Source organism: Camellia sinensis, chromosome 7 (assembly GCF_055761805.1).
Source record: "Camellia sinensis isolate YWXY chromosome 7, ASM5576180v1, whole genome shotgun sequence".
Lineage (NCBI taxonomy): Eukaryota > Viridiplantae > Streptophyta > Magnoliopsida > Ericales > Theaceae > Camellia > Camellia sinensis.
In genome coordinates, this window is record NC_138967.1 from 78840317 (window position 1) to 78912405 (window position 72089).

Here is a 72089-nt window from a genome sequence, read left to right on the forward strand (position 1 = left end):
TGCAGTCTGAGGACGCTGAAAATGAAATGGGGGTAGCGCTGGCATGTCTACTTTCAGATCCTCCGATCGAACAGAAGTGCTTGGGGGATAACTTCTCGGTATGCATGATCGGGAATGAAACGGCTGCGGGCCTACCATCAACTATTTTGGATGCATCTATCGCACCCTCTCTCGTATGGCAATACGAAGAGGGATTTTTATCAAGCAGCACCGGGTCAGGTAGTGAGCCGGAATCTGATTCCACTGAGTCTTGTGAGTCGGAATCAGGTTCCAGCTCGACTGAGTCTGAGTCCGGTATTCTTGGGGGTGATAACCCGGATGCCACAGTCCTGTCCAGGTCGTCTTTTTCTTTCTCCTTTGAGTCTGTTGTAACAGAAGAATCGGACGGTTTGAAAGTATTTAATGAGAATAATGTGGATGTGGTTTCCGAGTACTTTTCTGTGCCTTTGATATATTGCTTAAATCAGGACTTTCAAAATTTTGACAAAAACGACGAGGAAGAAATTCCTCCGGTTTTGCAACGATTAATTGATCAAGAGCAGGAAAGATTTGTTAAACCTTTAGTTGATGAAATCACTACTGTGAATATTGGTACTGAGAAGGACCCGCGGCTGGTCCAGATCGGGTCCACGTTGTCTTTGGAGGAACGCGAGTGCTTAGTCGCTTTATTAAAAGATTTCAAAGATGTTTTCGCGTGGTCCTACGAAGACATGCCTGGAATCGATCCTGAGATTGTATAGCACCGGATCCCTCTTGACCCCGAGGCCCGACCTGTCAAACAGAAACTCAGGAGGATCCGCCCGGACTGGGCTCTCAAGATTAAGGAAGAGGTCACCAAGCAAATCGACGCAGGCTTCCTGTTAGTATCCGAATACCCGACTTGGTTGGCCAACATTGTTCCAGTGTCGAAGAAGGATTGCAAGATTCGTGTATGCGTGGATTTTAGGGATTTGAACAGAGCGAGTCCGAAGGACGACTTTCCCTTGCCACATATTGATGAGTTGGTGGATTTTACAACGGGGCATGCTTTGCTCTCGTTTATGGATGGTTTCTCAGGCTACAATCAGATAGTGATGGCACCCGAAGATCGGGAGAAGACTGCTTTCACCACCCCGTGGGGGACTTACTGCTACAGAGTGATGCCGTTTGGGTTGAAGAATGCTGGAGCTACGTATCAACGGGCTGCGACCACAATATTGCATGATATGATCCATAAAGAGGTTGAGGTGTACGTGGATGATATGATTGTCAAGTCCAAAGAAAGAGAGGGCCACTACACTGCCTTGTAAAAGTTCTTTCAAAGCATCAGAGAATTTCGGTTGTGGCTAAATCCTCAGAAATGTACATTTGGTGTTACAGCGGGAAAAATGCTGGGGTTTCTAATTACACAAAGGGGCATCGAAGTCGACCCTTCCAAAATCAAGGCCATCTTAGAAATGCCACCACCGAGGACTGAAAAGGAGGTGCGAGGCTTTCTGGGTAAAGTGCAATTCATAAGACGGTTTATCTCAAAATTAACCTTGACTTGTGAACCACTTTTTGGTCTCCTGAAGAAAGGAAGGAAATTCCAATGGGATGACCGATGCCAAGCTGCTTTTGAACAGATCAAAGAATATTTACAGAACCCGCCCGTGTTGTCGCCGCCAGAGCAGGGAAGACCGTTGATATTGTATCTTTCAGTGATTAAGACCACGATGGGTTGCATGCTTGCGCAAGAATCAGAGGACAAAGTGGAGAGAGCTATCTACTATCTGAGCAAGAAAATGCTAGAGTATGAGACTCGCTACACACTGTTGGAGAAGGCTTGCTTAGCCTTAGTATGGGCTATCAAGAAGCTGCGGCACTACCTGTTAGCTCACTCCGTAATGTTGGTTTCACGACTGGATCCCATCAAATACCTTTTCGAGAAACCAGCACTTACGGGTAGGCTAGCTCGTTGGTTGCTGTTGCTCTCCGAGTTCGATCTGAAGTATGTGATGCGTAAGTCAGTAAAAGGAAGAGCAGTAGCAGAGTTCTTAGCCGATCATCCAATAGAAGGAGATAAAGCAGTTGAATACTTATTTCCAGATGAAGCCATTTTGCACATCGATGATGAGTATTGGATGATGTACTTTGACGGAGCGTCAAACCAATATGGGTACGGAATAGGAGTGTTGCTAATAGCACCCGATAATTCTTGTATCCCTCTAGCCTTCAAACTCCGGTTCAAAGTCTCGAACAACGAAGCAGAATATGAGGCATGTATTGCCGGTTTAGAAGCAGCCCTGGAACTAGGGGCAAGACGGTTAGACGTCATCGGGGATTCGAACCTTGTTGTGTCTCAGGCAAAAGGAGACTGGAAAGTCAAAGGAGAAAAAATGATAATTTACCACCAGACCTTGGACTTGTTAATTCCTCGGTTTGAGAAGCTAACTTTCACTCATCTAGTAAGAGAGAACAACAGGTTCGCAGATTCGCTAGCAACTCTATCTTCCATGATAGACATCCCGTCTAGAGTCCGGATGCGTCCGGTTATCATTGATCAGAAGTTTGTGCCAACGTATGAATCAATCGCCGCCATAGACGAAGTTCAGGACGAAAACCCCTGGTATTATGACATTTGGAACTTCTTGGAGAAAGAGACGTATCCACCAGGGACAAATGCCAAGGATAAGAGGGCGATCAGAAGAATGGCCGTTCAGTTCATCATCTGTGGGGGTAAGCTGTATAAGAGAGGTCATTTGGAAATGCACAAGCTGTGTGTCGAAGCCGAAGAATCGAAACGCCTGATGGAGGCCATCCATGGAGGAGAGTGCGGTGCACACATGAACGGAGTAATGCTAGCACGGAAGATCCTCAGACAGGGTTACTACTGGTTCACCATGGAGGAGGATTGTATCAGTTTTGTTCGGCGATGCCACAAATGTCAGATCCATGCAAACCGCATGAACATCCCACCGTCAAAGCTGTACAACATGACTTCACCATGGCCATTTTCAGTTTGGGAAATTGATGTGATCGGGGCTGTCACTCCAAAGGGATCAAATGGACATGAGTTCATCCTGGTCGCGATAGATTATTTCACAAAGTGGGTCAAGGCCCAATCATACGCGGTGTTGAAGGCGTCGCACGTCACAAAGTTCATCAGAAACAACATCATCTGTCGTTATGGGGTCCCGAACGAGATAATTTCAGACAACGGTTCCCATTTCAAGAAGGAAGTGATTGGCCTGTTGGAAAAATACAACGTGGCTTTTCATAAGTCATCCACATACCGGCCGCAAACCAACGGAGCGGTCAAGGCTGCCAAAAAGAATATCAAACACATATTGCAGAAGATGGTGGAAACCTACCGGGACTGGCCAGATAAGCTGCCGTTTGCTTTGTGGGGCTACCGGACCTCAATTAGAACTTCTACCGGAGCGACTCCGTATTCTTTAGTTTATGGGATGGAGGCTGTTCTACCTATCGAGATTGAGGTTTCGTTATTGCGGGTATTGGCTGAGGGCCAAACAGCCGAAGCAGATTGGCAGCAGAGCAGATTTGAAGAACTCATGTTCTTTGATGAGAGAAGACTGAAAGCATTGTACCATGTTCAAGGTTATCAGCGCAGAATTGCTCGGGCTTTCAATAAGAAGGTTAAGTCCAGGAATCTGAAGGAAGGAGATTTGGTGCTCAAGGACAACCGAGCTCCCATCCACGACCCAAGGGGTAAGTTCAGACCTAATTGGACTGGTCCTTACATCATCAAAGCTATCTGGTCAGGTGGAGTTGTGGTTCTGATGGACCTAGATGGCCTGGAATTTTCCCAACCAATCAACATGGACAAGTTGAAGAAATATTACCCCTGAGAGGCTCGCTAGGCCGAAAACCCGAAAGGGCGACTTAGGCAAAAGTTAGAGCACAAAAAATTAGAAAATATAAAAACTGAGCTCGCAAGGTTGAAAACCCGCAAAGGGCGACCTTGGCAAAAGTTAGAGCGTAAAAGGAGAGTGAAAATACCCGAGTGAACCTAAGCCTGAACTACGTAAGGCTTAATTCCCATCTTTGGGATACGTAGGCAACTTTATCCTGAAGTTCAGCCATAAACTTTTTCCCGATCAACTCTGTCCTTTTGATCATCTCGGTCATCTTTGTCTATCAGCATTCAAGAACTTTGATTAAGGTCCCCAGTATAGTGCTTTGCAGACTAGAGGCAACTTTCCGTTGCTATGCAGTGCTGCGGCACTATTCAGACTAGGGGCGACTTTCCAGTTGCAGAGATCCGGGGTTGTACATCTCAGAGACAGATCTCAGGTGTGTCCAGTTCTGATCCATATCGAAAATGATTCTGAAAAGTTTTAATAAAAGTTGACTTTGTTCAAATTAATCTTTTTACAACTAAGACCATTTTTGGACCAAAGCGGAAAATTTTCAGTGCCACAACCTTCAATTTCATTGATTTCAAAACAAAGTTCTCCTGCTCTTGCATACAATCGAAGTTGCTTTTTATTACATTCATAAAGAAAACTTGAAAGTACTAATAAAGCAATAAATCCGGGGCATAGTCAAGTCAGGTGTTCCTGCGCCCCCTCCCAGAGCTGGTCGAAGCCTCTGATGCCAAGCTGGGCCCTTCCTGTGCCTCTTCATTGAGCCAATCCAAGCACTCATCAGACAAAGTGCAACTGAAAGTAGGAGCGGGGGCCAGGAGTTCTCTCGTCCTCCACGCGGTGGCCTGCCGAGCAAGCTGTGTGCCTCGGCCTGGGAATGCAGCAGGATACTCTATCTCCTCTGGCGGGCAGGTCTGATTATGGCCAAATTGGCGTCAAATCCAGAATGGGAAGTAGAATACACAGTGAGTGAGACCAATCAATTGAATCCCAATCTGCCAGGACATGTTGTAACTCATTGCCGGAAGGCTAAGCCAAGGGCACCGCCAAGCAATACGGTTTGCGGAAAAGCGGCACATCCAAGCGAACCACCATCCCTCATCAAGGGCATTGACTAGACGGTGCCGGAAGAAGTAGCCGCGAGCTGAATATGCTGGGCAAGAGTCCACAACCTGCAGTTTGTCCATAAACCATACCTGGGAAGGGATGAAAAATGAGAGAATAAAGAATAGAGAGATGTACGATGAGAGAAAAGTGAGAATAGGGTTTTTGTGAGAAAAACCGAGCTTGAGGGCCGAGTGATGTGAGCGATACATATGTGAGATTAGGTGGGAAACATTACCTGTAGTAGTAGTGGACTCCCTGCTAATCTGGTCGTCTCACGACGATAAAAGGCGTCTAAGCCCATCAACGTCTCAGCCAGAGTCATGGCAATACAGCTCTTGCCCTCCTTCAAGCCTTGGGCAACCTCGGTCAGCCGGACACTAGACCCTTCGGAGCCTGAGACAAATAGAAAATGAGATAGCATGCACAAACAGAGGGCGTGTCGCCGGAAGCCTTACCAATGATGGTTGTTGCGATCATCGGCATCAGAAAACCGATCGATCAAACTCGGAATATCCAACATCCCGTCACAAATCAGAGACCGAGCGTCACGCATAATGAGTCCACACATTTGCCCTAAGGATTGGGCATGGCCAAAATTAAGTTGGGGCAGGAGCTCCTCGTCGCGCTCGGACTCCATTAAGGCTCAGAAATCTTCGAAGGTAGGACATATCTCTTGCTCAGCGAAGCTAAAGACATGCGTCACCAGATTCCAAAACCTCGCCGCGGCATGGAGAAACGGAAGGTGCAATGGGGTACGACCTAGAGTGAATAGTGCATTTATGTCGAAACCCCGGAAATTCAACTTTTCCGAGCCATCCAAGCTAGCAATCCAAGCTGTGAGATTTTGAGCAAGAAACTCTTCCATTAGAGCAAATCAGTGTGGAATTGAGAAAAACTATGAAGCTGAGGTCTTTTGTAGGAGATAAGGTTGGGTGGAGGACAGGTGTCAACATTATGGTGATTCCTTCATTCATGGCCGGCCGGCCAAATATTGTGCCGACCGGCCATCACTTTTTGCCGACTGAACAAATTTCTGGCCGATGGCTATTTCTTGTGGCCGATGGCCTCTACCCCTGGCCGATGGTCTTCCTCCTTGTTCCTTGAGCTGTTTATGCTAGGGATTGGGGAACTCCACCACCTCCAATCCCCCCCCCCCGGTGATCGATTCTTGCGGAGTCACACTTGTCTGCTTATCGAGTTATTGTACATTTGCTTATCGAGTTGTATTTCACTCTCTTTAAGTCTTTGATTTGTTTATCGAGTTGTACTCACACTTGATTGGTTATATCATGCCTTTGTTTTGCTTATCGAGTTGTAAGTCGTTTCACTACCTGATTATTACGATGCAAGTACTCAATGTTCAAAACAGGTTCAATTTCGTTCACATTGTGGCGTGATACCTTGCGATGCGATGCATAGAAAATTTACAAATGCAACATCTTTTGAACAAAATGGTCGTTTCATTCCCATCACGTGTTTTGCAAAATATGTAATTTTGAGAAAGAATAAAACCTGCCCGAGGCAGTGCAATGTGCTTAAACTACCAGTAAAAAGGAAAGTAAAGCATAGAATGGTAGGGTAGCAAAGTGTCGGAATTGATACCAGTAAAACTCCCCTTGCGGTCAACGCACCTTCCGCACCTTTGTTCGGGTTAACTACATGGTTTGGCACCTTCATCACTCGAGACAATGCGGGAAAGCACACTTTTGAAACGTGAACCTTCGAGTTGACCTCAGGCCACAACTTCTACGAGCGATGCTCGGTACGTACGAAGAACGTCCCTTCCCGTATCCTTTTCATGTCTTGTGGATTCCACAAATCGTTTCAATTTTGCTGTGTTACAGTACTTTACATTCCAGCATCGTGAAGAACATGTTTTTACTTACATGTGTACATTCAACTCTTCTCATACACACTACTTGCGTAGACCGCATGTTTGTAATCAATTTCATTACTTGCGTAGACCGCATGTTTTGCTTGCGTAGACCGCATGTTTGTAATCAATTTCATTACTTGCGTAGACCGCATGTTTTGCTTGCGTAGACCGCATGTTTATAATTAATTACGTTACTTGCGTAGACCGCATGTTTGTAATCAATTTCATTACTTGCGTAGACCGCATGTTTTGCTTGCGCAGACCGCATGTTTGTAATCAATTTCATTACTTGCGTAGACCGCATGTTTTGCTTGCGTAGACCGCATGTTTATAATTAATTACGTTACTTGCGTAGACCGCATGTTTGTAATCAATTTCATTACTTGTGTAGACCGCATGTTTTGCTTGCATAGACCGCATGTTTATAATTAATTACGCTACTTGCGTAGACCGCATGTTTGTAATCAATTTCATTACTTGCGTAGACCGCATGTTTTGCTTGCGTAGACCGCATGCTTGTAATCAATTTCATTACTTGCGTAGACCGCATGTTTTGCTTGCGTAGACCGCATGTTTATAATTAATTACGCTACTTGCGTAGACCGCATGTTTGTAATCAATTTCATTACTTGCGTAGATCGCATGTTTTGCTTGCGTAGACCACATGTTTGTAATCAATTTCATTACTTGCGTAGACCGCATGTTTTGCTTGCGTAGACCGCATGTTCTGCTTGCGTGGACCGCATTCTTATGTTCAAATTCATTACTTGCGTAGACCGCATGTTCTACTTGCGTAGACCGTACGTTTGAAACCAATTTCATTGCTTGCGTAGACCGCATGCTTATGACCAATTTCGTTGCCTGCGTAGACCGCGTGCTCCACTTACATGTCTGTGCCTTCACAGCATTGTTATGCTTCCCACTTGCTTTGCGTTGTCACGCATTTTCAAGTACATTAATATGCATGTTGTTAATCACATTGTACCTGTTAAGTTTGTTTTCTTTGCAGGCACGATATTGTATGTACGGTTCATTTAAGGCTGGTGCAACCCGACGAACCGGACAGGTATGGTATACTCCAAGTGCGACATATCGAGAATCGTATAATTCTCTTACATCCTTTCTGCAGTATAGTGTAGTTCGGTGTATGCTAGCTTAAAACTGTTGCATGTGGGCTTCGTTACAGCTTTCTTTGCATGATCATAAGTTATGTTCGGCTTTGTGCATTGTCTTGCATTTTGCCCCTGCCTTCGGGCACATATCCTGCTTGTCTTGCATGTTTGTCTAAGTCTTCGGCCTTGTCAAAAATGGGCCGTCTCTGGGCTTTGACATTCACTCCCGTCATTGTTATGACTTTCGAGTTCTGTCAAAGATGGGCAACTGTAGACACCCCATTTTTGACCGTCCTTAAGACTTGGACATCACCGTTGGAACACTCGATGATCATCCGTGCTTGTGTTCATCTCGAGTTCCCGGAGGTCTCGGCTGCGCGCCTCGCCTCAGGATCTCTCAACTCGACTTTTCGGTGTCTGGTTTTGCACCAAACACTTGTGTTTTTGCCTTGAAAGGCAGGGAATGGCTTGTTGGCCATTCCCACACCCCACCGGCTATCCCCTCACATCACCGACCGTTTATTGGTGCCACCGGCAGTGGTTTCTTAAAACCAATGGCCGGTCGGCACTATATTTTGCTGACCGGCACTTTGTTTTGGCCGATGATCTTTTTTTGCTGGCCGGTGTGACCCTTTTGCACCCTTTAGACTTGGTGCATGCCAGCTGTGCCAGCTGGAATGCACCAACACTCCTCCCCGTGCATGAAGTGGCTGTTTTGAGCCTTTGCACCCCTTTTTCTTCTAGAAGGTTGAACCCTTTGGCCAAGCTTCTTGAGGAAGCTTGGCCAGCTGTCCTAGCTTCCTCAAGAAGCCTTAACTCCTTTGCCCCCTTTGCCCCTTTCACTTAGCTTCTTTGAGAAGCTTAAACCATTTCCCTTTGCCTATATAAGGACCCCTCTTCTCCCATTGTCAAGGGTTGGTGGTTTTGAAAGAAAAACCAGAGCTTATACATATATATATATATCTGATATATACACCCTCTCTCTCTATATTTTACTCTCTCTCCTCCCTTGTGTGTGTTTTGTGGCCTAAAAGTGCATTTTTACCTTAGTTTTGCACTAAGACACACACTACCACACCTTGCTTCGAGTTTGAGAGACATTGAGGGTTGATTCTTAAGGTTTTGGACTGATTTTGGTCAGAAAAGAGTGGCTGGACCAACTGTTCTTGAAGTGTTCTTCAAGGGTGAGTTTCTTGCTTTATTTTCCCCAATCTTGCATTGACTTTTGACCTATATTGCATATTGATTTGAGCTTTGTGTATAACTAAAAAAAGTCTTATATTTTTTTGCTTAAGAACTTTCATTAAGGGTGTTTTGGCATTGGGGGTCGAAATCCCCCTCTTAGGTCTCTTTTGGCCCCTTTTGGTGTCTTTTCCTTTAAGCCTTATTTGCTTTGTTGTATTAGCCTTCTCACCACTGAAATCCAATGGATTTTCAGTGGTGAAGAAGATGGTTTGAAGTCTTGTATAGGAGAGGGACACCCCTCTCCATTTGTGTCTCATTTGTGCATGTTTTGGGCTCATAAGGGTAGCATATATGCTTGGTTGTTTTTGGCTCCATATTAGATGTTTTTGGTGCTATTTAGGTCACATGTTATCTCTATTTTTGGTCGGATTGGTGGCCCTTTGCATGCTTAAGATACTTGCTTTGTATTCCCTTGTTTGTGCCTAGAAATGCATCATGACTTTTGACTACCATGCTCTCATATTTTGGCTTCACTTTGTGAAGTTCTTGACCATATTTTGTCATGCATGAGGTCTGTCGGCCACTGATTTGGTCTTGTTTAGCATGCTTGATATAGTTGCTTTGCATTTTGGATCATGAGCCTTGAGTGTATGGATCATTAACATGCCTAGCTTGGCCTATTATCATCATTTGGCATTAGTTGAGATCATATTCCAGTCCATATAATGTGGTCTTACATTGTCCTTTGTGTCTCTTTCAATGCCTTGAAGTATTGTGTTTTCATGCCTTGACATGTGCATTGTGTATGCCTATGTGTTTGGGTCATTTTTAGGGCTACCATACCAGCGGGTTTTGGAGCTATTTTGCATGCTAAAATTCTGTTTTTGGGTTGTATAGTTCATGCCATGCTTGTTTGGGTTAGTGGTCGTGGAGTGCCCTGTTGTTATGCCTTAGCCTTGGGCCCCTTTTGACTTACATGCTTGTAGTGCATTTTGTCCATCACTTGAGACACTTTTGGCCTCTATTTTGAGGGGTGTTTGAGGCCTCCCATTTCAGTCTAAGTCCCTTCTCGGACATGGTTGTATGCGTGACCTGTTGCCTCTAATCGCATGCTTGCATTGTACCATATTAGCATTACATGATGAGTTGCATTGTAGCATTGCATGTTAGGAACATTGCATGCTTGCCATGATATGTTGCATTACATTTGGCATGCTTTGCATTTTAGTGATATGTTGCATTTTTGAGCCATGTTTGCATAACATGCATTGCATTGCTTGGTTTGGGGTGTCAAACCAAGTGTGAGGGGGGAGAAGTGTTCATACTACAAGTGATGTAACGCGTCTCAACTCTCGGTCACCGAGGCCCTTGACTTTGGCATGATAGGGTTTTGGTATTCATTTATATGTTGCATGCATTTTCATTGAATTGCAACCTTGGCTCCTTAGGCCATCACGCATCAAAATGCATGATTGATGGCCCGAGGGTCGAGGGTCATGCTCCATTGAGGCCCTTGCATGATAGGGAGTGTGCCCACGCATACATTTGCTTGAAATTCCATGCCATACACTGTCTATCCTTGTTGCTGTGAAAAACCAGTTTCTGCAGGGAGTTTTTGCCGACCGACACTGTAGATTGCCGACCGGCCATGGATTGATGGCCGATAATATGAAACCCCAGCCGATGGATAAGTTCCATGGTCGGTGGGTATTCCCTTCAGCCGATGGTGTCCTACAGGGTTCAGGGTACCTGTCCCAGGATTTTTGCAGTTTTCAGAGAAGCAGGGCAGTGTAAACAGAGGCAGCAGTGGTATGGTACGGGCTTTCGGGGCAAGATAAATCCGAACATGCATCATTCACACATCCCGAGGCGGGGGCTGCGGCCATCTTCTCTTTGCATTTAATTTGTTAATTAGAGTAGAAATTTTGTAATAATTAATTTAGTATTATTTATTCGGACTGTAATATTTATTCGGACCCTCCGAGCGAGGGCAATTGTGTAATAAGTGTGCGTGAGTGTGTGTATGTCTTCCAACCCCATGTCTTTCTTCCCTTTTATTTACCTGCTTATGATGGTAGACTAGGACATATTTAAATTAGCATACCTTATGCTATGCATGCGTGCATCCACACATTTGTCTTACATGCATCGGGCTCGGCGCATCACTCTAACTGCATTTGTATTTTAATTTCAAATTGAATACGTGTTAGTTGTAGCATTTCACATGTCATTGTAGATTAGCCGAGCCTATCTTAGTTGCATTTTGCATGTATTGCATTAGCCATCTTAACATGAACTAGGATCATGCATATGATTACTAACTAGTTTATGTTTTGGCTTGGAGTACTCTGCAAGTTCTTTTGCTTTAGCATCCTTACATGCGTGTGAGTGTTGCCATGATAGCATGATTACCATGAGGCTAGCTGCTTATGTGATATAACTGCTTGAATGCCTGTGGATGGAGGTGGAATCACCTTAATTGGAATAATGCATTAAAACTGTGAGTTTTAAGCCCACTAGATAGTGGCAAAATCATTTTTTTCTAAAGCCCACTTGAGGGTGGCAAAATCTGCATTTTAGCCTACTTGTGAGTAGCAAACCATTTCCGAAACAAACATGAAATGTTTTGTTCCAATTTAGGCGATTTGGTCTATACTTGTATGCTATGCGCATAACATAGTAAATTTAGGTTAATAACCAGAATAAGAACGCATAACGTTTTCAAAATTGGATATCATGGTTAGTAGAGGCCGATCTTCGGATCGGGCGAGAGGGGGTGCTCATAGCTGACCTTCCCAATCGTACCCAAGTTCCCGAGCCGAGGCAACTTTGGTGATGATGGATACGTGGCCTTTGGCACCGAGTCAGGGTTTCCTAAATTCCCCCAAAATAAAATATTTAGGTGGCGATTCTGTATCTGGCAAAGCAGTCCATGTTTGGCACTTCTTTCAAAAATCTATTTTCTCAAAACGATTTGCCAGATTTGGACTCTTTGGTTCAGATTAAGAACCGTGACACGAATCGAGTCCGAACTGTAGCGGGGTCCCTCACGGACGTGTTGTAGCTGCTTAACACCACAAAAACTTCTTGATTATTTCTCTCTCTCTCTCTCTCTCTCTCTCTCTCTCTATTTTTCAGATTGTTGAATGTTGAAGCAGAAGCAGATTATTGAATGTTGGACCAACAATGCAAATTTGAATTGAAACAAATCGAGGCCATTAATGAATAACATATTATTATGTTGATTTAGTGATCTGAACCCAAAACAATCCAAGTTTTCTATGTTTTCTGGGTTTGGTAATAATCTGAAGCAGTGTTGGCCTCGTTTTGTTTAGTGTGATTTTGAAATTGGATTTAAGCCAAACTCATTTCGTCACTATCAATTTCAAGCACACCTCTGGTGTTTTGAGAAGTTTATCTCATTCACAGATATTAGTCCACGTACTTGTGGTGGTAGCGGCTTTGAGCTCCAATGGCCAACTAGGAGAGAGAAACGTGACCTTGTTAATAGAGACTACTCTAAAGAAGATGTGAGATGGATCTTCGGCGATCAAGGAGGACCCCAAATCCATCGTTACCGATCAAGGCCGTCTCGGAATAGCCTTTTAGCCATGCAACTGCTCTTTCTCGTATTCCTCCTTACGCCGTCGTCCACTCTCGCACCATCGCCAACACCTCAAACCCACCCTTGCACCACCGCTAGCGCGAGCCCTCTTCCTCCGCTTCTTCTCGGTGATCTGGAAACCCCTATTTAGGAGAAGAGATTTGAGACAAATATGAAAGACATCTGCGATAGAGAAGGAGATCTACAACAAAGAGAGAACAATAAGGACAAAAGGGAGAATAAGCTGCCAGAAATGAAAGTTACCCCGGTGATGCTCTCTATTTCGTCCTTCTCAAGGTTTGAACTTCTTCTTTTTTCATTTTACTTTTTTTTTGGGGGTTAGTTTTGCCCCAAAACGATGTCGTTTGGGGCACTACAGGAACCACTGCAGGAAAACCCTGCAGAGGATCTAGACTCTGGATATACTTTTCCGATCACCGTCAAATTGTTTCTGAGAGTCTAATTTGTGAACAAATTGGGCCAAGCTAGGAAAAGTCTTCTTCGGAAGTTAGGCCACACGACGGGCCGATATAAGAGCTGATGTAGCTTGGTCTTGGGCTAAGAAGAAACTAGGTTAGTCAGAGATGGATCGCTAGGGCCTAGGCCTAGCTATCTGAAGGTAGTCCTTTATCTGACCGAGATTTTGTCAATGGAGAGGGCCGAGTTATGTGTAGCTTAGTAGGGTGCAATTCGGTAAATCGGCTTCCGGTCACAAGGCCCGAATCGTAGGGGGCCGAGATGAGGCAGCTCGGTCAGGAATGTATATCTGAGCATAAGGGTGTGGCTATCTCACTTGGCTTGTAGTGATGAGAGTGTTTTAAGGATAAACATTATCCTTGGGCATGAGACTCCTAGGAGGACTCTGCTAAAGAGAGTAGAGTCCTACTAGGATTATGCAAATCATCTCACTTGGTTGGTAGTGAGTAGGGTGTTATCAGGACAAGCATTATTCTTGGGAGTGTGATTCCTATGAGGACTGTTATAAGGAGAGTTAGAATCCTACTAGGATTGTGCAAGGTGAAATCTACAAAAGCTCATGACAGGACCTATGTAGAGGTATTACAATTTTTACTCTCAAATACATAGAGCTTGTTGTCTATTGTCTATTTGCTGACTTAGGCATCGGAGAGGTTTCCAACATACACCCGCCAGCTAGCTTACGTTTGTGTTTTCAGGTGGCAAAGCGACGACGTTTGGAGGAGTGCAAACTTGATCAACAGGATTATACGAGAAGATTATTTCTGTGCTCGTACAATTGGCGTCGTCTGTGGGAAAGATCACAAAGAACAAACCTTTTGATTGAGTTTTTCTTCAACTGATTTCAATGGCGCACAACGAAGACTTGCTTCAATCTGTTATCGATGAACAAACTCTAGAAGGGGAAAAAAGGCGCGAGGATTTGCCTTTTGTCCTGCCTATGACAGACTTGGACCCTCAGCGACGGAACCCACGGAGGGGTGCATGAGAGAAATGAGGCTCAAGTCCTCGTCGCTCTCATAGCCCAGATGGACAAAGACAGAGGGTGGATTCTCAGGTTCTGGAGGATCATGTGAAAGAGTAAGACGAGTTGATAAAAAGAATGGTGGCTAACATGGAGACATGAAGCGCCAGATGAAAGGCAAAGGCGTGGTAGGGGAAGAGATCCACGAAGGCAAAATGCGTTCTCGCCACTCAAAAGATTGCGACAGGCGAGTCACACCATCGCAATCCGAAAGTAGAATCCTCAGAACAGACGACATACGATCAAGAACCTTTAGGGCTCGTTACTCCAGGTCTGAGAGAACGAGGACTGAAAGGTCTTACATAGAGGGAAGCAATTATCGACCCTCACATGCACATCAAACCACTTCTCAGCACACCGAGATGCCTAGATCGATGGATCTGCAAACTGTTCTAGGAGAAAGGGCATGAAGAAGGAAAGATGCCCAGGCCTATGACCCTTAAAGGATCTCGGCTCTACAATGGCTGGCACCTAGAATACACGGGAGTGTCGATGTTAGAATGTCAGTACTGCGTCTTGCCTTCGAACCAGCCGATGAGGCATTGGCAAGGTTGCAAAGCTCACCGTTCGTTCTCACAATAGAAAACACACCATTGCCCTTGGGCTTTAACCAACCTAAGTTCACAATCTATGATGGGAACTCAGACCCCTACATACACGCGAGCTACTTTCGCCAAGTTATGGCCATACATCAGCGGAACGAAGCTCTAATGTGCATCTTGTTTCCGTCAAGCTTGAGCGACCTGGGCTTAACTTGGTTTGAAAAGTGGCCAGAACGTAGTATCGCTTCATGGGTACAACTTGCGGAGACGTTTGTCACTAGGTTTAAGACGCATCAAGACGTCAGTCAAGGTAGATCAGTTACTTGCCATTGACGTGGGCGATAAAGAAATGTTGAAATCTTACAGCAACAGGTATTGGGAGACCTTCAACCAGATAGAAGATTGCCCTACCAACCTAGCTATTGCACAGTACAAGCAGAGTCTGGCAGTGGGTCATAGGTTGAGAGATTCAATGACAATGACGCCGCCTCTTACTATGGAAGCCCTGATAGAGAGAGTGCACAAACACATCTTGGTAGAGAAAGATGTGGTGCGCACCAAAGCGTAGTCCGACACAATAGCGATGTTGGACAAAACACCTTTGGCAAAAGTTAGCAAGGTCGTCAAGAAGGACCAACCATGCAAAAATCTTTGCCCAACTGAGGACAAAGTGGGTTGGTGGGTTTGACCAACTCTTTTTGACAAATGTTTGTCCAGCAGGGGGCAAAGTGGGTTGGCAGGTTTGACTAACTCTTTCTAACAAATTTTTGATCCCTTTAGCTGAGATGAGAAGGTTAAAGGTGGTTGGCAGGTTTGACCAACAAAATTTTTGCACCCTTAGTCGAGATGAGGATCTAGGTTAAAAAAGGTTGGCAGGTTTGACCAACAAAATTTTTGCACCCTTTAGCCAAGATGAGGATCTAGGCTAAAGAAGATTGACAGGTTTGACCAACAAAACTTTTGCATTCTTTGGCCGGGATGACAGTTACCTCGGCCAAAGAAGGTTGGCAGGTTTGACCAACAAAATTTTTCGCATTCTTTGGCCAGAATAACAGTTACCTCGGCCAAAAGTAGGTTGGCAAGTTTGACCAACAAATATTTTTTGAACTCTTGGACCGTGATGTTTATCTCGGCCAATAAAGGCTGGCAGGTTTGAGCATCAAGATTTTTACACTCTTTAGCCGAGATGAGGATCTAGGCTAAAGAAGGTTAGCAGGTTTGACCATCAAGATTTTTTCACTCTTTGACCAAGATGCGTACCTCGGCCAAAGAGGTTTCGTAGGTTTGACCAACAAGTTTTTCAACCGAGATAAGGTTGGCAGGATCAGGTAAGGCCAAGCTAATTAGTTCGGCTAGACATGCAGTCAGAATGATGCAAAACATCGACAAAGAAACACAGTAACCGAGCAAAGAGATTGAAATTTTTCATTAATTGGAAGATGATTACAAAAGGTGGGACATATAGCCCTTTTACACAGAAAGAACACCTTCTCATGTGATTACGAACTCAAAGGATATAAATGTTGAAGGCAAAAAGGTGGGGCTGTTCAAATTTTTGGAGGTACATGACGGTTGTAAAAGGAGAATGAGGATAATGGGAGCACGCCACGTATCCTGGGAATGACATCGTGTTAAACATGCCAGATTAGTGGAAGGATATGTTGTGCAACTGACAAGACTTATTGGGGCTGAACGAGTTGTGAAATCGAACAACTTTTCTAGCTTGGCAGAAGTTGGGCATTCTGAGCCCGGTTGGAGGAAAATAATCCCAAACATGCTACACAGATAGAATTAAGGGGCAATTGAGAGGGTAATTTGTCAACAAATTGGGTCGAGCTAGGAAAAATCTTTTTTGGAAGTTAGGCCGCACAATGGGCCGAGGTAAGAGTTGATGAAGCTTGGTCTTGGGCTAAGAAAACACTAGGTCGGCAAGAGATGGGTTGCTAGGACCTGGAGCTAGCTATCTGAAGGTAGTCCTTTATCGGACCGAGATGTTGTCCATGGAGAGGGCCGAGTTATGTGTAGCTTGGCAGGGCGCAATTCGGTAAATCAGCTTCCAGTCACACGGCCCGAACTGTAGGGGGTCGAGATGAGGTAGCTCAATCAGGAATGTATATCTGAGCATAAGGGTGTGGCTATTTCACTTGGTTTGCAGTGATGAGAGTGTTTTAAGGATAAGTATTATCCTTGGGTATGAGACTCCTAGGAGGACTCTGCTAAGGAGAGTAGAGTCCTACTAGGATTATGCAAACTATCTCACTTGGTTGGTAGTGAGTAGGGTGTTATCAGGATAGGCATTATCCTCGGGAGTGTGATTCCTAGGAGGACTCTTATAAGGAGAGTTAGAATCCTACTAGGATTGTGCCAGGTGAAATCTATAAAAGCTCATGCTAGGACCTATGTAGAGGTATCACAATTTTTGCTCTCAAATATATAGAGCTTATTATCTATTGTCTATTTGTTGACTTAGGTATCAGAGAGGTTTTTGGTACATACCCATCGGCTAGCTCACGTTTGTGTTTTCATGTGGCAAAACGATGACATTTGGAGGAGTGCAAACTTAATTAATAAGATTATACGAGAAGATTATTTCTGTGCTCGTACAATTTCGATCCTCCTTTCAAGGATTCAACACCTTCGCACACAAATCACAAGCATTATATCAAATGAGAAATAAAATCGAACATGTCATTCACGATACGGACAAATTCACCCGAAGATATTTAAAAATAAAAATAAAAAATACTAGTTGTGAACTAAGCAAGTTGCAGAGAAGCTATTGAATCTGACAAAAATACACTCACAAATAAGTATAGAATGCGTATATGTAGCAAAAGAATTGGAAACAAAAGCACAAACAGAGTAAATGTGTGAAGCATTAGAAGGTGGAGTAGAACTAGAACTGCAAGAGAGACACAGGACCAAAATCCGAGAAAAATTGCTAGAAAACAATGAGAAAATCAAAGGAACAATGCGGAAAAAGAGCATGGCCTCGTTTGGGAATATGTTTTTTTTAGTAATTTTTTAATTTTTTGACTAAAAGGTAATGTAAAAAAAATTAGTATATTTAGGATGGCTTTTTAATTTTTTAAGAAAAAATGTATAAAAAGTAGAGAGAAAAAGAAATTTTTGACTTTTTGGTATGTGTTGTTGGCTTTTTTGTTTTTTTAGTAACTTTTTGACTTTTTGGCTAAAAAGGACACTTGCCAAACAAGGATGAATTTTCATACCAGAGAAATTCTTTGATTTTTTTTTTTTTTTTTTTTTTTTTTTTTTTGTGAACAATTGAAATTTTTCTATAAAATTTCTCTTTAAGGAATTAAAATTTATCTGTGAAAATATTGAGAGATTCCAACTATTATGAAAATATTGCGCGCCCTTACTCTTATAAAATTTTATTATCATAGAATTTAAACTAAAACCCTTATAAAAGTTGGGGAAATATCAATTTAGAGTAGATGTATAAAAATATTCTTAAATTAATGAAAAACTCTATATAAATTTTAAAATATAAAATCATAAGTTTTTTCATTGACTAGTAATTAATTTTTGAAAAGACCACTGCACTGTGATTATCCCTACAAAAATTTGCATTATTATATAAAAACTTAGGGATTTGGCTCTTATAACAAAATAAATTATGTATTTTTTATTTTATTAATGTAAACTCTAATATTTTGATTTATTTTCAACTAAATCATCTGATTATTTTTATTAAGTAAAATTAATAGAAAAAAAATGATATTTTAGTCATTCAACTCAATGAAAAAATATATTTTAGACATTTCATGTACACTTACATTGAGTTTAATGGTTAAAATATATTTTTCTATCAATTTTAGTTAAGAAAAATAGACAAATGATTTTAGACATTTTATGTACACTTAAATTGAGTTTACTTGTTAAAATATATATTTTTCTGTCGATTTTACTTAATAAAAATAGACAAATGATTTAAATTGAAAATAAAAAAAATAGAATTTAAATTGATAAATTAAAAATTTAAGATTTATTTTATAATAAGGGCCAAATTCTTGAATTTGTTTTTTTATAATTATCTCTACAAATTTTATATGAAATTTATAACAAGAACAATATGGCAGTCATACTTTAAAAAATAAGTCTGAGTGCAAAAACAACCAAACACAAAATAGGTTACGAAGGGTCCAATCCCTCTCTACTTAGGAAATGAATTGGATAGTATTGTTGGGCTATCGTAGGTCCAACTTCGAACCCATCTCTATAATTCAAACCGTCAATGTATAGAACTCGTTGAGTACATCATTCCTGCAAAAAATTAGATTAATTGGCATTCGATAGCCATTTGATTAGCTTGCGTTTGTGTTTGTGATTTATTTTAAAAACCGTGATTGCTGTTGAAAGAAATGCAAACTGTTTAAATAACTATCGATATCTAATCAAAGTGATTTTTTGCAGGGATGATTTATTCGACGAGTTCTACACATTGAATATAGGCCCAAAAGTGGGCCTACCGTGGCTCAACAGTACCATCTAGTTTGATTTCCGACTAGAGAGAAGCTATTGTCGATTACAAATATTTGACAAGGAATGGAGCCCACATAATGTGGGTCTTACATATGAGACCCACCTTTTGTGAGACATTTGTGTCCTAATTTATATTTGATGTATGTATTTCTAGCATTGTTGCTTTTTAAAAAATATTAGTTATCATGTTAGGTCATTTATTTTAAAATAATTAAACAAAAACTTATCGTATTATTCTGTATTAATTTTTTTTTTTAAAATTTTTTTAAAGGGAAAATCACTTGCCAGTGATTCTACCACAAAACTATTACTAATTCATCGAAGATGATATAACATTAATTATTAACGTATATAAACTTTATTATTTATTTGTATTTTTTTTAAAGTACCTATTTGTAGACGTCCCCGAACACCCTGGGAGGAACGAGCTCCCGTTCTGTTCACTTTGGAGTCACTACAGCTCAGGACTCTCAAATTTGTCACGGTTCTAAGTCTGAACCAAAGAGTCCAAATCCGGCAAATCGTTTTGAGAAAAACAGATTTTTGAAAAGAAGTGCCAAACATGGACTGCTTTGCCAGATACAGAGTCGCCACCTAAATGTTTTTTTTAATGGGAAATTTAGGAAACCCTGACTCGGTGCCAAAGGCCACGTGTCCGTCATCACCAAAGTTGCCTCGGCTCGGGAACTTGGGTACGATTGGGGAAGGTCACTTCGTGAGCACCCCCGCTCGCCCGATCAAAGATCGGCCTCTACTAACCATGATATCTATTTTTGAAAACATTGTGTGTTCTTATTCCGGTTATTAGCCTAGATTACTATGTGATGCTCACAGCATACAAGTATAGACCGGGTCGCCTGAATTGGAACAAAACATTTCATGTTTGTTTGTTTGAAAATGGTTCGATGGTGCTACTCGCAAGTAGGCTTAAAATGCAGATTTTGCCACCCGCAGGTGGGCTTAGAAGAGATGGTTCTGCCACTATCTAGTGGGCTTAAAACTCACAGTCAATGATTTGTTCCAATTTAAACAACCCAACCTTCACCCACAGGCATTCAGGCAGTTATATCACATTAGCAATTAGCCTCATGGTAAGCATGCTATTCATGGCAGTCACTCACACGCATGCAAGGATGCTAAAGCATAAAACTCACCGAGTACTCCAAGCTAAAAAAAAGAAGTTTATTAGAAATCATGCATGATCCTAAATATACAGAAATGCCTAATGCAACACATGCAAAAATGCAACTATAGCAGGCTATGGCATATGGAATGCTACAGCTAACATGTATTTAATCTTGGAATTGAAAATACGATGCAGTTAGTATGGTGCGCCGAGCCCAGTGCACGCAAAACAGATGAATGAATGCAAACATGCTATCATACTGTATGCTAATTGAAATATGCCCTAATCTAACCATCATAAGCAGATAAATAAAAGGGAAGAAAGACGTGGGGTTGGAAGACATACATCACACTCACCCACACTTATTACAGTTGTGCCCTCGTACAGAGGGTCCGAATAAATAATACAGTCCCGAATAAAAGAATCTTATAGTCCAAATATTATAGATTCCTAATTAATTAATCAAATTAACTAAGAAAGCTGTAAAACTGGCGTGCAAGCCAGGGACTGCCTTGCTTATGATGAATGATGCATGTCTGGGTTGCCTTGCGCGGAAATCCACTGGGATGCCCCAATTAGCCTCTGTTTACACCTTTTCTCGAAATGCGCGCCAAACTCCAAAAAGTTGCTGATTCTTCATTTTGCTGCAACAGAGAGCAGGAAAGGGGCATGGCAATGTATTTTCACAGATATATGCATGCCTCGATCCTCGTGCCACCAATCACGCATACCGAGGCATGATGGCCGAGGAGTCGAATTGCACAATTTAATGTAGGATGAATGCACATGAAAACACAACAAAACCTAACTCCATCATGGATGATCCGGAGTGTCGGTGACTGGGAAATTGAGACACATTCCGTCACTCGGAGTACGAAATGCACCTCGTTTCCCGTGCCCGGACTAACTCCTATCCCGAACACGATGCAATATGCATGACATGCAACTAAGATGCAATCCTAACATACACCATGCTATGAAAGTGAGATGCCTCGAAGTGCGTGCACACGGGCACGCAAACCGAGAAAATGACAGAATGCAATCTAAGATACAACCTAGTATGCACTATGCTGTGAAAATGAGATGCCTCGAAATGCGTGCACACAGGCACGCAAACTGAGAAAATGACAGAATGCAATCTAAGATACAACCTAGTATGCACTATGCCGTGAAAATGAGATGCCTTGAAATGCGTGCACACAGGCACGCAAACCGAGACGATGGTATACGCAATGTAAATGAAATGGAAATATGAGATGGGCTTACACCAACATGAGAGAGCCTCAGCCACACTCACACAGGATGCCGATGAATGAAAATGAAGTGCCTTGAAATGCGTGCACACGGGCACGCAAACCGAGGCAATGGTATATGCAATGCAATGGCATGGAAAATGGCATATAGAATGCAACATGGACTTATACTAACATGAGAGAGCCTCAGCCACACTCACATAAGAGGCCGATGGATGAAAATGAAGTGCCTCGAAATGCGTGCACACGGGCACGCAAACCGAGGCGATGGCATACGCAATGCAATATGGCAAAAATGGCATATAGAATGCAACATGGACTTATACTAACATGAGAGAGCCTCAGCCACACTCACATAAGAGGCCGGTGGATGAAAATGAGGTGCCTCGAAATACGTGCACACGGGTACGCAAACCGAGGCGATGGCATACGCAATGCAATATGGCAAAAATGGCATATAGAGTGCAACATGGACTTATACTAACATGAGAGAGCCTCAGCCACACTCACATAAGATGCCGATGAATGAAAATGAGGTGCCTCGAAATGCGTGCACACGGGCACGCAAACTGAGGCAATGGTATATATAATGCAATATGGAAAAAATGGCATATAGAATGCAACATGGACTTACACTAACATGAGAGAGCCTCAGCCACACTCACATAAGATGCCGATGGATGAAAATGAAGTGCCTCGAAATGCGTACACACGGGCACGCAAACCGAGGCGATGGCATACGCAATGCAATATGGCAAAAATGGCATATAGAATGCGACATGGACTTATACTAACATGAGAGAGCCTCAGCCACACTCACATAAGAGGCCGATGGATGAAAATGAGGTGCCTCGAAATGCGTGCACACGGGCACGCAAACCGAGGCGATGGCATACGCAATGCAATATGGCAAAAATGGCATATAGAATGCAACATGGACTTATACTAACATGAGAGAGCCTCAGCCACACTCACATAAGATGTCGATGAATGAAAATGAGGTGCCTCGAAATGCGTGCACACGGGCACGCAAACCGAGGCAATGGTATATGTAATGCAATAACATGAAAACATGATATGGGCTTATACCAACATGGGTGAGCCTCAGCCACACTCACATAGGATGCCGGCGGATAAAAATGAAGTGCCTCGAAATGCGTGCACACGGGCACGCAAACCGAGGCATTGGCATAATGCGATAAAATGACATGAAAACATGATATGGGCTTATACCAACATGAGTGAGCCTCAGCCACACTCACATAGGATGCCGGCGGATAAAAATGAAGTGCCTCGAAATGCGTGCACACGGGCACGCAAACCGAGGCATTGGCAGAATGCGATGAAATGACATGAAAACATGATATGGGCTTATACCAACATGAGTGAGCCTCAGCCACACTCACATAGGATGCCGGCGGATAAAAATGAAGTGCCTCGAAATGCGTGGACACGGGCACGCAAACCGAGGCGATGGCAAAATGCGATGTAATGACATAGGAATGGAAAGCAATCATTCTAATGGAATTTCAGCAGTAAAATATGGGGAAAACAGTCCCGAAATGAGGCGAAATGACACGAAATGCATGAAATAGTCCCGAAATGCGAATTTAGGCACCCGAAATGGCCTATAGCTATGCCAAACATGCACAATATGGACATGAAATGCAAAGACAGAAGCTAGGCAGTCCCAAAAAAGGCACTTTCACAGTTATAAACATGGCCAAACAGCAAGCATAAGTAGGGCAAAAATGGCATGTAAGAATAGGGGCCAAGAGAGGGGTAATGAAGCAAGTGATATAAGCAAAATCCAAACTGAAAAATTCCCTTGTACAACATTGAAGAGGGACCAAAAATATGAATGTTCACAGTATATGGCAAGCCTCGAATCAATATACAAACATGCTAAAAAAAAAAGCACAAGATTGAGGCTCAAAAGGTGCTATAACATGAAGTATACAAAATAATCACCAAACAGCCAAAGACCCTTAATAAAACATGTATAATGGGCCAAAATAGGACTATTTCCAGAACTGTAAAATGGCCAAAAACAAAAGTATGATAGGCTAACTAAACATGCAAGAATGGGGAATAAAAGAGAGATATAACATGAAGTGGCATATGGAAGTCCCAAACCATGAAAGGACCTAAATGAAACATGAAGAATGGACCAAAATAAGAACTTTTTCAGAACTATAAAATGGCCAAAAACAAAAGCATGGTAGGCTGCCATTGCATGCAAGAATGGGGAATAAAAGAGGAGTATAAAGGTAAGTACAACATGGAAGTCCCAAATGGTGTTGAGCCCTTCTTCAATGTTGAAGAGGGGCTCAAAATAAGCCTAATATCAGTTTACAACATGCTCAAAAACAGATTACTCATGGGCCAAAAATAGCATGCAAGATTATGACATATAAGAGGATCAATGAAGCAAGTGCATCATGGAGGGCTCAAACAGGGTTGAGCCCTTAATGAAAAGTGAAGATGAGCTCAAAAGAGGGCCCCTTTCAGTTAGGGCCGGAGCTTGAAACAAAAATCATATGGGGCTTACAAATGGATCAAGAAAAAGGGTCAAAAAAGGAGAAGTGTTAGTCACCCTTGAAGATCAAAGCTTTTGTTGCTTCTTGGATCAATTTGCAGCTCCTTTAGCCTTTGAGAAGCCTTCCTTGTTTCTGGAAATGAAGTGGTGATGATAGAGCTTGGTGGTGTAGAAGAAATGGTGCTTAGGGACTTAGGAATTTTCAAGGAAATGAGAGGTATAGAAAGGGATTTGTGTATGGAAGCTTGAAGAACAATTTTCCCAACCCCTACAAGTGAAGCCACCAGCTGGTTATAAGGGCCAAAAAGGGGGTGTAAAGGTGGGGGAAAAGGAGAGCAACTTTCCCCCACAAAATATCCCCCGGATAAAGATATTTTCTGGGGGATAAAGCTCCATAGCTGTAAAGTGCACAGTGCAAGGAACTCGGCCGGCCAGTTACTTTTGCTCCAGGTGGCCAGCCGGCCACACCCCCTAGCCGGCCGGCTAGGGGTCAAAAGGGTCAAGTAGATTTAGTGGCCAGCCACCAACTGATGGTGTCCTCCTATCTGTGTACAACACAACCCTGTGGTTAAAAGTCCAAGAAAGTGGGTCCAAGGGGTTCAACATTAGCCCGGAAAGAGGGGTTCAAAAGGGTCAGGTGGAATTACTGGCCGGCCACCAACTTTTAGGGTCCTCTCATGTGTGTACATCACAAATATGTGGTTCAAAGTTCAAGAATGTGAGCCCAAGGTGTTCAACATTAGCCCGGAAGGAGGGGGTCAAAAGGGTCAAGTAACATTAATGGCCGGCCACCATTTTTTAGGGTCCTCCCATGTGTGTACATCACAAATATGTGGTTGAAAGTTCAAGAAGATGGCCCCAAGGTGTTCAACATTAGCCCGGAAGTGCGAAAAACGGGCGCCGGAGGGCGTCGGAGGATGTATAACTGGTTGCTGCAAAAATTACTGGCCTCCCACCCTTCAGTGACCTTCTCGGTGATGAAACAGAGCCACCTGCCAAAAATGAACGAAAACTGATGCAAAACGAACCCTCGGGGGCCAAAACACGCAGTTCGGGGTCCCGAAAATGAGCTGCTAAGCACCGAAAGTGGCGTTTGACCACGAAGTGGGTTTCTTCGACCCCAGTGTCCCTCAAAAGGGAGCAAAAAAGAAGTATGCCAAAAATCAGAGCAAACGGGGTCGGTTAGGCGGTCCCGAACCGAGGCACACGGCCTGACGGCTCCGAAAACCGGAAACCGGACTCCGAAATGGGAAAAATGGCCTACGGCCACAAAATGTAGCCCACAGCCACTGAGAGATTGTCTACGGGACCTCTCCCTCCCCTTAGGAAAAGAAACAGAGAAAACCGAGTCTGGTTCGCAAACCGAGGCAAGGCACAGAAGAGGGTTCGGAAGTCCGAAGGCAGGGCTCGCAGCCAAGACTCTGAAACTTCTGAACGAGCACATTATGAAATATCACCAAGTGCTCAACTGGTGACGTCTGAGTCTCAAGGTCGGTCAAAAATGGGGTGTCTACACTATTGAATGGAATTTTCCTTGTTTTTCTATTTATATAACATTACTCATAATAATATTATGGGCATATTAAACTGGTTGGCTATATATTTTACCATTTGTGTCATTTTGATCTCTTCACTTTCAATTGACCCAATTTTGATTCTTAATTTTAGATTTTATATCAATTTAGTCCAATTGATAGTATTGTTAATATTTTTGAAGAAAAAATTATTACTAAATTGATTGAGATTAACAAACTATGTTGAGTAAGGTTATACTTTTGCCCTTACAAATATGATACATGACATTTATATGTATATTTTTTATAAAAAATGTTAAGAATTGTAATCAATTGAATTAAATTGAGATAAAACTATAAATTCAGGGACAAACTTAGACCAATTAAAATTATAGGACCTAAAATAATATAAGAATCAAAGTGTAATGGCCACCATCATAATTTGTCCCAATTAAACAAATTTCCCCTTATAAGAAAGCATTATTATACTGTATTCATTATCAAACCTACGTCACAGCCTACATCTTCATTATTAATTTAGTTATTATTCGATCTAACATGTAACGCCCTAAAAAATAAACCCATCATAGCATATATTCACGATAAATAAAAGAGTTTTCATATTATAATCATCAGAGTATTCTTATAAAAGGTATTACATGTTGACAATAAAAGTAAACGCCCTATAGGCTTACAACTTTCCAAGTCAACACTTGGTTACAAAAGAGAGTACTAACTCTACACAAATAAGCCTTTGGCTTGATATACATGTAATACAACAAAAACAACAAAAAAAAGAGTCTACAGCCTCAAGCCTCCCAAGCTACGTCCTTGGAGGTGGCATAACACCTGTACCTGAAAATGATGTCCCATATAGGGTGAGCCAACGCCTAGTAGAGATATGCTAAACATAATATGAGCAATAACTAAAACATTAGCACTTGAGAAATGTTTAACTTAACAAAACTCAACTTATAAACATGGCTTAGAACCTTGCCAAATAACTGAAGTGAGACTACATCTCATGTCAACAATACTACAAACTGCCATTTTACGGAAATTGCGTCCGCGGGATTCGGTACCCATGTATTTTCATTCACTTATGGCCATTTTACGGATATTTCATCCGCGGGACTCGGCACCCATGTATAGATATATTCGGATTGCCATTTTACGAAAATTGCGTCCGCGGGATTCAGCACCGATGTATAATTATATTCAAATGGCCATTTTACGAAAATTTTATCCGTGGGATTCGGCACCCATGTATTCAAATACACGACTTGATTAGTTTCAATTCACCTAATCATCATGCAATGTCTACAACAATCAAGACTATCCTCCACTGATAGCCCAAAGCAGTTATTTCTAAACAGATAATAAATGCCTCAATAGATATATAATTAACATTTTCAAAAATGAGCGATTTATAAATCCAACTCCACCATTCTATCTCTTAATGAGCAAATTTCATTATCCCCAACTCAATTTCATAACAAATGTCATTAATTACACTAATGACCCAAATATACCCAAATATGGCATTTTTTTCTTTAAGCTCAATATTGACCCAAAGGTCCAAATATTATCAACAACAACAATATTCTCATCTTTAGGCTCAAATATACATGTATAGGCTCAAAATACAAAACCCCTATTTTATACATTTTGAAACCCTAACACCCAAAATCACCCAACTCAACATTATATCAAAAAGACCAATAGTTTATGTCAAAGACCATAGGAATGAGTAGTTCTCCCTACCTCAAATTGAAGAGCTCAAATGGAGGAGATGACCAAAATCCAAAGTGCTCCAAATCCAAGATTTTTCAGATTAAAAGGAAGCTCTCAACACTCTCTATCTTTCTTACAAAGAGCCTAGGTTAGAAACTCACTAGAAGTAGATCAATCCCTAGAGAGAAGTTGTTTAGAGGGAGAGAGAGCTCAGATCTAGGGTTTTTGAAAAAGAGAGAGATGAAAAAGTGAAGTGTAATTCTGCTGCTGTCTATTGATATACGTATGACCCGCTCGAGTGGAGAATAGGACGCTCGAGCGTCAGACACAAAAACTGGACACGCTCGAGCGCAAAGATGCCCGCTCGAGCGCCAAGACACAACTGCAAAACACACCCGCTCGAGCGCAAAGGGAAAGCCGCTCGAGCGTAGATTTCCCCCTTCCAGTACTTTTACAAACAATGAACTACCCGCTCGAGCGCCAAGATACCCGCTCGAGCGTTACCCGCTCGAGCATAAGGAAAATCGCTCGAGCGTGAAAAACACACCTGCAAAAGTTATGCAGAGGCACAAAATGCTGAGAGTGTGTAAACCCCGCTCGACCGGACAACGAAAAATCAAACTTCGCTCGAGCGCAAAGGGACCCGCTCGAGCGTACCACCAAAAATCTGGGCAACAAGAAATGGGACTAAAGTTCAACCAACCTGTTCGAAACACGCCCAATGCATCCTAAAACTCAAGCACACGGAATTAAAGGATAACAACAAGATATACAACCACCAACTCCACGGAACCTAAGTTCGGAATACAATAATCAAAGGAAGAGAAACCGGGATCGCTATAACCTTCCCCCCTTGAAGAATTTCGACCTCGAAATTAAGTACAAGTTTTTCAAAAACATGTTTTCTCAATTACCAACATTTATTACAATGTAAAATTCAACAACTTGACCCATTACTGGTCATTTCATCTCTATTCAAGAGGCAAACTTCCAACATAATCTCCAACATGCATTATCAACATGCATCACAAAACAAATTCAATGCCAAAATTATATTTGCATTTCTAAAACAGAGTTAACATATGCAATGTTAAAATAAACTTTCATTACAAGGCCAGTTCCACAATATTCCCAGAAACCAAAACATTCACAATGTTTTACAACTTAAGACATATTTAATGCTCCTAAAGTTCATCAATATTACAAAATCCCAATACATGGTTAAACATTTACAAATAAGTCCGGATATTTCTCACGGACATCCACCTCACGTTTCCAAGTGGCTTCCTCCACTCCGTGATGTTTCCACAAAACCTTTACCAAGGGAATGGTCTTGCCTCGCAAGATTTGATCCCGCCTATCCAAGACCCGTACCGGTCTCTCCTCATATGAGGCATCTTCATCTACCTCTAAGTAGGTCCAATCCAACACGTGCGATGGATCCGACTCGTATTTCCGAAGCATACTAACATGAAACACGTCATGCACTCCGGACAACTGCGGCGGCAAAGCTAAACGGTAAGCAACCTCCCCAACCCTCTCAAGGATCTCAAAGGGACTGATAAATCGAGGGGACAATTTCCCACTCTTCCCAAACCTCATCAAACCCCGCCTAGGTGATATTTTCAAGAAAATGTGATCACCCGTCTCAAATGCTAAAGGCCTCCTCCTACGGTCGGCATAACTCTTTTGGCGACTCTGGGCTGTAACAAGCCTCTTACGGATAAGCTCAACTTTCTCCGTCGTTTCCCTTACCAACTTCGGGCCCAACAAAGGTGCATCACCCACCTCGGCCTAACAAATTGGAGACCTACACGGTCGGCCATACAAGGCCTCAAATTGCGCCATATCGATACTAGACTGAAAGCTGTTGTTGTAGGCAAACTCCACAAAGGCCAAGTGCCTCTCCCACGTTCCACTAAAGTCAAGGACACAACTTCGAAGCATATCCTCAAGGATCTGAATAGTACACTCGGACTGTCCGTCAGTCTGAGGATGGTAAGCTGTGCTAAAGGTCAGTTTAGTGCCTAAGGCACTCTGCAAACTCTGCCACAACCTAGCAGTAAAACGAGGATCTCTATCAGAGACGATCGACACTGGGACCTCGTGCAACCTCACTATGTCTCGAATATACAAGTCGGCAAGATGATCTACCGAATCTCTCACATGCATAGGAATAAAGTGCGCTGACTTAGTCAACCGGTCTACAACCACCCAAATAGCATCACTACCCCGTTGAGTCCTTGGAAGACCTACAACGAAGTCCATAGTGACATGCTCCCACTTCTACTCGGCAATAGGCAAGGGTTGCAACAAACCCGCTGGCCTCTGATGCTCAGCCTTCACTTGCTGACAAGTAGGACACTTAGACACGAGAACTGCCACATCCTTCTTTATACCCCGCCACCAAAACTGACAACCCAGATCACGATTCATCTTGGTGCCTCCTGGATGTACCGCAAGGCGTGAATGGTGAAACTCTCGGAGTACTTCTTCTCGGCAAGACTCCGGTACAAACAGACGGTCTTGGTATCTCACACTCAGGTCGGGATACATAGTCAAACGCTTCTCAGCCTTCCCATTGGAGATATTCTCTCAGAGGGATTCTACCTCAAGGTCACCTCTCTGTGCCTCTAACACCCGAGTCATAAGTGTAGGCTGTGCAACAACAAAAAACAAGGCCTTAGCCTCAATGAATTCGCCCAGAAGCAAATCGAACTCCCCAAGTGCACCTAACATCTCCAACTCCCGGATGGCTATACAAGCAACATCACTAATGGATTTCATACTAAGGGCATCGGCCACAACATTGGCCTTTCTCGGGTGATAGTGCAACTCGAAGTCATAGTCCTCAATGAACTCCATCCACCTCCTCTGCCTCAAATTCAAGTCCCTCTGTGTAAACAGGTACTTCAAACTTTTATGATCCGAGAACACCTCGAATTTCTCACCATACAGGTAGTGCCTCCAAATCTTCAAGGCAAAAATTACTGCTGCTAGTTCTGGGTCGTGAGTAGGGTAATTCCTTTCGTGAATCTTCAACTGACGTGAGCCATAGGCTACCACTTTCCCTTCTTGCATCAAGACACAACCCAAACCCGCTCGTGAGGCATCACAATAAATCGCATAACCCAAACCTCTCTCCGGAATAATCAACACCGGAGCGGTGGTCAATCTAACTTTCAACTCTGGGAACGAATTTTCACAAGTCTCACTTCATACAAATTTGACTCCTTTCCGCGTCAATCTAGTCAACGGTGAAGCTAGTCTAGAGAAATCTTTCACAAACCGGCGATAATACCCAGCTAATCCCAGAAAACTGCGGATCTAAAAAACACTCTTAGGCTGTGCCCAATCTTGCACTGCCTCAATCTTGGATGTATCAACAGACACCCCTTCCCCGGAAACCACATGGCCTAAGAACTTGACCTCTCCTAGCCAGAACTCACACTTTCCAAATTTGGCATACAACCTATGGGCTCTAAGCAACTCGAGCACCACTCTCAAGTGTTGCTCGTGCTCCTCCTCCGAAGGCGAATAAATCAGAATTTCGTCCACGAAAACGACTACAAAACGATCTAAGAATTCCCAGAATATCCGGTTTATCAAATCCATAAACACTGTCGGTGCATTGGTGAGCCCAAAAGGCATCACCAGAAACTCATAGTGGCCATACCGTGTACGGAATGCCGTTTTTAGAATATCCGTCTCCCTAACCCTCAACTAAAGGTAACCCGATCTCAAGTCTATCTTGGAGAAACAACGGGACCCTTTTAACTGGTCAAACAAGTCATCTATACGGGACATAGGGTACTTATTCTTAACTATAGCCCGATTCAACTTCCGGTAGTCGATACAAAGTCTCAAGGCACCATCTTTCTTTTTAGCAAAGAGGGTCGGTGCTCCCCACGGTGAAACACTAGGGCGAACAAAACTCTTATCTAGCAACTCCTGGAATTGAACCTTCAACTCACTCAACTCGGCTGGGGCAAAACGGTAAGGTGCCATAGAAATCGGTGCTGTGCCCGACACTAAATCAATAGAGAACTCTATCTCTCGATGTGGTGGCAAACTAACAAGATCCTCGGGAAAAACATCCGAATACTTGCAAACCACTCTCGGTAACTCAACCCCGGTCTCATCACACTCACTATTCATAAGGCTAGCGAGAAGACTACTAAGCTCACTCCGCCCTCACGGATCATACACTGGTGGCAACACACTACCAACCCGATCCCCCAAGAAATGGAAACACTCCCCACTCACGGTACAAACTGTGACCCTCTGGCGGTAACAATCAATAACTGCCTGGTATAACGATAACCAGTCCAAACGCAAAATAACATCAAAACCCGACATGGGTATAACTACAAAAGGAAATGGAAGTCGGTGGTCGGCGACCTTTATGTCACAACCTCTACATCCATGTTTCAAAATCAATTCGCCCCCAACAGGCGATATAACACAAATAAGAGACGCTAATTGTGCCAACTCCAATCCCAAAATAGATGTGAATGCAGCAGATATAAAGGAATGAGATGCACCCGTAACAATCAATACATTGGCAACCGAGTTGCAAAACAAAAAGGTACCTCTCACAACAGATGGAGCCGGTACAAGATCCTGCGCGGTAATAGCATACATGCACCCTGTAGGCCCCTGATCTAGCTGCTCACCTCTCGAAGCAAAGGACTGATGCACAGACTGAGACGCTGAAGCCCCCTGATTCGAAGCAAAGGACTGATGCAAAGGACTGTGCTGGCTGCAAACTCTGCGTCTGTCTCAAACCAGATGCATCGAGTGTACCGCCCAACTGTGGGCAGAACCTCTTCAGGTGTCCTGCCTGACCACACTGATAACAAGAAGACGATTGGCCTTGTGGACACCCCATTTTTGACCGTCCTCAAGACTTGGACGTTACCGTTTGAACACTCGGTGATCGCTCATGTTTGTGTTCGTTTGGAGTCCCCGGAGATCTCGGCTACGCGCCCTGCCTCAGGACCTCCGAACTTGACCGTTTTGTGTCTGGTTTTGCACCAAACACTTGTGTTTCGCCTTGGAGGGGCAGGGAATGCCTTGTGAGGCATCCCCACACACCACCGGCAGTGGCTAGAGGTCACCGGCTGGTTTTTGCTGCCATCGGCACTTTTTGTTGCCGGTTGGCACTATTTGTTGCTGGTCGGCACTAAATTTTGTCAAAATGACATTTTTGGCCGGCCGACTACTGTGCATCTGCTTTTGCAGATATTTTATCACAGCTGTCTTGCTTTTTGCTCCCCTCCATACACATGTATGGAGGGATCTCCCTCTTTGGAAGCTTGTCTTGTAAGCTTTACAAGACAAGAAGCTCTATAAGAGAGAGCCTTGTCTCTTGGCTTTAGGGTTAGACACTTGAGACACTTTAGATATTTTTAGACAGCCATTTTTAGGGTTTTGAGTTCTAGGGTTAGAAACCATACACTTTCTATCTCTATATCTCCCTCTTGTGTGTGTTAAAGTGCATTTGTGTCTTACTATTGCACACAAACACATAGTGTTTCACCTTCACTTAGCTACTGAGGTTCTAAGAGGTTGGTTTTGAAGTTTTGGAGCTATTTTCAACCTAGAAGGAGCTGTTGGAGCACCATTGTTAAAGGGGTCTTCAAGGGTAACAATTTTGCCTCTTTATTTCCCAATCCTGCATTGTATTTCTACCTGTCTTAAAATCATTTTTGAGCTTGGTGTATAATACAAAAAAGTTCTGTTTTTTAGCCCTCTTGATTGTTCATTAAGAGTGTTTTGTGGTTTGGAGGTGTTTGACCCCTCTTAGGCCTTGAAAGGCCCCATTTTGTGCTATTTTGAGTGAGATTCGAGACTTTGGTGTTTGGGCCTCTTCACCACTGATATCTTGAGGGCTTTCAGTGGCAGAGATGGTGCCTTGAAGTCTCCAAAAGGGGAGGGCCACCCCCTCTCCTTGTTGTCCTTGAAAGGGACCCTTTTTGGCCTCTTGAGAGAGCATCATGTTAGAATGTGTATTGATCATATCTTGGCTGTTTTCCATGTTTATTATGCCATGATATAACCTTGTTGTGTGATGGTTTTGGTACACCATGCATGCTTAGCATACCTACCATGTAATGCCATGTTATTGCCTTAATATGCCTTAGGTTGTTAGCCTTTGTTCTAGCATGTTTTAGGCTTAGCCTTGTGAAGGTTTTGTGCTCACTTTGCCATGTTTAAGGTCTGTCCTAGGTTGTTTGGGTCGGCCATGGCATGCATTATATACCCCCTTTGCATTTTGGCTTGTTGGCCTCAAGTGTGTGAGTATATAGCATGCATTACTTGCTTTATTCTAATGATTTGGCATCATTTATAGCATAATTTTAGACCTTATAGCATGCTTGCATTCTTACTTTGGATACCTCTTTGAAGCTTTGAAAGCTTGTGTAGCATGTTCCATGTTTTGGCCATTATACATGCCTTTGATTTTGAGCCACTTAGATGCCATCTAGGGGGTCCCCTTTGCATGGTCTAGGTCTGCCTTGAACCTATTTTAAGTCCTCTTAGCCTTATGAGGCTTGGTTGGCTTGGTCATGGTTCAAGCCCCTTTGACTTGCTTCAAGCACTTGGGCCATTTGTTGCATGTTTGGCTTGACTTGTTGCTTGGTTTGGCACCATGTTTTAACATGATTTTCAATGCTTATGTTGCATGCTATATGTCCATGATTACCTCCTTTCAAATGTGTTTGAGAGTTGTCCAATTTGTGCCTAAGTATTGGCCTTTGATCATGTGTATGTGTGCATGTGTATTTGGTCCCTTATTATAGCACTTTGGCCATTGTTTTAGGCCTAATTAGAGTTGCCTAAATTATGTGTAAGTCCACCTTTCCATCAATTTGCATTGCCTCATGTTTGCTTGTATGCTTACATAAGTGTCTTTCCATGCCATGTTGCATTCTTAGCTTGCATGCCTAGGTTGCATTGCATCTTGCATGCATGCCTTATTCCTTGACTTGGTGATAGGAATTGGGCCTTGGTTTGTTTGTTTGGTTTGCATCTCATTGGACATGAAAGTTGCACACTTGATCCTTTGGGCCGTCATGCATGGAAATACGTGATTGGTGGTCCGAGAATCGAGACACATGCCCCTTTGAGTCACAAACATGATAGGGGACATGATTGGTGCATACATTGTTTGAATTTTATTGCCATGCAAGTTCTGTCCTCTGCTGCTGTGAGTTGCAGGTTCTGCAGGCATTCATTGCCGACCGGCGGTATACATTGCCGACCGGCGGTATACATTGCCGACCGGCAATTATTCTCTTGCCGATAGCTTCATTTTGTGCCGGTGACCACATACCACTGCCGGTGGTAACTCTACTCAGCCGGTGGTGATTCCCAGTATCCAGAGAAGCATCCTTGAGACTTTGGTAGTCTTCAGAGGGGCAGAGCAGGGAAAACAGAGGCAGACTATGCATGGCGGTGCACTTCCGAGCAAGACCCGAGCACGCGCTGCATCTGGCTCTCCTCCCAAGGCGGTTTACTGCTTTTCCTAACTTAATTAGTTTGTTAGCTGATTAGGAAATTTGTAATATTTAATTAGCTTGCGTAGTTAATTAATTTGTATTATGTATTTGGTCCCTCCAAATGAGGGCAAATCTGTAATAAGTGTGGGTGAGTGTGTGTATGTCTTCCAATCCCCATTTCTTTGTTCCCTTTTATTTACCTGCTTATGATGGTAGACTAGGGCATATTTAAAATTAGCATACCTTATGCAATGCATGCGTGCATTCATACATTTGTCCTGCATGCACCGGGCTCGGTACATCATGCTAACTGCATTTGTATTTCAAATTCCAAATTGAATACGTGCATCAATTGGTTGCATTTCACATGCCATGTTTAGGTTAGCTGAGCCTACTCTTATTGCATCTTGTATGTGTTGCATTAGTCAACTTGACATGAACTAGGACACACATGTTTGCTAACTAGTTTATTGTTTTGGCACGGAGTACGATGCAAGTATTTATGCTTTAGCATCTCGCATGCGTGTGAATGTTGCCATGACAGCATGCTTACCATGTGGCTAAGTGCTTATATGAGATAAACTGTTTGAACGCTTGTGGGTGAAGGTTGGATTGTTTGAGTTGGAAAAACTCGTTGAAATCCGTGTTTTAGCCTTCTTGCGAGTAGCAAATTCCAAAGTGCTTTTCAAAACAAACGGATATGCAATGCTTGTTTCCAAATTAGGCAATCTAGTCTATACTTGTTTGTTGTGCGCATAATATAGTAATTCTAGGCTAATAAACGGAATAAGAACACATAAAGTTTTCAAAAACGGATATCACAATTAGTAGAGGCCGATCTTCGAATCGGGCGAGAGGGGGTGCTCATAGCTGACCTTCCCCGATCGTACCCAAGCTCCCGAGCTGAGACAACTCCGGTGATGACGGACATGTGGCCTTCGGCACCGAGTCAGGGTTTCCTAAATTCCCCCATAAAAAATATTTAGGTGGCGACTCTGTATCTGGCAAAGCAGTCCATGGTTGGCACTTCTTTTCAAAAATCTGTTTCTCAAAACAATTTGCCGGATTTGGACTCTTTGGTTCAGATTAAGAACCGTGACACAAATCGAGTCCGAACTGTAGTGACCCCATTAATGAACCGAACAGGACTCACCCTCCCGGGGCGTTCGGGGGACGTCTACAGTTTCTGGCGACTCTGCTGGGGACTTAGAGAGCTTGACTCGAACTCGTGATATCTTATTTTGATTTCATTTATGTGTCTCTTTGCATTGCATGTGCATTGGTGCGCCTAGGAACACAGTGTTTGCCATCTGCCATTCCTGAACAGTTTGTCGAAGGCTTGTCTTGTCAAGGCATGACCATAAGGCTGACCGGTTATGGGCTCTGACAGTATGGGAACACAAACCCCGGTTTTACCGGGGCACCCTTTTCGACCATTCGACCTAGTGCATATTCGGATCCATAGTGACCATTCCAAGTTAGGATAGGTTGCCTACCCGATTATAGGTTGTTTGAAACTGCTGCGTGCATAGTGAAGCCCTAGCTCCTGACAAAATAGGACAGGGAAACCCTACCCCAACATAGGGGTGTTTTGGCTCTCTTTACCTGCTATGTGCTTTTAGAGTGTTGCTCTACAGGAAAGTACATGTCAGTTTGCAAGTTTGAGTATCAGGCCCAAGGGCACCAGTATCAGTGTTGTTGAGAAATCAGTTATCTGCGGGTACCAGGTTCAGTTTTTGGGACAGTGATTTCTGGGAACAGTGATCAGCAGTAGAGTACAGTTGTTCAGCTACACCCGTGTTTGATCTGTTTGGGCTGAAATGCTGTTTGTTGTCTCTTTCAAGGTTCGGACAGCTGGTACAGAATAGCTAGTGCTCCCTCTTGCTGAGGCAGGACTTATGATGACGCAGAATTCAGAAGAGATCGTGGTTATGACAGTTGCATTGGAGCAGGGGATCACTCTGCAAAGTGAGGCCAACACTGATGTGTCACATCCACCCAAGTCGCCTGTTGCACACCCGGTTTGGGCCCCCCAGCTATACCAGGCTCGCGAGCCTACTACATTTGAGCTAATGGGAATGATAGGTGATCTCCAGAGGTCTGTGGCGGATCTCGCCAATGGAATGTCAGCTTCATCTCCAACCACACCGTATGCCGGGAGTTTTGTACCCCAGGAGCCCCCGCTGTTGGGGCGAATTGTGATTGAACTTAGCCAACCGGAGATGGCCTCAGCTATGGCAATGACATATCAACATCAACTCAAACCCTCGATCAGGTTGAGGCCAGAGGAAAAGACAAAATGAAGGCAGATGCCGATCCCATTGAACAACTGTTGTGGGCAGTCGAGGCTTTGAAAGCCGCAGGGATGAATAAGCAATAGATATCCGCAGTTGTGGCAAAAACTGTCGAGGATGCTTTCCCCACTCCACCTGAGGGTAGTTCAAGCCAGTCAGAAAATCGGGATAGGCCCCGTCATGCCAGAACAGTTCCTCCTGTTCCCGCTCCTACACCCGGGAAAGAGCAGAAAGCTAAGGTGGCGTCTGCCGACCCTTTCGCTTGTGCGGCTAGTAAGAGCGCTCAGGCTCCAAAGTACCTGCCCCGGGGGCGCAGGACCTTTCATGCTCTCTACATGCCTTTGTCCAAGGCGCTTCAGATCCTTGCCGAGAGGGGGCACCTTAAACCCTTGGAGCCTCGGCCTCTCTCGAAGAATCTCCCTGCTACGCATGATGCTGCTCAGTACTGCGCGTACCACCAGCACACAGGCCATGCAACCGACAATTGTTTCCGCCTCCGTCATGAGGTCCAAGATTTGATTGACAACGAGGTTATCCTCCCGCCCACCTCATCCAAGTCCGTTACCACCTAGTTATTGGATTTTGAGGACACAGATACTGCAAGTATGTAATCAGAAGGTGAACCACCTATGGGCGGCATCTGGTTTATTTTGAATGTGGCGTCTGGCATGCATTTTTGAGCATTTGTGAATGCTAGCTTTGTAAATTCTGGCTTGGGTATCGAGTCAGTCTTTTGTTTTGAGTCTGTCTCTTTGTCTTGAGTCAGTCTTTTTGCTTAAGGGTCTGTCTTGTTGTAGCGAGTCAGTCCTCTTTGTATAGAATACCAGGTGATTCTGGGGTTGTTGTCCCGAACACCGTTTTGTCTTGTAATTACCTGTTTTTGTTTTTTGAGTCTGTTTCTACCGAGGGGCCAGTTACTCCAACAAATCTGAATGAAACAACTGTTGCTATCTTACTTTCGTGCTTGCTTTTGGTATAAGTGCCAGAGGATTTGATTGGGCTGACAGTACATCTCGCCTGCTCTCCTGCGCGCCAAGCTCATTGCATTAACCTAAGTTTTTCAAAAAACCCCTTTTGAACACTACGGTGATAAAAACGAAGAGGAAGGAATTCCTCGGGTTTTGCAAAATTTTGATCATTTTGAGAGAAAGAGAGGCATGCTAAGCCTTTTATGAACGAAATCATGCTTGTCAGCGTGAGTACTGGGAAGGACCCTGGCTTGATCCAGATTGGTTCCACACTATCTTCGGCGCGAGCGATTCGTCACTTTCTTAAAAACTTTCAAAAACAAATGTTTTGTGCGGCCCTGTGAAGACCTGTGTGGAACCGCTCTTGAGATTGTGCAGCCTAGGATTGCTCTCAGCCTCAAGATTCAACCCGTTCGTTTTCAAACCTTGAACCCGTTCAGAAATTTCAACGGTTGACCGTCAGAGAAGGCCCGTGTGGCCAGTTTTGAAGCAGCCCTCGAACAAGAGGCACCAAAGTCAAATCAAAAAAGTAGATCTCACCAGAAAGAAGCTCGTGGAGCAACCATGATGGATCTTGCCACAAATCAGTGCAACAGCCGTTCTCCTAAACACAGAGAGGCTTCAACTTCAAAAACCATTTGGCATGGGCTTGTTACACTTTTACCCTTTGAAAGGCTCGCTGGGCCGAAAACCCGGAAGGGCGACCCAGGCAAAAGTTAGAGCAAGAGAAAAATACAAAAAAAGCAAAAAAATACAAAAAAGAAAAGAAAAGAAAAGAAAGAAAAAATGAACAAAAGAAAAAAGAAATCAAAAAAGAAAATGAAAAGAAGCTCGCAAGGTCGAAAACCCGCATTGGGCGCCTTGGCAAAAGTTAGAGCCTGAAAAGTGAAGGTTAAAATACCCGAGTGTACCTTAACCGGAACTACGTAAGGCTTGATTCCCATGTTTGGGATACGTAGGCAACTTCATCATGAAGTCCAGCCCCCAACGCTTTCATAGCGTCTCAGTCCATGCAATGGTTCCGATTTCATCTCAAAGTCCAGTCGCCAACACCTTCCAAGGTGACTGTGTCCATATATTGGTTTTGACCATCTTCGTCATCTCTGTGTCCAAGAGTTCGGCCACCACCAATAAAGACTGTTTGCGGACTGCTGCGGCACCATCCAAACAAGGGGCAACTTTCCGTTGCCACGAGTCGTCGCGAGACGCCATTCAAACCAGGGGCAACTTTCCGTTGCCATCCATCCACCCCCCTTTAAGCCAGGGGCAATTTTCTATTGCCTCCGATCCGAGGTTGCGCATCTCAAAGAGTAAGTTCCATACTCGTTGAGCATTGACTGTTTGCAAAATAGTTTTTGAAATTTTTTACTGAGGTTGACTATTTTCTCAAAAGCTATTCCATTTTCCAAAACTGGACCATTTTCTTGGACCCAAAAGGGAAAATTTTCAGTGCTTACAGCCTAACTTGCATGATTTTCAAATCAAAAATCGAACAAGTATGTTAATCCGACTCTCGTTTTGATCAAAACTGTTTTAGTAAAAAGCAAAAACAAAAAAATGGTTAAAGTGATGAACTAGGGGCAAAGTTGAGCCAGGCGCTCTGTCTCCCCCCCGTCGTCAACATACTTGCCAGAAGGGCACTCTACCCACCAGAAGAAATAGCCGTGAGCTAACGGCATTGGGCGTGAACCCGCAACTTCCTATTCATTCATTGATCACCTTGGGGAGGGACGAAAAATGAGAGAATGAAGAGTAGAGAGGTGTGAATTGAGAGAAAAGTGAGGAAAAGGGTTTTGAGAGAAAATCCGAGCTTGAGGGTCGAGTGATGTGAGAATCACAAATGAGAAAAGGGTGGGAAACAACACCCAGAGAAACTGGCTCCTCGTGATCTGAGGTCCCCGTCTTTGTTGACACGTCTGTGTATCGTGTCTTTTTGATTTGTCGGTTTCAACCTTTGTTTTAGGTCTTTTTCGAGCGTGTCTCGTTGTGGTTAGATCGTGTACCCTTTTGTTTGAGTCCTTCCCGCTGTGTTCGGTTGTAGGCTCGATACCTCGGTTTGAAAAACCCTTATTCAATTTCAAAAATCGTTTATACTCAGAATGCTGTGCCATTCTCTATATTTGAGCGTGTTTCAACTCCAGCTGGTTTCACCCCCGTAGGCCGTCTTGTCAGATTGGGCCGTTCGCTCAGAATTTGCTGTGTGTAGAATGAACCGAATGCTGTGTTTTGGGTTGTATGCAGATTAATCCCCAGTAGGGTAAGGGCTGTGTGTCCAGAATCAGGCAGTGGGTTGCTTTGCTATTACTTAGCTGTTTAATTACCTGATTACCACAGTGCAAGTGTTCAACATTCGGACAACAAATCATATTCCATTTACATTGAAGTGTAACATGATGGGATGCGATGCAATACATAAGATATGTAAATGTAACACTTTTTAAGAAAAAAAGTTCGTTCATTTCATAATCTTCTTTTTTAAGTACAAAGTTTTGAGGAAAACAAAAATATGCCTGCGGCAGTACAGAATATCCTAACTATCAACAAAAGGAAAAGTACAAGAAAGAAAAGAAAAATAACAAAAATCTATATCCGTGTCCAGTGACTCCAAGGGCTAACGGTCTGTCCTAGTCCTCTTCCTGGACGAAGGTCCAGGAGCATCAGTAGCATCGTCGTCAGAGCCCGAGCTAGTGCCGCCTCCGGTCTCCTCCTCTGATGACTCCGCCTCCGACTTTGCCTTCGCCTCCGACTCGTCATCCTCATCATCGTCATCATCAGGAACGGGAGCCCGCGAACTACTCCCAGCATGAGTGCGCCCCGCCTTAGAGCGGGAGAATACTCTGCCCTCCTCATCTCTCCCTCGGGCAGGGACGGAAGGTCCAGCTGGAGCACCTCCTACCCCGGGAATCTGGAAGGGAGGCTGAAAAAATACACAAAAGACAAATGCATCAGTATACTGTGGACAGTTTATCAGTGCAGAATGCAGTGTATGAGTACAGTGTGTGAATGATGTGGACCTTTTATCAGTGCAGAATGCAGTGTATGAGTACAGTGTGTGAATACCGTGGGCAGTTTATCAGTACAGAGTACAGTGTATAAATGCAGTGTATGCAGTGTATCGGACGCTGTGAGATCAGTGTATCAGGTGTTGTGTCGTGCATCAGATTACGTGAATCAGCTTGTGAGTGATTTGAGGCCGTGGTCAGAAGAACATACTGGAATGCTGTAAAGGGCCAGGAGATCAAAGGTCCGCTGTAGCATCCCCATCATGGAGGTATTCATCTCCAATGACTGCCGGGTGTACTCAGAAGAAGCCTGCAAAATATCAGATGCATGAATATTCTGTGGAATATCAAATAAACTGAAATGAAATGACTGTACAAAAACGCAGTAATACATACCAGAGGCAAGTCGGGGACACCGACAAACTCGTGATCAGCCGGCGGAGGGGCGAAGGGGATCTGATAGGTCGCCCCACCCTGCCCTCGAAAAGTCAGTGAAGTGGGTAGAACAGGCCAACCAGTCCCCCGTCCTCCCTGAACTCCGCCCCTGCCACGTTCTCGGGCCCTCCTCGAAGCTCCAGCTCCCGCTACTGTCCTCGCCGCAGGCCTAGCTCCCTTAACCCGACGGCCGCCGCTCAGAGGCCGCATAAGGTACGTCTGCACGTACTCTCGGTAGTCGCCGATACCTCTGAAGCGGGTCGCCTCCCAGCCGATAGTGTAGTCGGTCATCTGCTCAGTGGTGAGCCTCTCGGTCTCCCTCATATCCTCGGGAGGGTGAACCGGGACTATCTGCTCCGGTAACCCTAGGGTCTGGCGTAAGAAACGCTCACCCAGGTACCAAGCCCGACAAACCGGGCCCTCCAACAAGATTCGAAAATGCGAGGTCTCATCGGCACCGGCAAACCGATCCCGCGTCACGGCTGGCAAAGGAGCCCAAGGCTGCCAGGTGATCTGAAAATGCAACACAGTTTGTTATCTACTGTTATTGAAATATGCAGTGGAAAGGCGAAGCTTAAATGAACTGCAAGTAAAACGTACCTCCGCGGCCGTGATGGTGTCGAAGAAGCAGCGGAAGAAGTTGAAAGTCTCTCGCGGCCTCCGGGTGCATCTCCCGTCAAAGCGACGCGAAAAGGGGACGACCAGAGGGGTCTCCGTGACCGGTACGGGTGCGAGCCTAGGAAAGTAGGCATAAACCCACAACTGCAAGGTAAATACCAGTGCATTTATCAGATAAAGCAGAATATAGAGTAAAAGCAGAAATAGCAGGGCCGTGTGCTGTGCAGTGTATTGTGCAGAATGTGCAGTGTGAGCAGTGTACAGTCAGTGAAAAACAGAGTGTATGTGTGTGCCGTGTGTACAGTATACAGCAAGTACAAAGCAGACTACAGTGTGTGCAGTGTACATAGTACAGAAAGTATAGAAAAGCAGAAATGAAAAGCGGAGAAGAAACGTACCTTCCAGACCCGCTAGTAGCCTCCGAGCAACTGTCCGCTGCCGCGGGAAGCCGAGCTCATGTATCCGTAGAGAGTGGCCAGAGCGGCGCCACCCCAGTCGTAATGCAAGATGCCTCGGACGTCCACCAGTGCGCTGAGCAGGCAGAGAGGCACGGTGTTCGCCTGGTCGGCGAAGATAGTCGTCCCAAATAAGAACATGAGGAAGCTGCGAGCGTACCTCTCCACGGCCTCCGGAGTCATCGGAGCTGCATCAACAAGGGTGGGCTGGACCCGGAACTGCACCTCGAACCAAGAATATCGGACATAGCCTGGACGGGCGAGAGGTGGCACCTCGCCGAGCAAGTAGATTTGCGCGGCAGTCCACTCGTCCATGTCGGTATCAAAGGGGATCGGATCACCCCCTACCTCGATGCCTGTAAGCATCGAGAAATCGTAAGGGGTCATCGTCATGTCCCCTGCCACGGAGAGATGGAATGAATCGATGGTGTCCTACCACCTCTCCACCAAAGCGGCGAGTAGAGGTCTGCACGTAGTAAGCCTAGAGAGTCCTCTGCAGAATGCGCCAAAACCCGCCTGGTCCACGATGCGACGGACTGCATCGGGAAGTTCGGCGTACCAGTCCTGAGCGTCGGTGTTCCCATACCCGCGAATGGTATGGGAATCTCCCTGTAAACAGAAAACAACAATTGCAAGGCAATATTCAAAATGCAGTTCTAAGAAGCATATAGATGTAGCATGCGTGCAAGTTTGACAGATTTAAATAAATACCGGGTGCCGGTGTGCTTACAGTGAACTACAACGTGTGATGCGTCAGCGTGTTTGGGTGGTTCAGAGCAGATGTAGCATGTGTGCAAGTTTGACAGGTTTAAACAAATACCGGGTGCCGGTGTGCTTACAATGAACTACAACGTGTGATGCGTCAGCGTGTTCGGATGGTTCAGTTCAGTATAGCATGTGTGCATATGTTCAGACTCAAGCAGATATCGGGTGCCGGTGTTTGCAGTGGAATACGGTGTGTGCCGTGTGTTGAGTGGTTCAAGGCTAGGGCAGTGTGTGTGCACGTGTGAGTCCTAAACAGATAATCAGTTGCAAGTACATTTGCAATCAACTACAATATACAGAGTATTGACTGTAATCGGTTATGGCAGTTGACAGTTAAGAAGTTCTACATTGCAGAAAGTAAAGCAGAGAAAGAGAGTTACCTCGGAAGCGTCGAAGGACAGGTGGGAGGTAGGCTCACGCAGTAATAGCTCGGGTAGCACGTGCCTCTCGAAACTCCTGAACTGGCACAGTCCGTCTGGGGGCAGAACATGGATCGCCGGCCGGTAGGTCGCCGGGTCGAACGGGCGCTCGCTTAAGGGTAGGAGCTCGACCCCGGGATCCATCTCATGATCCGGGGGAGTCCCACCGCGTGAAATGTCATCCGCCATGTCAAGAATGATGAGAAAATAGCCAGAGGAAGGAAAACCGGGCTAGAATATGGAAAGTCAACCGAAAAGTCAACTCCCGAGAAGGTCAAAAATGACCGAAAAGGGCGGGATGTGAAAGGGCACAGAAATCAGGAGGAAAGCAAGGGGAACAAACCCCAAAAAGGTGGGAACGACAAACGAGGCACCGAAACAAAGATTTGTTCAGTTGAAAATGTCCGAAACGTGAAAAAAATCGCGAATGCGACGACGAAACGGGTGTAGAACACGAAGAAACGGAGGAAAGAGGAGAGGAAAACACTTTAGAGAGAGAAAGTGTGAGTTTTCGGCAGAGAAGGAAGTAAAGAATAGGGTTTAGAAACCCTATTTTAAAACACCCGTGGTGAAATGTCGAATCTGCCCCGACTCAGCAACTTTTTGCCGGTCGGCAACATTTTGTGCCGGCCGGCAGAATATTGTGCCGATGGAATTATTTTGCAGCCGGTGGACAGCCGGTGGCTTCCCCTCCCGGCCGGTGGTGTTCCCACAGCCTTGTTCAGGCCATATGAGTAGTTTTTGGTCTTCATAGCTCAAGAAAGTGCAAGAAAGTGTATCTCCGACGCTCAACCGGCCTCCGTTGTGACCTCGGATCATGTCTTCTGTGCGTACAACTCGAATTCGTGCAAGGTGTATCCTTTTCGTATCCTTTTGGCTTTTACGAAATTCAAAAGTTGCCCCACGTGCATCGCAAATCAATCGCACTGTCTTGTGCATTTGAAAATCAATCGCGTTGTTTAGCGTATCGCACTGTCTTGTGCATTTCATATCAATCGCACTGTCTTGTGCATTGCAAGTCACTCACGCTGTTTAGCGCATCGCACTGTCTTGTGCATTGACTTTCAATCGCGCTGTTTAGCGCATCGCACTGTTTTGTGCATTGCATTTCAATCGCGCTGTTTAGCGCATCTCACTGTTTTGTGCATTGCAAGTCACTCGCGCTGTTTAGCGCATCGCACTGTTTTGTGCATTGCAAGTCACTCGCGCTGTTTAGCGCATCGTACTGTTTTGTGCATTGCAAGTCACTCGCGCTGTTTAGCGCATCGCACTGTTTTGTGCATTGCATTTCAATCGCGCTATTTAGCGCATCGCACTGTTTTGTGCATTGCAAGTCACTCGCGCTGTTTAGCGCATCGCACTGTTTTGTGCATTGCATTTCAATCACTCGCGCTTTCTTGCGCATCGCACTGTTTTGTGCACCTTACTTGCATCTCGCATGCATCCTATCGCACTATCTTGCGCACCTCACTTATACTTGTTAGTACATTGCATTGTTTTGAATACGAACCGGCTTCGCGTAGCGTATAAGTCCAATTGTCGAAGTCTTCTTTCATATCATTTTGCATCTTATGAGGCATGCGTGTCTCATTTGTATCATTTTGCATTCCGTGTGGCATGCGTGTCACACTTGTATCATTTTGCATCTTATGAGGCATGCGTGTCTCATTTGTATCATTTTGTATTCCGTGTGGCATGCGTGTCACACTTGTATCATTTTGCATCTTATGAGGCATGCCTGTCTCATTTGTATCATTTTGCATGCGTGCCTCATTTTCATTGGCATGCGTGTCACATTTTTGTTGGCATGTGTGTCGACATTTGCATTAGCATGCGTGCCTCATTTGCATTGTCATGCATGTTGCTAACAATATTGTACCTGTTAAGTTTGTTTTCTTTTCAGGCGCGATATTGTATGTACGGTTCATTTGAGGCTGGAGCGACCAGACGAACCGCGCGGGTATCTACACGGTCTAGGAGACCTTAAATCTTTGGAAGGTGCAAAACCTTCGGCACATTGATGTGCACAGTTCGGTTGCATTGCCACGCATGTCTTAAGCACAGGTGTCCAGACGGTCTAGGAGACCTTAAATCCTTTGGAGGTGCGAAACCTTCGGTGCATTTCTTGTGCAATCGCCCATGGTCTAGGAGACCCTAAATCCTCTGAAGGTGTAAGTCCTTCGGTGTTTGTCGTGCCCGAACGACTGTTGTCAATGTCACATACATTATGGTGCAACCAGACGAGCCGCGCAGGTATTACACGGTCTAGGAGACCTTAAATCCTTTGGAGGTGCGAAACCTTCGGTGCATTTCTTGTGCAGTCTCCACGGTCTAGGAGACCCTAAATCCTCGGAAGGTGCAATTCCTTTGGTGTTTGTCGTGCCCGAACGACTTTTGGTGGTCTGGTAAAGCCACCTGCCTATGTTTGCGGTGAGTTCCTAGAAGACCAACTGGGACGGTGGAAACTAGAGTTCGAACAGCTTATGCCTAGAACGCAAAGGTTCGGGAGTTCCAAGACTAAAGTCTGGTTTAAATACCCAGGGTTGTATCCTCGGCTTGAAATCTGTATGGAAGCCCCATAGATTGAGGCGGCATGTCTACGCCTCAGTTCTGGATACTGAACCAACCTAGTATATCGCCCTGTTGGTAAGATAGGGAAAGTCGCAATCATAGTCGTTGCATCATAGTGCATTGTCATGCATTTCCATTATAGCTTGCATGCATCCATTGCATTTTCCCTAGTAGATCGCATCATACTGCATTGTCATGCATTTTGTAAATATCCATTCCATTGCATATTTGTAAATATTGCATGGTAGTTTGCATGCATTCATTGCATCACCTTCCATCTATGGCTCGCGCCTTTCCATGTTGAGCTTGGTTTGGTATGTGCCCATACTTCTCGTGTCAAAGCATAGTTCAGTGGACCGTTCTGTGTTAGACATGGCTCGTATGCGTACATGCCTTTCCTAGGCAAAATTTGGTTTGGCCTGCGAGCCATATCCATTGCATTATAGTTTGCATGCATTCATTGCATCACCTTCCATCTATGGCTCGTGCCTTTCCATGTTGAGCTTGGTTTGGTATGTGCCCATACTTCTCGTGTCAAAGCATAGTTCAGTGGACCGTTCTGTGTTAGACATGGCTCGTATGCGTACATGCCTTTCCTAGGCAAAATTTGGTTTGGTCTGCGTGCCATATCCATTGCATTATAGTTTGCATGTATTCATTACATCACCTTCCATCTATGGCTTGCGCCTTTCCATGTTGAGCTTGGTCTGGTATGTGCCCTTACTTTTCATGTTAAAACACAGTTCTGCATGTGTACGAGCCTATTCCACGCTGGTATGTTGGTTTGAGGGTTGCGGCACCTTTTCTGTGTTAGACATGGCTCGTATGCGTACATGCCTTTCCTAGGCAAGATTTGGTTTGGCCTGCGTGCCATATCTATTGCATTATAGATCGCGTGCATTCATCGCATCACCTTCCATCTACGCCTCGCGTCTTTCCATGTTGAGCTTGGTCTGGTATGTGCCCATACTTCTCGTGTCGAAACATAGTTCAGTGGACCATTCTATGTTAGACATGGCTTGTATGCGTACATGCCTTACCTAGGCAAGATTTGGTTTGGTCCGCGTGCCATATCCATTTCATCTCCCCAGCATATCCATATATATATATATATTTATTACATTGTAGTGTAATTTTTGCATCAGCATTAGGATCATTGTCCTTTCTCCAGCGGGTCGTATCCCCACTTATGTCAATTCCCCCCAATACTTGTTCTTGTGTCTGTCTACGATGCTCATAGTTCAGTTGACCGTTCTATGGTAGACAGACTTGTTACCTCCATCAATCTATTTGACATAGGTGTGGTCTCGAACCACTCGTGATTGGATCGTGATTCAATTGCTTTGCATATAGTTTGCATTGTTTCAATTGCATTTTCATTTTCATTTGCATTGTTTATACATTGTTTTGTATATATTGCATTATCATAAGTTATGCTCGGCGTCGTGCATTGTCTTGCATTTTACCCCTGCCTTCGGGCGCATATCTTGTTTGTCTTGCATGTTTGTTTGAGTCTTCAGCCTTGTCAAAAATGGGTCGTCTCTAGGCTTTGACATTCACTCCCGTCATTGTTATGACTTTCGAGTTCTGTCAAAGAGGGGCAACTGTAGACACCCCATTTTTGACCGTCCTCAAGACTTGGACGTCACCGTTTGAACACTCGGTGATCACCCATGTTTATGTTCGTTTGGAGTCCCCGGAGGTCTCGGCTACGCGCCCTGCCTCAGGACCTCCGAACTTGACCGTTTTGTGTCTGGTTTTGCACCAAACACTTGTGTTTCGCCTTGGAGGGGCAGGGAATGCCTTGTGAGGCATCCTCACACACCACCGGCAGTGGCTAGAGGTCACCGGCTGGTTTTTGCTGCCATTGGCACTTTTTGTTGCCAGTCGGCACTATTTGTCGCCGGTCGGCACTAAATTTTGTCAAAATGACATTTTTGGCCGGCCGACTACTGTGCATCTGCTTTTGCAGATATTTTATCACAACTGTCTTGCTTTTTGCTCCCCTCCATACACGTGTATGGAGGGATCTCCCTCTTTGGAAGCTTGTCTTGTAAGCTTTACAAGACAAGAAGCTCTATAAGAGAGAGCCTTGTCTCTTGGCTTTAGGGTTAGACACTTGAGACACTTTAGATATTTTTAGACAGCCATTTTTAGGGTTTTGAGTTCTAGGGTTAGAAACCATACACTTTCTATCTCTATATCTCCCTCTTGTGTGTGTTAAAGTGCATTTGTGTCTTACTATTGCACACAAACACATAGTGTTTCACCTTCACTTAGCTACTGAGGTTCTAAGAGGTTGGTTTTGAAGTTTTGGAGCTGTTTTCAACCTAGAAGGAGCTGTTGGAGCACCATTGTTAAAGGGGTCTTCAAGGGTAACAATTTTGCCTCTTTATTCCCCAATCTTGCATTGTATTTCTACCTGTCTTAAAATCGTTTTTGAGCTTGGTGTATAATACAAAGAAGTTCTTTTTTTTAGCCCTCCTGATTGTTCATTAAGAGTGTTTTGTGGTTTGGAGGCGTTTGACCCCTCTTAGGCCTTGAAAGGCCCCATTTTGTGCTATTTTGAGTGAGATTCGAGACTTTGGTGTTTGGGCCTCTTCACCACTGAAATCTTGAGGGATTTCAGTGGCGGAGATGGTGCCTTGAAGTCTCCAAAAGGGGACGGCCACCCCCTCTCCTTGTTGTCCTTGAAAGGGACCCTTTTTGGCCTCTTGAGAGAGCATCATGTTAGAATGTGTATTGATCATATCTTGGCTGTTTTCCATGTTTATTATGCCATGATATAACCTTGTTGTGTGATGGTTTTGGTACACCATGCATGCTTAGCATACCTACCATGTAATGCCATGTTATTGCCTTAATATGCCTTAGGTTGTTAGCCTTTGTTCTAGCATGTTTTAGGCTTAGCCTTGTGAAGGTTTTGTGCTCACTTTGCCATGTTTAAGGTCTGTACTAGGTTGTTTGGGTCGGCCATGGCATGCATTATATACCCCCTTTGCATTTTGGCTTGTTGGCCTCAAGTGTGTGAGTATATAGCATGCATTACTTGCTTTATTCTAATGATTTGGCATCATTTATAGCATAATTTCAGACCTTATAGCATGCTTGCATGCTTACTTTGGATACCTCTTTGAAGCTTTGAAAGCTTGTGTAGCATGTTCCATGTTTTGGCCATTATACACGCCTTTGATTTTGAGCCACTTAGATGCCATCTAGGGGGTCCCCTTTGCATGGTCTAGGTCTGCCTTGAACCTATTTTAAGTCCTCTTAGCCTTATGAGGCTTGGTTGGCTTGGTCATGGTTCAAGCCCCTTTGACTTGCTTCAAGCACTTGGGCCATTTGTTGCATGTTTGGCTTGACTTGTTGCTTGGTTTGGCACCATGTTTTAACATGATTTTCAATGCTTATGTTGCATGCTATATGTCCATGATTACCTCCTTTCAAATGTGTTTAAGAGTTGTCCAATTTGTGCCTAAGTATTGGCCTTTGATCATGTGTATGTGTGCATGTGTATTTGGTCCTTTATGATAGCACTTTGGCCATTGTTTTAGGCCTAATTAGAGTTGCCTAAATTATGTGTAAGTCCACCTTTCCATCAATTTGCATTGCCTCATGTTTGCTTGTATGCTTACATAAGTGTCTTGCCATGCCATGTTGCATTCTTAGCTTGCATGCCTAGGTTGCATTTCATCTTGCATGCATGCCTTATTCCTTGACTTGGTGATAGGAATTGGGACTTGGTGATAGGAATTAGGCCTTGGTTTGTTTGTTTGGTTTGCATCTCATTTGACATGAAAGTTGCACACTTGATCCTTTGGGCCGTCATGCATGGAAATACGTGATTGGTGGTCCGAGAATCGAGACATATGCCCCTTTGAGTCACAAACATGATAGGGGACATGATTGGTGCATACATTGTTTGAATTGTATTGCCATGCAAGTTCTGTCCTCTACTGCTGTGAGTTGCAGGTTCTGCATGCATTCATTGCCGATCGGCGGTATACATTGCCGACCGGCAATTATTCTCCTGCCGATAGCTTCATTTTGTGCCGGTGACCACATACCACTGTCGGTGGTAACTCTACTCTGCCGGTGGTGATTCCCAGTATCCAGAGAAGCATCCTTGAGACTTTGGTAGTCTTCAGAGGGGCAGAGCAGGGAAAACAGAGACAGACTATGCATGGCGGTGCACTTCCGAGCAAGACCCGAGCACGCGCTGCATCTAGCTCTCCTCCCGAGGCGGTTTACTGCTTTTCCTAGCTTAATTAGTTTGTTAGCTGATTAGGAAATTTGTAATATTTAATTAGCTTGCGTAGTTAATTAATTTGTATTATTTATTTGGTCCCTCCGAATGAGGGCAAATCTGTAATAAGTGTGGATGAGTGTGTGTATGTCTTCCAATCCCCATTTCTTTCTTCCCTTTTATTTACCTGCTTATGATGGTAGACTAGGGCATATTTAAAATTAGCATACCTTATGCAATGCATGCGTGCATTCATACATTTGTCCTGCATGCACCGGGCTCGGTACATCATGCTAACTGCATTTGTATTTCAAATTCCAAATTGAATACGTGCATCAATTGGTTGCATTTTACATGCCATGTTTAGGTTAGCCGAGCCTACTCTAATTGCATCTTGCATGTGTTGCATTAGTCAACTTGACATGAACTAGGACACGCATGTTTGCTAACTAGTTTATTGCTTTGGCACGGAGTACGATGTAAGTATTTATGCTTTAGCATCTCGCATACGTGTGAATGTTGCCATGATAGCATGCTTACCATGTGGCTAAGTGCTTATATGAGATAAACTGTTTGAACGCCTGTGGGTGAAGGTTGGATTGTTTGAGTTGGAAAAACTCGTTGAAATCCGTGTTTTAGCCTACTTGCGAGTAGCAAATTCCAAAGCGCTTTTAAAAAAAAACGGATATGCAATGCTTGTTTCCAAATTAGGCAATCTAGTCTATACTTGTTTGCTGTGTGCATAATATAGTAATTCTAGGCTAATAAACGGAATAAGAACACATAAAGTTTTCAAAAACGGATATCACAATTAGTAGAGGCCGATCTTCGGATCGGGTGAGAGGGGGTGCTCATAGCTGACCTTCCCCGATTGTACCCAAGCTCCCGAGCCGAGACAACTCCGGTGATGACGGACATGTGGCCTTCGGCACCGAGTCAGGGTTTCCTAAATTCTCCCATAAAAAATATTTAGTTGGCGACTTTGTATCTGGCAAAGCAGTCCATGTTTGGCACTTCTTTTCAAAAATCTATTTCTCAAAACGATTTGCCGGATTTGGACTCTTTGGTTCAGATTAAGAACCGTGACACAAATCGAGTCCGAACTGTAGTGACCCCATTAATGAACCGAACGGGACTCACCCTCCCGGGGCGTTCGGGGGACGTCTACAGGCCTCTGTCCTGACTCTGGCTTTGAGGTCGAGCTGAAGATAAAGCTGCTCCCTGACCTCCTCCCCTCTGTGGGCAAGCTGGAGACTTGTGGCCCAGCTGACCACACTTGAAACAGGTAAAGTCTCCCTCGCTGCCTCTTCCAGAACCCGAACTCGGTACTAGAAAGGTAGATCACGCTAAAGTACTCTGGGACTGCTGAGGGTTAGAACCCCTCTGCCTCCTATTATCCCCCTGGCCATCTTGACTCATCTTGGAGCCCCTCATCCTCTCCTCCTCCTCCATCATGGACTCCATATGGGTCGCGGCATCCACAAGACGCCCATACTCCTGGATCATGGATCCCCCAACCCTCATCTTGAGGCCATGCCTAAACTTCCTTTTGAACTCAATACAATGGCGTTCCTCCGACGCCACGAGCTGAGGTGCGAACCTAGACAAATTGGTAAATGTGGCCTCAAACTCGGCCACTGACAAACCTAGTTGCTTGAGCTGACAAAACTGGTCCCTCAACTTTTCCCTGATAGCCGGGGCTAAGTACTTCTCCTTGAAAGCGTCTACAAAAGCCTCCCAAGTGCCACCAATACGGCCCTTCGTGAACTTCCACCATTGACCCGCATCCCCCTTAAGCTAGAAAGATGCCAGGGTCACCTTTAATATCCCGTCCTCGATGCCAATCATCTCAAATGTCTTGGTCATTTGCTCCAACCACTCATCAGCCTTCAGTGGCTCCTTTGGATCCCTAACAAACTCATCCGGATTAGACCGGAAGAACTCCCTCTTCTGAAAAGAAGGCCTTGCATCTACGACCTGGGCCTGAACTGGATTTTCAGCTCTGAGAATGCCCATAGATTCCCCAAAAGCATCTGCTATCCCACGGGCTAAGGCGCTCATAGCCTGCTGACCTGTTGGCTCGGCCACATTGGCCTGACCAACCCCTTCCTGCTGCGCCGGAATATCATCCGGTATAGGCATTTCCAGCCTCCTAGGCCTGCCTTGCCTACCACCACGTCCTCGTCCTGACATCCTAATAAAGGTAATGAAGAACATTAGCACATTCACAAATATGCCGAAGCTATAACACTCGCGTCCTAATGCAATGGACAACTGTAATTCACTCCACGTAAGCACAGAATCACATAAGCACCTATGAATTTCATTTCCGGATAATGATAGTCCCGAGGCGTCACTAGAGTTCCGGTTAGAAACAACATTGATCAAGTGCTTTTCTAACAAGACTCATAGAAACCCAAGGATCCAATTAACATCCAAGAAACTAATTCCTATACCCAAATAGTCACATAGACATGTTATCACATAAGCATATAACACTACCTCTAAGTCTCTAACAAGCGAGACGAACCCATTGTGGTACTAACCACTTCCCGCGTACCCAAAGTATTCGAACCCGGTACGCTCTGATACCAAGTTGTAACACCCTCAAAAACAAACCCATCACAGCATACATTCACGATAAATAAAAGAGTTTTCACATTATAATCATCAGAGTATTCTTACAAAAGGTATTACATGTTGACAATAAAAGTAAACGCCCTATAGGCTTACAACTTTCCAAGTCAACACTTGGTTACAAAAGAGAGTACTAACTCTACACAAATAAGCCCTTGGCTTGATATACACGTAACACAACAAAAACAAAAAAAAAAGAGTCTACAACCTCAAGCCTCCCAAGTTACGTCCTTGGAGGTGGCATAACACCTGTACCTAAAAATGATGTCCCATATAGGGTGAGCCAACGCCCAGTAGAGATACGCTAAACATAATATGAGCAATAACTAAAACATTAGGACTTGATAAATGTTTAACTTAACAAAACTCAACTTATAAACATGGCTCAGAACCTGGCCGAATAACTGAAGTGACACTACATCTCATGCCAACAATACTACAAACTGCCATTTTACGGAAATTGCATCCGCGGGATTCGGCACCCATGTATTTTCATTCACTTATGGCCATTTTACGGATATTTCATCCGCGGGACTCGGCACCCATGTATGGATATATTCGGATTGCCATTTTACGGAAATTGCGTCCGCGGGATTCGGCACCCATTTATAATTATATTCAATTGGCCATTTTACGGAAATTTCATCCGCGGGATTCGGCACCCATGTATTCAAATATACAACTTGATTAGTTTCAATTCACTTAATCATCATGCAATGTCTACAACAATCAAGACTATCCTCCACCGATAGCCCAAAGCAATTATTTCTAAACAGATAATAAATGCCTCAACAGATATATAATTAACATTTTCAAAAGTGAGCGATTTATAAATCCAACTCCACCATTCTATCTCTTAATGAGCAAATTTCATTATCCCCAACTCAATTTCATAACAAATGTCATTAATTACACTAATGACCCAAATATACCCAAATATGGCATTTTTCCCTTTAAGCTCAATATTGACCCAAAGGTCCAAATATTATCAACAACACCAATATTCTCATCTCTAGGCTCAAATAGACATGTATAGGCTCAAAATACAAAACCCCTCTTTTATACATTTTGAAACCCTAACACCCAAAATCACCCAACTCAACATTATATCAAAAAGACCAATAGTTTATGTCAAAGACCATAGGAATGAGTAGTTCTCCCTACCTTAAATTGAAGAGCTCAAATGGAGGAGATGACCAAAATCCAAAGTGCTCCAAATCCAAGATTTTTCAGATTAAAAGGAAGCCCTCAACACTCTCTATCTTTCTTACAAAGAGCCTAGGTTAGAAACTCACTAGAAGTAGATCAATCCCTAGAGAGAAGTTGTTTAGAGGGAGAGAGAGCTCAGATCTAGGGTTTTTGAAAAAGAGAGAGATGAAAAAGTGAAGTGTAATCCCGTTGCTGTCTACTGATATACGTATGACCCACTCGAGCAGAGAATAGGACGCTCGAGCGTCAGACACAAAAACTGGACACGCTCGAGCGCCAAGACACAACTGCAAAACACACCCGCTCGAGCGCAAAGGGAAAGCCGCTCGAGCGTAGATTTCCCCCTTCCAGTACTTTTACAGACAATGAACTATCCGCTCGAGTGCCAAGACACCCGCTTGAGCACTACTCGCTCGAGCGTAAGGAAAACCGCTCGAGCGTGAAAAAAACACCTGCAGAAGTTTTGCAGAGGCACGAAATGTTGAGAGTGTGTAAACCCTACTCGAGCGCAACAAGACCCGCTTGAGCGGACAACCAAAAATCAAACTTCGCTCGAGCGCAAAGGGACCCGCTCGAGCGTACCACCAAAAATCTGGGCAACAAAGAATGGGACTAAAGTTCAACCAACCTGTTCGAAACATGCCCAGTGCATCCTAAAACTCAAGCACATGGAATTAAAGGATAACAACAAGATATACAACTACCAACTCCACGGAACCTAAGTCCGGAATACAACAATCAAAAGAAGAGAAATCGGGATCGCTATATAACATAATGAAATTCAAATAAGTTTAATAATTGATGATGAATACTTCACATTCGTCACAGCCTACATCATCATCATTATAAATTTTTCTTTTGTGTTATGTTTATAAAAATCGATAAAAAAATGTATTTTAAATATTTTATGTACATACAATGAGTTTAATAATTAAAATATTTTTTATCGATTTTATTTAATAAAAATAAACAAATAATTTCTAACATTTCGTGTATACTTATATTGAGTTTAATGGTTAAAAAATATATATTTTTTCTCTTGGTTTTACTTAATGAAAATAGAATAAAGCAAAAAAAAACCTATTGAATACTCTATCCAAGTGCAATAGAAAACAACTAAATTAAAATATGCATGATGCTAGAGGTGATAACTAATGTTATATTCACACCCAATGAGTCCTAAAAGCTTGAACACTAGCAATATGACATGTGAGACCGGAATTACACACCACGTAACTAACAAGAAAATAATGGCTCCAGCTGGATGCCATAAAAGTGAAATAAAGCTTTTTTTTTTTTTTTAAAAAAATGTAGAATTAAAAAAAGGAGTGAGAGAGAGAGAGAGAGAGAGAGTAAGGGTGGAGAGAAAAGAGACCCATTCCAACTCACGCGACATGTATAATAATTTAAGAGCTAAGAAAAGCAATAAAAATGAAATAAAAAAGGGAACTCTTGCGAGGTGTGGACGTCGGGCCTTTTTGGTTATTAAGCCCATTTCCAAACCATGTTGTGTCAACCTACTTTATCCCACTTAATAAAGTCGCCACTTAATTTTATGGAAAATTAAGAAATCTTTAACAATAAAAATTAAGTTCTGCAACAATAGAGTGGTATTTTGGGAAGTTAGTAAAAAGTTAGCTTTTTGACTTTTTTAGTCTATTTTATTTTTTTATAGGTAAAAAATGTGAGAGGTGATGTGACCCAAAATAAGTAAAAAGTTAAAGTTGGCTTTTTACAGGGTTGTCAAAGCACCCCAAAATTTCAAGTTCGAGAGTTAAGGTACAAAAAGGGAAAGATCATTGAATAAAAGCATCTTCTTTTTGCCCTATCCAAAGATTGTTGTAGATACTCAATTTTTGACTAGCCTTGAGACTTAGGCACTCTTTTTTGAGTTCTTGATGATGAAGACGAGATGTTTTAGTCTTTATAAGTTCCACAACAAGAAGCCTAATGATCAAGCTTTAAACCATCCAATGTTTGTTTTGGACAGAATGTTTTTCAACCAAAATGGAAACCTCTATCAAAACGAGTTTTAGTGGTATAACTCCAGACGTTATTGCAATGTTTTGAGGCTCATATTTTCAAAATCAAAATGTGGTTCTTCTTTTAAACGAATCGAGTGAAGAATATAGTGGAAGTGAATGGGAATGATGAAATCCTCTAAAATACCTGTTTCTCCCTTTAATTTAGGCCAACCTGCTCTTATTGATTTGACAATGTGCTTACTGGCTGGCCGGACACCATATGATGGCCGGCTACAAAAGCACTCGGTTGATCACCAGGAAGCCCAGTTTGCTGAATGTTCTGGGTACAGAGTATTGTCAAGAATTTCAGCTTGTTCTACTTACCTACCACAAATATCTCAGATATTTATGATCTGAGTTCTATATAAAGAGCTCGACAGCTCATTTCAAAGGGTTGAAAAACTTGCCCAACCTTCACCTTTTAACACTAAATCCTCCATTAAGACTTGATCCTAAGCTCTACACAAAGGACTTTGGACATTAAAGAACACACTTAAAAGCTCTAGAGGGACCTCAAAGGGAGTTTGTGAATAAGAAAGGCCCATCCTCTTTTAGAGGGAAATCCTTAGCATCTTTGATTTTTGATCTTGTTATCTTGTTGTCTTCTTTTTCTTTTTTTAATTAGTTTATCTACTTATAAATCTTGCTCCTCTTATTTCTGTCAAGCCTAGTCTACCACCTAATGCTGCTTTTCTTTTGACAATCCCTCTTTTCATAGGAGCAATGTAGGTCCTTTACCATATCTTACCATTACAAAACTTCATTTTCCTTATTTGTTAATCAAGCATGTCAACACATGCATGCTCCTATATTTGGTAATTTTGTAGTAGTCAAGAGGCTTCTTAGAATTGTTCAGGGGACTCTCTCCCATGGCCTTACCCTAGTACTTTTGATATTCATGCATTTTCTTATTCTAATTGGACAGGAGATGTCCTTGATCAAAAGTCTACTTCAAGGTATTGTTTTTCTTTTTTTTTTTGGGAAAGAGGGGAGGGGGGAGGCCTCTAATCTCATATCTTGGTCAATCAATAAACAGGTCACAGTCTTTAGATCTTCCACTGAAGCTGAATATTGTGCCTTAGCCCACACAACTGCTAAGTTCAACTGGATTCAAATGTTGCTCAATGATTTGTCTATTCCCTTTCATACTACTCCCATTTTATGGTGGAATAATCTTTCTGCTATAGCTTTTGCCTCAAATCTTGTGTTTCATTCTTGATTTAAGCATATAGAAGTAGACTCCCATTTTGCGCGTGAACAAGTACTTGCCAAATAGCTCACTCTTGAATACATTCCCACCATTGATTAGTTGGCTGATGTAGACACCCCAGTTTTGACCGCCTTTAGGACTTGAGCGTCATCGCTTGCACACCCAGAGTGTATAAGCTCATTAAGTGCTCGGAGTCCTCAGTGGAATGCCACAGCTTTGAGCCTTTCAAACCCTACACCCCTGTTGCCTTTATTTTTGAACCCAAACCTTGGATTTTAAAGCCTGCAACCTCTAGTGGCCTGCCTGCCACTACTATGGGCTGCCGGCCATTACTTCTGGTTGCCAGCCATTGATGTGGCTTGTCGGCCACCAATGTGTTTTGCAGATATTTTGCGACAATTGTGCCAACTGTTTGCACAGATGCTTGCATCTGCTCCCACGTGTATGGCTGGATGTTTTTTCGGGAGGTTCATGTTTTCTATATATAGAGGACCTCCCCTCTTGCTTTAGAGGTAAGAAAAATTTTGGAGCAAAATTTTTCCTCTTTCTCTACAGTTCTCTCTCTCTCTCTTAGAAATTTCTTCACCTTTGCCTATACACTCTTAACCAAACCTCTCCATCTTTGAGCTGAGGTATTTTTGAGCCTTGTTTCAGCTCTTGAGGGTGTGTTTGCCTTGTTTTATTGCGTGAAAGTGATCTCCTCTTCAAGAGATATAAAGCTTTGTCTCATTACTTGTTGTATCTACTCTTTTTCTTACTATTTTCCAACTGTTTTTGGGCTGTAAAAACTTTGTATTTTTAGGTTGAAACTTGGGTTTTAAGGCCAATAAAGGTTGAGGGGTGGTTCACCCTTCTTTACACCTTGCTCTCAAGGCCTTTACCCTTGTGTTTCCCACCTTTACACTATCTTTTTTTGAGCTTTTAAACACTGATTTTCAGAGTTATTTCAGTGGCTAAAATCATAGTTTGAAGTCCAAAATTGGAGGGTTTAGCCTCCCCTCCTTGTGTTTTGCTTACTACCCTAGCATGATCCATACTTTAGCTTATTATTCTAGCTAGTTTTGTCTTAATTCCAGCATCTTTTAGGACTTGTTTAGCACTGTTTTAGGACTATTTTTAACTGTTTGTTGCATTTGAGCTTTGTTTTGCATGCTTGTAGTGTAATTGTCCTCATAAGCTTGGTGTTTTAGGCATTAGACACCATATTCTTTGAGTTGATAGTTTTTATTTATGGCTTTCAATACTAGTAATCACTCTTAATCACCTCTGGAACCTCAATCCTTTCTTGGCTTCTGTTTTTCTTTGAAAGAGGTTTCAAATTATTTGTTTGTTTAAGCATGAGATTGAGATGTCATGCTTAATGGTTTAATCCCTTTGGGGGTTCATTACCAATAGTATGATGTCTCTTTCATGCCCAAAGCAACACTTGGTTTGAGCCCTCTTTCCATTAGAGGACTTAAATTCACCTTTGTACTCAATTGACTAAAGAATGGATGGTAATCTAAAATGAAGTAATAAAACTGAAGCTAAAAAAGAGCAAGATAATAATTTGGTTAGGGTTCAATCGAACATTAATTGAACCCTTGAGTCTTGAGTCGTTTCATACTCATTAGTGATGAAAACGATTCAAGATTCATTGTCAACTATTTCCCTTGATCTTTCATGATAGGGAGGTGGTTTTAAGAGTCTTATTTTATTGCATTCATTGAATTTGCACACTTGATCCATAAGCCATCATGCAATGAAATTGCATCCATTGGCGGTTTGTGAAATTAAACTTAATACTCCTTTGAGATGTTCAAATTATAAGGAAAGGTAAATTGTGCAAACAAACCCTTGAGAATACACTGTCACTGCTCTATTTGCTCGCTGTTGCAACAAGACAATCCAATTAGCAGTGGCTGACAGGCCACCTTCTGTGGACGGCAGGCCCTCTGCTGACCACCAGTGCAAAATCAAGCAATGTGCTTTTGAAGCAGAACAGAGTTGGTTTGAAGGTAGAAATCAATGCAAATGTTCTACTGTGCAACAATGGCACTCAACAACAGAAACAGTGGCTTTTCCGGGTGGAAACCGCATTCATGCATGGGCCCTCCATCGATCTTCGAGATCCGTGTTGTAAATATATTAGTGGTGTGCAGTGGCTTTGTAATTAATTAGTTAGAATAACTAATTCATCTCGTGTTGTAATTATTTTAATTAGCTAGATTAGTTAATTAATTAGTTCATTCGGTTTGTAATAGATTAGTTAACCCCACGTCTTTCTCCCTTTTATTTCCTAGCTTAGGATGGTTAGATTAAAGCATCATGTTTTGTTTAGCATTCTCCATGTTTGCATCAACTTGTATTGCATGCATCGATGCTTGATTCATCATTCTAACTTACATTGTCATTTAATACTTCTTTGAATATGTGCTTAGACCACATGCTATCAAATTGATTCATATGCTATACTAGTAGCCGAGCTTAGTAATTGCATATCGCATGTGTTGCATTAGTCATATTACATAGTTAGGGATCATGCATTTTTCTAACTCGTTTCTCTTTTGGCTTGGAGTACTTGGTGAGCCTTTACTCGCTTTAACATATCGCATGCGTGTGATTGTTACCACGTTTAGAATGCTTACCATGAGGCTAAGTGCTTAAATGATAAACTGTTTGAATGCCTGTGGATGAAGGCTATTTGATTGAATTGGAATAATTGCAGTAATGTTAATATGTGATCACTTTTTCAAGTGGTATATATTCGAAACAATTTTCAAAATAAACATGAATCGAAACATTTCAATTCTTCCAATTTATTCTATACTTGTGTGTGTGCGCATCACATAGTAATGCTAGCTTAATAAATCGGAACAAGAGCATATAATGTAAATAAAAGTCATATCATGATTAGTAGAGGCCGATCTTTGATCGGGCGAGTAGGGGTGCTCAATTCATGATCTTCCCCTCTTGTACCTAAGTTCCCGAGTTGAGACAATCTTGGTGATGACAGACACGTGGCCTTTGGCACGAGTCGTGGGTTTTTCTAAATTTTTCCAAAATATTTGGGTGGCGACTCTGTATCTGACAAAGCAGTCCATTTTTGGTAATTTGATTCAAAATTGATTTTCCAAAAGATTTGCCAGATTTGGACTCTCTGGTGTTTATCTACTTCACATTGCACTTGTGGGATTAGATTTAGAATCACGGGAGTCCAATACTGCAGGGCTTATTCATCTTCTGAAAGGGAGCACGAAAAGTCGAGCTACAGTTTTTGGCGACTTTGCTGGGAATTTAGAGAACTTGACTCGAGCTTCATGATGTGAAAGTTTATCTACACTTATATGTTTCTTTACATTGCCTTTGCATTGGTGCGTTTGAGTCACTGTTTTTGCCATCTGCTATTCCTAGACGGTTTGCCGGAGGCTTGTCTGAAAGCTTGCCAAAAGGCTGACCGGTCACAGGCTCTGCCATGATGGGAACACAACCCTTGGATCTGGACTACCGCTGTACCATTTGATCCTCTTTTCACTTCTAGATTTTAGGTTTGAGAGGTATATTAGGTAGTCTTGTTGAGGTACCCTTTTGACCAATCGACCTAGTTGCATATCGAAAAGCCATAGGGACTATTCCAAACTAGGACAGGATGCTTACCTGAATACAAGATTGCGTGAAATCGCTTTGTTTGAATAGTGAACTCTAGTTCCTAATGAAACTAGGACATGGTAACCTTACCCCCTCATAGGGGTGTTTTGGCTCTCACTTAACTGATATATGCTTTACGGTGAAACTGTACATGAATATGCGTATTAGTTACAAGTTTGGTATCCGTTTTAGGGGTAGAATTCAATGTTGAGTGAATTCCTACAACTTTGATTACATCTGTGTTGGTAATGTCATTAGCTGAGGTGATGTGCAGTTTCTGATTACTGTTTTCTTTTTGCTTTATTTCTTTTTGCTAGGTAGTATAACACCATAGCTTCAGAAAGTTCGGATATCCCCTTAGTGCTCTGGACCCGAGTAAGAAGGCTTTGTAAAACTGGAGATCTTGTTAGGGGACAACCTGTGTTTACTTCACTTTCATCGGTCCTATTTTTACAGTAGTCACCCCTCAATTCACCTATATCCAGTCAGGCTCAGGGATAGTCTTCTACTTCTAGTCCAGCACGAGATTAGTCACCGATTCTGATGACACAGTATCCCCTAGTCAGTATGGATGAATTAATACATCATCTTCCGCAAACAGTTCAAACCCTACAGTATGAAATTGCTCGTCAGGCCGAGGTCACAGCTCGTCAGGCTGAGGCAATAAATAGGCTGCAATAACAACAACAACAGCCGGTAGTGGGTTCTGCATCCCATGCACCTCCTACGGGTATCCCAGCACTCGGAGCCACTGCCCATGCTGGAAATCAGGGCAATCCAGCAGAGCCGATCCCATCATAAGCCTCCAAAACACCTATGTATCAAACTGAAGCTCCATTTGAATTTGAGGTTGACCCAACTGTGCTTAAGGTCAACAAGCTGGAGAAGCTATTCAAGAGAGCACAAGGTGTTAATTCTATCCTCGACAAAAAGGACGGTGTAGACACCCCATTTTTGACCGCCCTTAAGACTTGGGCGCTACTGATGGTTTGCTCGATGATGAAAGGTGTGCAGGGCAAAGGTTCAATTTCTTCGGCAATGAGAGGGTCAAATCTCAAATTCACACCCCGTTTTGGACCAAAGCTATTTTGGATGGTTTTTAGACCTTAAAACCCTCTCTTTCAAAACTTTTTTGAAATAAAGTTTCTGCGTTGTTCCGAGGCTCGCATTTTGTCAAACGTTGCGCTTTTCGGTAAACCGAGCAGGGACGAAGTGGAAATGAATGAAAGAGAGATGAAATATTTGAAAAATCCTTCAAAACACCTTGCTTAGGGGTTTGAAGTTGAAGAAAGGAGGGGAAGAGAGAAGAAACCAAGTTGGAGGAGAAGACATGCATGAATCTAGGTAGAAGGGAGTCGAGCAGTCCTCGCTGAATCGGGCCTATTAATCTGCATATTTGGATTTTAGCTATGGGGTCAACACCGTTGGAAAGAAGACTTCTGGGGCTTCATTTTTCATTCAAGAATCTCTTAAATCCGAGACCGGAGGGCGGAGATATAATTGGTTGAAGTTGGGCATCATCCCGGTTGGACCGAAACCGAGCAGCCTTCACTAAAACAAGCATAACGTTTTTCACAGTCCGAATTTGGATGCAAGGCTGGTACCATTGGAAAGCTTACTTCCGGGGCTTCAATTCTGACACAAGAATGACCTGAAAAGGAGTTCATATGAAGAGGTTATGCCCATTTGAAGTTAGACCTGCAGAGCAGATTTTTCCTGCCGACCGGCCAAAACAAATGGCCGACCGACCAAATAGATGGCCGACCGGCCAGAAAAGATGGCTGACCGACCAAGTTTTCTAGCCGATGACCTTCCGGAGTATTCTACAGATTGAATGGATGCCAGCTGTGGCAGCTGGAATGCACAGACTCTGCTCCCCATGCACGTGTGTGGCTGTTTTGCACCCTTTGCACCCCTTTTGACCCCTTTTTTTTGCACCCTTTGCTCAAAGCTTCTTGAGGAAGCTTTGACCCTTTGTCTTGGCTTCCTCAAGAAGCTTGCACCTTTGCATTAGCTTCTCTTAGAAGCTTGGTCCCTTTGACCCTTTTGTATAGCTTCTTTGAGAAGCTTTATGCCATTTCCTTGCTCTATAAAAGAAACCCATCCTCCTCCATTGTTTTGGTTCAGTAAAATCAGACCTAATACATACATATAACATATATATCACCCTCTCTCTCTATATCTCCCTCCCTCTCTACATTTGGGTGTGTTAGAGTGTTCAAAGACCCTTGTTCTTGGCCTATTTGCACTACACCCTATAGCACCACATCACCACTCCATTCCAGCAGCTTGGAGGGCCTTCTCAGAGGCTAGGAGGCAACTTTTCTTGGTCCAAGAGGTAGCAAAGGATTGGTCTTCAAGGGTGAGTTGATTTTTCCCTCTTTCTAGCTCATTTTTGCAAGTTTTCTTAGCCCCTTTTGCTTGCTGTTTTGAGCTCCAACCATAACTGGAAATATCATTTTTTTGAGTTTATTTTTCTGTTTCATTAAGGGTCTTACCCTGTTTGGGACCCCCATCTTGCACTTGCTTCATTACCCCTTTGTATGCCATAATCTTGCATAGTATTTTTGGCCTATGTGTGATCTGTTTTGGAGCATAATGTAAACTGTAGATAGGCTTATTTTGAGCCCTTATTCAACATTAAAGAAGGGCTCATCACTTTTTGGGACCTCCATGTGCCACTTGTCATTATACCCCTCTTTGGTCCCCATTTTTGCATGATTTATTAGCCTATTGTGTCTCTGTTTTTGGACTTTGGTCCAAACTGAAAATGGCCCTATTTTGACCACCTCTTCATGTTTCATTGAGGGTCCATGGCTGTTTGAGACACCCTTTGTATACTTTATGTTGTAGCTCTTTTTTGGCCTTAATCTTCCATAGTATTTTGAGCATACTTGTATACTGTTTTGGGCTTGGCCATCAACTGTAAAAGGTCATATTTTGGGCCCCTCTTCAACATTGTTGAAGGGCCCTAATCTATTTGGGGTCAGCAGCTGTGAGTTACTTCTTTATCTCACATTTAGGGCCATTTTTGCATGCTAGTTTTGCCCTATGTGTGTTTGCTGTTTGGCCTTGTTTAAAACTGAAAAAATGCTTGTTTTGGGGCTGCCTAGAATCTGTCTTCACATGTCATAATCGAATAATGCATGTTTTATATAGCTATAGGCCAATGCATGGGCCTAGTTTTGCATTTCGGTTTCATTTCATGCATCGGGTGCTATTTTGCCGTGATTCGGGGCTGTTTTATACCACATTTCAGTGCTGAAATTACATGCTTGTATGCCATATTTCATGCTTCGCCATGCCTTGTTAGAGTTTCATACTATGCCTTAGGTTTGGTCCTCGGTTTGCGTGCATGCGTGCACGCGTTTCGAGAGTCTCATTTTCATCTAATGGCCACCGATTTTGGCATGCTTGCGAGCTATCCATGTTAGTTTTAGTCCATCATCGGATGTTTTTGCATGCCATGTTTACTTACATGTTTAGGTTGCGCGCCTAGTATACATTGCTCATTTGCATGTTCGTGTTGCATACTTAGCCTCCATGCCTAGGTTGCATTTCATTGAGCATGCATCCCTTGCCTCTTGATCAATCATGAGAGGGGTTGGGGCCCTTTGATGTGTTTTGTGCTTGCATTTCATTTGATATCAAAGTTGCAAAACTTGGCCTCTTAGGCCATCATGCGTAATTGATGCCCCGAGGGTCGAGGGTCATGCTCCCTTGAGTCCTTTGCATGATAGGAAGTGTGCCCGCGCATACATGTGCTTGAAATTCTATGCCATGCACTGTCTGTCCTTGTTGTTGTCAAAAACCAGCTTCGGCAGGAAGTTTCTGCCGACCGGCACTGAAGAATGCCGACCGGCAAAGGATATGAGGCCGATGGACTTGAAAGAAGCCGATGGAAATTTCCCATGGCCGGTGGTCATTTCACTTAGCCGGTGGTGTTATGTAGTTCTCATTGAAGATACCCTGAGACTTTGGCAATTTTCAGAGGAGCAGGGCAGCATTAACAGAGGCAGCAGTGGCATGGTATGGGTTTTCGCGCTTTCGGGGGAAGATAAATCCGAGCATGCATCATTCACGCATCCCGAGACGGGGGCTGAGGCCATCCTCCCTTTGCATTTAATTTGTTAATTAGATTAGAAATTTTCTAATAATTAATTTAGTATTATTTATTCGGACTGTAATATTTATTTGGACCCTCCGAGTGAGGGCAATTCTGTAATAAGTGTGGGTGAGTGTGTGAAAGTCTTCCAACCCCCACTTCTTTCTTCCCTTTTATTTACCTGCTTATGATGGTAGATTAGGGCATGTTTAAATTAGCATACCTTATGCTATGCATGCGTGCATCCATACATTTGTTTTGCATGCACCGGGCTCGGTACATCATTCTAACTGCATTTGTATTTCAATCCCAAATTGAATACGTGCATTAATTGGTTGCATTTCACATGCCATGTTTAGGTTAGCCAAGCCTACTCTAATTGCATCTTGCATGTGCTACATTAGTCAACTTGACATGAACTAGGATCACGCATGTTTGCTAACTAGTTTATTGTTTTGGCACGGAGTACGATGTAAGTATTTATGCTTTAGCATCTCACATGCGTGTGAATGTTAACCTGATAGCATGCTTACCATGTGGCTAGATGCTTATGTGTTATAAATTGTTTGAATGCCTGTGGGTAAAGGTTGGATTGTTTGAGTTGGGAAAATTCGTTGAAATCCGTATTTTAGCCTACTTGCGAGTAGCAAATTCCAAAGTACTTTTTTTTTTTAAAGACAAACGGATATGCAATGTTTCTTTCCAAATTAGGCAATCTAGTCTATACTTGTTTGTTGTGCGCATAACATAGTAATTCTAGGCAAACAATTGGAATAAGAACACATAATGTTTTCAAAAACAGATATCACGGTTAGTAGAGGCCGATCTTCGGATCGGGTGAGAGGGGGTGCTCATAGTTGACCTTCCCCAATCGTACCCTAGCTCCCGAGCCGAGAAACTCCGGTGATGACGGACATATGGCCTTCGGCACCGAGTCAGGGTTTCCTAAATTCTCCCATAAAAAATATTTAGGTGGCGACTCTGTATCTGGCAAAGAAGTCCATGTTTGGCACTTCTTTTCAAAAATCTGTTTCTCAAAACGATTTGCCGGATTTGGACTCTTTGGTTCAGATTAAGAACCGTGACAATTTGAGAGTCCGAGCTGTAGTGACCCCACAAATGAACAGAACGGGACTCACCCTCCCGGGGCGTTCGGGGACGTCTACAGACAGGTATACTGATTCTTCAGTGACATTGCCAGATCGGTTCAAAATGTCGCACATTGATCGATTCGATGGCTCTGGAGATCCCATGGTTCATCTACGGCTATTTTCAGACATCCTACGGTCGATGGGCCTGACTAGATTGCAGAAGCTCTCTCTCTCTTTGGTCGTACCATGTCTGGTATAGCGGCCATTTAGTATGCAAAATTGGAGGATTCTGTTATGCAGCACTAGGAAGAAATGGCTGCGGCCTTTATTACTCAGTACACATATGACACAAATCATGGTCATAACTCGTGATCTTGAGGCAACATGCCAACAGCCAAAGGAGGGCTTCTCAGAATTTGTGACGAGGTGGAGGGAAAAAGCTTCAATGATGACCACAAGGCCTTCCGAGAAAGATCAGATAAAGATGGTAGTCCACAATCTGCATGGGAAGCTGTTGCAGAAAATGATCGTCGAACCTCTGTTCACATTCACCGAGCTCCATGAGATAGGGATTCAGATCGAAGATGCCATAAAACAAGGGTTGATTACTGATGAGAAAGAGTAACCAAAAAGGCCTTTCATGTGCAGTTCCAATGCTACCACCAGTGGTAGCACAACTGCGAGGCCGTCGGATGTGAGCTTCGTTACCACCACAAGCAAGACTGCCAATCCCTTTGCCAACACAGCTCCACAAACTTCAGCCAACCCTACCTGATCCCAGAGGGCCTTTACCCAATTCTACATGACCCTATTTCAAGCCATGAAGGTGTTGGTCAAAAAAGGGCACCTCAAACCATTAGAGCCTCGCCCACTACCTGATCCTCTTCCACCCAAACACAACCTAGCAAAATACTGTGTGTTTCACCAACAACATGGTCATGATACCGACCAATGCTTCCGACTGCATCATAAGATTCAAGACCTCATTGACAACAAGCTGATCGCACCACCCTAGGAACCAAATGTAACTACAAACCCTCTCCCGACCCATAATCAAGTTCCTCAACCTCAAAATCTGAACCTAATCCATCCACTGGCCATCCCCTACGATCCCAGCGTATATATTACCCCTTCCCACCTTACAAGACCGACGGTGTTCATTCCTGAAAGCATAGATTTGTGCATGATGGACGTGCTTGCACTTCAACCTAAGCTTGTGGTGTTGACAGTTGCAGTAGAAGGGAGGTTGACCTGAGAAAAAAGTACAAATCTGTTGCTAAAGAGCTCTAAGGACTTGTCTAAGGAGGTGTATGAACCAAGCTGCTACATTGTGCCAATTGGTCAAATTAAGTCTGAATTGGTGTTGCCAACTCTAGTAAAGGTTAATGTGGGGAGGATGGCCCGAACCAAGGGTTGGATGATTTGGCGAAACTCGAGGAGGATCTAGATAACCTGTAATTCTTTGACGAACAAGATCAAGGGGATGTGCAGATTGGCTGGTTCGACTTGAATGGATCGACGGACAACTCTGGGTGGCTGAGGGATGAACTAGATAGGGAGGAAGGAACTGAAATGTAACTAGAGGAAAAGTAAGTAGGAATTGCTGTAGTGGCCGAAAGGGTCGATCAAAAGGGAAAACTGTTAGAGAACGCCGACGTGGAAAATTCAGCTCAGGAATTGGACGCTGTGAGCACTGTGGACACAAGACAGGAAGCTGCACTGAAGCAGTTTCCAGGAGAGAGGGTTGAAGACAACTAGAAAGCAGTACTGGCCCAACACCCTGTGAGGGATACCTATGATGTGAAAGCGATCCAAACGGAGCCGGACAACTATTTGTCTGTTGTAGAAGATGTGTGGTGGGATGATGACGATCTATATCTAGCTCACACTGATGAAAACTGGGGTGAGTGCCTTCCAGACAACACGTAGTACACAGAAGAAATGGATCACATGACAAGAAGTGGGCAGTATTTTAAGCCACCGCACTTAAATCAAGCTGAGGCATCTGGGAAAGACAGAGAGGTTGATAGATAGAAAGAGAAGCAGCTGGAAGAAGAGGTAGTTTTGAAGCAGCTTAAAAAAATCCAAGCTGACATCTTGATTTGAGGTCTTCTCACAGCCTCCCGCGTACATCAACATGCAGTACTGTCAGCAATGGACAAGGCTAAGGTATTCATTAACACTACTGCCGAACAACTTGTGGAAATGGTCTTCCCAGGTGGCGACGGGCCAACCCTAACCTTTTTTGACAAAGAATTGCCACTGGAAGGCTCAACTCACAACAAACACTTGTACATATCTTTTGAGTGCAGGAAAAAATGGGTGCCAGTGGTGTTGATAGACATCGATTCGACTATCAATGTCTATCCTTCTCGTACAGCTTATGCAATCGGCCTCAGACCAGCATACTTTGTGCCCACGACCCAAGTAATTCGAGCATATGATAATACGAGTAGGGAGGTTATGGGCACGGTGCAAATCAGAGTCCAGGTGGGCCCAGCTCAGCAAGATGTCGAGTTCCATGTCCTGGATATGCCAGCTACCTTCAATTTACTGCTAGGGAGGCCTTGGTTGCATCATGTGAAAGCTGTCTCCTCTACCCTCCACAAAATGTTGAAATATCCTCATAGGAAAGGAGTGGTGATTGTTTTCGGGAATTCATCCATCCATCCCTCGCCAAAGGTAACTACACTAGTGTTGGAGATAACTCATGGTGAGGAGGATGTATTCCTCTCAGGGTTCACTCTGGTTGAAGCCCAAGTAGTGTAGACCATTTTGGCCGCAGATGAGGGTATGTATGTCAGCGCCCAGTCTGTCTATTTCATGAACAAACTGTAGCATGTGCCAGCAATGGGACTTGGAAGAAGTGGCCAGAAAGGTGTCACAGCATCGACAGATGTACTGCATAATCCACATGCCTTTGGTTTAAGCTATGTACCCATCAAAGAGGACTGGAGCAGGAAATGAGAAGAAATCAGACGCAGAGCTAGAGCCAAGCAAGCCGGGAAACACTATAAGCTTATTCACAGGCCAATCCAGGGAACGCTAAATGACCACTTTGTTTAGGAGGGAGAAGATTTCCCCTTTTGGGGCTTTCCCGAGCCTTGGATGAATTCCACGAAGCAGTGTGTGTTCGAGTTCGAAATCTTCTTTGACTTGCAGCTGCAAGATAGTGATGCCGAGGAAAAAGTTGGACCAAGTACTGAAGCTGAGCAGAGCTTGGAAAGTGACTTGGACAATAGCAAGCTTGAAGTAGGGGCATCACTGGCTTGTCTCCTTACAGATCCTGCAGCTGACTCAGAGAACTTGGGGGATAACCTTACCATCGCCGTGATCGGGGAAAAACTGGGTGTGATCCGACCCAGCAGCATTTTGGATGCATCAGAGGCACCACTTCTTATCTGACAGTTGGAGGAGGGCTATCTATCTAGTTCTGAGTCGGGTGATGAGTTAGAATATGATTCCATTGAGTCTGTGGATTCGGAATCAGATTTCGGTTCTTCTGGGTCTAAGTATAGTGTTCCCGAGGGTGGTAACCCGGACACAACGGTATTGTCCAGGTCCTCTTTTTCTTTTGCTTTTCAGTTGGTTGTAACCGAAGATTTGGATCTTATGAATGAGAACATTGCCAATTCTGAGTATTTCTTTGTGCCGCTTATTTATTTTATTGACCAAGATTTTCAGAATTTTAATGAAAACGAAGAGGAAGGAATTCCTCTAGTTTTGATTGATTGAGAAGATTAAAGGTTTGCTAGACCCAACACTAATGAAATCATTGCTATTAATGTGGCTACTGAGAAGGATCCGCGTTTGGTCCAGATCGGGTCCATGTTGTCTTTGAAGGAGCGCGAGCGCTTAGTCACTTTATTAAAAGATTTCAAAGATGTTTTCGTGTGGTCCTACAAAGACATTCCTAGAATCGATCTTGAGATTGTACAGCATCGGATCCCTCTTGACCTCGAGGCCCGACCCGTCAAGCAGAAGTTGTGAAGAATCTGTCTGGATTTGGCGTTGAAAATCAAGGAAGAGGTCACCAAGCTGATCGAGGCAGGTTTCTTGTTAGTATCTGACTATCTGACTTGGTTGGCCAACATCGTCCCAGTGCTGAAAAATGATGGTAGAATCTGGGTGTGTGTGGACTTCTAGGACTTCCGAAGGATAACTTTCCTCCGCTGCACATTGGTAAGTTAGTGGACTTCACTGCGAGCCATGCATTGTTATCCATTATGGACAAGTTTTCTGGGTATAACCAGATTCTGATGGCGCTCGAGGATAGAGAGAAAACCGCATTCACTACGCCGTGGGGGACCTACTGCTACCGGGTTATGTCGTTTGGGCTGAAGAATGTCGGGCCTACCTATCAGAGGGCTGTGACCACCATTCTACATGATATGATCCGCAAAGAGGTCGAGGTGTACGTGGATGACATGATTGTCAAGTCCAAAGAAAGAGAGGGCCACTACACCACCTTGAAGAAATTCTTTCAACGGATCAGAGAATACAGATTGAGGTTGGATCCGCAAAAATGCACCTTCGGCATGACAAGAGGGAAAATGCTGGGCTTTTTGATCACACAAAGGGGCATCGAAGTAGATCCTTCTAAAATCAAGGTCATCCTAGAAATGCCACCACCAAGGGCTGAAAAGGAGGTGCGAGGCTTTCTGGGTAAAGTGCAATTCATAAGATAGTTTATTTCCAAATTAACCTTGACTTGTGAACCACTATTTAGTCTCCTGAAGAAAGGGAAGAAATTTCGATGGGATGATCGATGTCAATTTGCTTTTGAGCGAGTTAAGTAGTACCTCCAAAATCTGCCTGTGTTATCGCCACCAAAGCCGGGGAAGCCTTTGATTCAGTACCTGTCAATGACAGACATGATTATGGGATGCATGCTTGCTCAGGAATCTGAAGATAAGGTGGAGAAAGCCATCTGCTACTTGAGCAAGAAAATGCTAGATTATGAGACCCGCTATACTCCGTTGGAGAAAGCTTGCCTAGCTTTGGTATAGGCTACCATGAAGTTAAGGCACTACTTGTTAGCTCACTCTGTAATCTTGGTTTCGAGATTAGATCCCATAAAATATCTCTTTAAGAAACTAGCGCTTATGGGTAGGCTAGCCCGTTGGTTGCTTCTGCTCTCTGAATTTGATCTCAAATATATCACCCACAAGTCGGTCAAGGGAAGAGCTATTGCGGAGTCCCTGGCAGATCACCCAGTAGAAGAGGATGAGGCGGTGGAATACTTGTTCCCAAATGATGCCATTCTGCAAGTTGAGGAGGAGACTTGGATTATGGACTTTGACGGAACAGCCAATCAGTATAGTTATGGGATAGGTGTGTTGTTGATAGCACCTGACGACTTCCATATACCTTTAGCCTTCAAACTCCGGTTCAAGGTGTCCAATAATAAAGCAGAATATGAAGCGTGTATTGTTGGTTTAGAAGCCGCCCTGGAATTAGG